The sequence below is a fragment of the Pan paniscus genome, chromosome 12, assembly GCF_029289425.2.
Source record: "Pan paniscus chromosome 12, NHGRI_mPanPan1-v2.0_pri, whole genome shotgun sequence".
In the NCBI taxonomy this organism is placed as follows: domain Eukaryota; kingdom Metazoa; phylum Chordata; class Mammalia; order Primates; family Hominidae; genus Pan; species Pan paniscus.
The window spans coordinates 105,378,530-105,450,618 of record NC_073261.2 but is presented as its reverse complement, the minus strand read 5'-3'; the positions used below and the strand labels follow the sequence as shown (position 1 = coordinate 105,450,618).

Here is a 72,089-nt window from a genome sequence, read left to right as displayed (position 1 = left end):
ATGAACTCATCCTTTTTTATGGCTGCATAGTATTCCATGGTGTATATGTGCCACATTTTCTTCATCCAGTCTATCACTGATGGACATTTGGGTTGGTTTCAAGTCTTTGCTATTGTGAACAGTGCTGCAATAAACATACATGTCTTTATAGTAGAATGATTTATAATCCTTTGGGTATAGACCCAGCAATGGGATTGCTGGGTCAAAAGGTATTTCTGGTTCTAGATCCTTGAGGAATCGCCACACTGTCATTCATGGCCATACTGCCCAAAGTAATTTATAGATTCAATGCTATCCCCATCAAGCTACCATTGACTTTCTTCACAGAATTAGAAAAAACTACTTTAAATTTCATATGGAATCAAAAAAGAGCCAGTATAGCCAAGACAATCCTAAGCAAAAAGAACAAAGCTGGAGGTATCTTTCTACCTGACTTCAAACTATACTGTAGGGCTACAGTAACCAAAACAGCATGGTACTGGTACCAAAACAGATATATAGACCTATGGAAGAGAACAGAGGCCTCAGAAATAATGTCACACATCTACAACCATCTGGTCTTTGACAAACCTGACAAAAACAGGCAATGGGGAAAGGATTCCCTATTTAATAAATGGTGTTGCGAAAACTGGCTATCCATATGCAGAAAACTGAAACTGGACCCCTTCCTTACATCTTAGACAAAAATTAACTCGAGATGGATTAAAGACTTAAATGTAAGACCTAAAGCCATAAAAATTCTAGAAGAAAACCTGGGCAATACCATTCAGGACATAGGCATGGGCAAAGACTTCTTGACTAAAACACCAAAAGCAATGGCAACAAAAGCCAAAATTGACAAATGGAATCTAATTAAACTAAAGAGCTTCTGCACAGCAAAAGAAACTATCATCAGAATGAATAGGCAACCTACAGAATGGGAGAAAATTTTTGCAATCTATCCATCTGACAAAGGGCTAATATCCAGAATCTACAAAGAGCTTAAACAAATTTACAAGAAAAAAAAAAACAAACAACCCCATCAACAAGTGGGTGAAGGATATGAACAGACACTTCTCAAAAAAAGACATTTATGTGGCCAATAAACATGAAAAAAAGCTCATCATCGCTGGTCATTAGAGAAATGCAAATCAAAACCACAATGAGATACCCTCTCACACCAATTAGAATGGTGATCATTAAAAAGTCAGGCAACAACAGATGCTGGAGAGGATGTGGAGAAACAGGAATGCTTTTACCCTGTTGGTGGGAGTGTAAATGAGGCCAGAAGAGTTTTGAGTTGCATGCTAGAAATATAAACATTAAGGGTGGTTCTGGCATGGAAATAGGGAACATGTTATTGGAAACTGGAAGAAACGCAATTCTTGTTATAAAGTGGCAAAGTACTTGGCTGAACTATGTTCTGGTGTTTTGTGTGAGGTAAAACTTGTAAGCAATGAAATTGGATATTTAGCTGAGGAGATTGCTAAGCAAAGTGTTTGAAGGAGAAGCCTAGTTTATTCTGACTGCTTATAATAAAATGCAAAAAGAGAAACATGAATTGAAGAATGAATTTTTAAGCAAAACATTTTGGAAAATTCTCAACCTAACATTATTGCAAAGAAGAAGAAAGCTTGTTCTGAAGAGAACACTAAGGGTGTGGCTAAACAACCATTTGAAAAAGAGATCATGGGTGCAACTCATGGACTTAATCAGCCATCTCAACAGAGGATGGGAATACAGATTGGATTATGCCATCAGAGATACTGCCAGTTTGAAGTAAAGGAGACAGAAAAGGTAGTAGAGAATGGAGGAAGGCTGTCAGACTTTTTGGATTTTACAGGATGAAACCATAGAGTATTTCGCTTTGAATGTGTGCTACCTTTCAAGAACAGAGAAGGAACCCAAGGATGATTCAGAAGTCCTTAGGACTGCCACTCTCACCATCGTCCGGGCCCGGTGGGACAGGCTGCCTCCACCTCAGTTTCAAAGGGTAGTACTGTTCCCAGCAGATCATGGATGGGGACTTTCTGAGAATTCAATGGATGGAGCTTCCCCCTACCCTCAGCTGAGGTAATAAGGCTACCCCCACAGAACTGAAGGGGTTGGGCCACCCACAGAGCTGGGGGGTGACAATGCCACTCCAATGCACCTCGAAAGGGCAGAACATCAAAGCAAAGCGGATAATTCTTGAACTTTAAGACCTAATGGAATTTGTCTTGCTAAGTTTGGACTTGCTATCACCTCTTTCTTCTTTTGTATTCTCTCTTTTGGAATGGGAATGCCTATCCTATGCCTGCCCCACCATTGTAATTTGGAAGCATGTAATGTGTCTGGTTTCACAGGCTCATCACTAGAATGGATTTTTTTTTGCTTCAGGATGAATTATACCTCAAGTGTTACCCATATTTGATTTAGATACTATTTAGATGAGACTTCAGACTTAAGAACTGATGCTAAAATGAGTTAAGACTTTAGGGCTATTGGAATGGAGCGAGTATATATTTTGCATATGAGAAGAAAATGAATTTTGGGAGTCCAGGGGTGGAATGTTACAGGTTCAATGTTTATGCCTCAACCCCTCTGCCATTTATATATTGAGGCCCTAACTCCCAACGTGATGGAATTTGGAAAATGGGGCCTTTGGAAGGTAATTAGGATTAGATGAGGTTGTGTGGGTGGAGCCCTGTAAGAAGAGACATCAGGGAGCTTGCTTGCTGTCTCTCTCTTCCTGCACATATGTATACAAAGAAGAAGTCATGTGAGCACATGGTGTGATGGCGGCCACCTACAAGCCACAAGAGGAGAACTCAGAATGAAACCTACCTTACCAGCACCTTAATCTTGGAGTTCACCCGACTCCATAACTGTGAGAAATAAACTTCTTTCTTTTAAGCCATCTAGTCTATGGTATTTTGTTACGGCATTCTGAGCTAAGACAGGAGTTAATATTTATTAAATACCAACTATGTGCTAGGCACTGTGCCTCATTTAATTTTGAAACAAAACTAGGAAGTAGGTATTAGTATTTCCAATTTGCCTGTGAAGAAAATAAAGCTCAGCATCACAAAACTAGTAAGTGATGGCAGATATTATCACATTGCCTTCCACTCCAAAGAAGCTGAACTGATTTATTCTCTCACCAACAATCCCCACCCCACACACTTACCAACCTTGATAACTAACCCCCAATACATAGATATGTTTCATTGTTAGGGTTTGATTTCATTTCTCCCTTTTTCAAGCTAATGATTAAAAATGACTGACAACTTCTGAACTTGGTACAAAATATTGTCTTTGATATAATATCAGCAGGTATACGTCTACGTTACTTTTTGAATGGCTATATTTTATATTATTGCATATATGTACCTCTTGTTGTGACTATTTATTCAACAAACCCCTATGCCCCATAAAACACTTTTAAGTTGTATCAAGTCCTTCTCTGTTAAAGAAAAGCAACAACAATTTTTAAAAGATGCTTCAATAAACAGCCAGTATACCTATCTTTGTGGTTATGTGTAAGTCGATTGGTAGGATATAGTCCCAGGAGTAGAAGTGATGTTCAGAAGACATACGAATTTTTTATCTTGCATAGTCTTCTCTACTAAAAAAATTTATTCTGTGTTTTCTTCTAGTTCTTCTATGATTTCATTTTTTTACATTTATTTCTTGGATTCATCTGAAGTTTATTTTGGCATCAATAGTAGTGAAAGTTTGAACCTTAATAATTTTTACTAATGCCATTTATTGACAAATCAATTTTCAACATTGATTTGAAATGCTGCTTTTATTGCATAAAAAATCCTTATATATACTGATCATCTTCTGGACTATCAATTCTATTTCACTGATCTAGTTTTCTAATTTCAAATTATTTAATATCCCCATAGCAGCATGCTAAAATGCAGAGGCCCTAGAATGAGGGTGCCTGAGGTCAAATCCTAACTCTCCCATTTATGAAATATGTGACTTTAGCCTAGCCCCTGAAGTGTATTTGTTCTTCAGCTTCCTCATCTCTAAAAAGATAAAATGTCAAACTAGTATTGCCTAATGACTCCTTCCCTAAGCCAAAATCTTGAGATGGACAGAAGAGAGGAAGGGGTTGAAGGAACTCCCCTTAAGAAACCATACTCAGAAAGTCACACATACACACACAAACCCATGAGGATTCATGGGGAAGCAGAAGAGTGCTGGGGACTTATATAGGTAGGAAGTGGTGAATTGGAAAGGGAAGGCATCAGGGGGAACTTTTAGGAAATAACTTGAGAAAAGGAGGTTCTAGTTTTACCCTGTTTTATTGCCCACATTGTTCTGGGGGAGTTGAGCTCAGAGGTGAGATTAGGGAAACTGAAACTGGTTTGGAACTGAGTGATGTGTTCCTAGTACACTGTAAAATTTGGCTGAAGCTTGCCTTTTGGGTGAATATCAGAGGATACTCAGAGCCCCACAAAATAGCGGTCTCAAAACCCAAAACAAATAATAATGCAACTGAAGGAATATACACTAATGATGAAGCTAGGACTCCCAGGTTCACCCTTTCCCTACTGTTCTCCCAAGGAGGAAGGTAGTAGTACCAGCTTGAGCCTCAGGATAACATCACACACCACAGTGCTGAAGGCTGTCATGGACGACAGCCTCCACTAAGACAGGTGAAATATCAAGGTTAGCTGGCAAGTGGCCGAGTTGGTATTTGAACATGGTCTCTGATTACAAAACCCGTGTTCTTCCTACGAAGTAATTTTTCTCCATTGGGGGAATTCTTCAATAATGACAACAATGACAATTTTCCTCTTGTCATTCAATATAGAACACTATTGGATCCTAAATTTCTTTTAGTATAATGATTATAATAATAACAATAAAAAACTAAACAGGAGAATCGCTTGAACCTGGGAGGTGGAGGTTGCAGTAAGCCAAGATCTCTCCATTGCACTCCAGTCTGGGCAACAAGAGCAAAGCTCTGTCTCAATATAAACGAATAAATAAATAAATACATAAATAAAAATAAATAAATAAAAATAAAAGTGTTTTTTCAAAGGTACAGAATGTTACGAGAGGGATATTTAGTTGCTTGACACTTTCTTGTCTTGGCTTTTATTCCTAGAATCTGACAGATTACAAGAGACTTTCAACTGGCTTCAAGGATCTCAGCCTTACTGATCCTAAACTCACCACAAGAGATGTGATTATGACTGTGTCATTCTTTTAATTCAATTCAGAATCCCCAGTGGTTACCTGCTGACTATAGGCCAGATTCCTCATTATGAATGCTATTTTGTGCTCATTATCCAGGAAGGGGTTATAAGATATTAGAAGGATTCTTGAGGCATTGTTCCTTTTAGTGTAAGGTTAAGGGGTTAATTGAACATCGGATAATCTCTGAGGTCCGACTCAAACTAAAGTTTTCAAGTCCCTATACCAATAGGCTTCAAATTATCTCCTAAGCCTCGTCTTCTCTAACTCCTTGATATAAACCTATCTTTATTTTTTATGTACTTATAATTTTTTCCATTAGAAATGGAATCAGTTCAGAATGCATAAAGCTTGATATTTAAGAGCTCAAGATCAATGAAGCCTTTTCCTTCTGCTTCAATGAATTTATTAATTCAGCTCTTCATGTTCCATAAATTGTCATTGATTTAGTAATTTGATGAAAACATTTATATACAAATATTCCACTAAAATATAAAGCCTATAGATACCAAGAAGTTTACTCAGACGTAGATAGAGTCTTAGAATAAAACACTCTGAATACACACAAATGAATAAGATATAAGAATATAATAGAAAAGCACTTATACTGGAGGAGTTTGATTATATATGTCCCTGGAGATAAAATTGTATTAGAATCACCTTCTCTCCACCCTGTTTTATTTCAAAGACCTTTCATATAGTACATTGCTTTTATGTTTAGAGTTTATGCCTAAATTTAACTCCATTATTCTCTTAGTTACTTTACTATTTATTTGTTTAAAAAAAATTTGAAATGCTGGAGTACAATAAACTATTGCAAAGCTTCACAAAGTTCTAAACTCTCCTGGACTCTTTAATAACTGAGTTATCCTAGATAGTTGCTTTCTATGTAGCTATTCTTTTTAAGAACAGCATTTTAAAATCATTTTTGTCATTCCAAAAGAAATTTTTCTATAATGAGGGCATCCTCATCAGAGGATAATGAACATAGTATTTTAGTTATGATTAAGATCATCGCTAATCTTTTCCCTTTCTTCAGTAGCATTTATTGAGCAGATATTGGGTGAAGTTGACTATACAGAGTCTGTATAGGACAGGAGTGCTTTCATTTTCATTCATTCCAAAATAATTTGAAACTTCAATTTTGTTATTTCCTTATCCAATGAATTATTTAGAAGTGACATAAAATATCTAGCTGTCTGGGTTCTTTTTTAAAAAATTTTCTAATTTTAACATATTGTGGTTAGTTAAGTGGTTTATATATACATATTTAAAATTTTGCTGTAATTTCCTTTGTGGCTTCTATAAGAGCATTTTTTTGGTAAATGTTATCAAGTAAATAAACTGTGTATTCTCAGTTAGGTGTAAGTTCTATGTATATCTATTAGGATAACCTTGTTAATTTTATATTTAAATACTCTATATTTTTATTCATAGTATATCATAGTAGGAGACTGTAACAGACCACTATGATGTGATGTGTATTTGTTAATTTTCTTTTGTGATTTTACTAACTTTTTAGGTATTTCAAAATGATATTGAGGCATTTTAGGTTCATGATCATTATATCATGCTGGTAAATTATTTGACAATATGAAATGTCCTCCTTTTGATACTTTTAATGCTTTGACTTTCAATTCTATTTTGTCTGATACTGATGTTGCTGTTCCCATCCTACTGTTAGTACCTGCCAGGTGTAGGCTTTCAAACTTGGAATCATCATGGTTTTGGCTCTCTCCAGTAAGCAGCACTTAGCCGGAGTCTTAAAAATCCAACCTGATATTTTACCTTTTATGAAACAAATTTACCCCATTCATATTTATTTATTTATTTATTTTGTGAGACAGAGTCTCTCTCTGTTGCCCAGGCTGGAGTGCAGCGGCACGATCTCGGCGCACTGCAGCCTCTGCCTCCTGGGTTCAAGCCATATTTATGGTTATTAAAAATATATATTTAAACCTACTCCTGCCATCTTATTTTGTGTTTTCATTTTACCTTCCTTTCTTTCTTGTTTTCTTGTTTCCCCTTCCTAGCCTTTTCAGGGATTAATGAAATTTTCTTTGTTCCACTTTTCATGTACTGTTTTGAAAACTATATTCTATCTTTATTCTTCCAGTGGTTATATTAACTTTTTAGTCACAAGTGGTTGAATTTGTATTTTCTAATAGTATCTATAATCACTGTCCATTGTCCCCTTTTGATGAACCTTAGAATGCTTTTTCCCCTAAATTCTTCATCAGCCCCTACACTTCTATTTTCCACAACCCATGTTGAAATAACCTGGAATTTTTGGCACAGAGTATTTATTAAATATAGTTTTGCAATTATATTTCATAGAAAAATAGATTTTTGGCTTTCTTTGCTAACCACTGCAGCTCCTCGTGAGGTCCTGGATTCATTTTCTTTGTATATTCTCTAGTAGTAGTTTCAGCTTTCAGAGAGATTCTGCTGTGTTATTAAAACTCTGAATCGGGGCCCGGCGCGGTGGCTCATGCCTATAATCCCAGCACTCTGGGAGGCTGAGGTGGGTGGATCACGAGGTCAGGAGATCGAGACCATCCTGGCTAACATGGCGAAACCCCGTCTCTACTAAAAATACAAAAAAATTAGCCAGGCGTGGTGGTGGGCACCTGTAGTCCCAGCTACTGGGGAGGCTGAGGCAGGAGAATGGTGTGAACCCGGGAGGCAGAGCTTGCAGTGAGCCGAGATCACGCCACTGCACTCCAGCCTGGGCAACTGAGCAAGACTCCGTCTCAAAAAAAAAATAAAAATAAACAAAAATAAAAAATAAAAAAAAACAAAACTCTGAATCCCTGGATGTTTGAAAAACATCTTATTTCTTCCTCACATATTAATGATATTTTGGCTGACAATAGAAATTTGGATTTGAACTTCTTCTTATTCAGCAAACTGAAGGTATTGCTCCAATGTCTTTTCTTCATCCAATATTATCTATGAAAAATCTATGCCAAATTTGATTAGAATTACTATAAACAATCTTTTTCGCTCTCTCTGAAAGCTTCAATAGTTACTCTTTATACTTATAGCTTTTAACATATTGACTATATCCTTAATGCTCTGAATTCTCATTACATTTGTACAGATGTGGGACCTTTTGTTTTTGTGATGTGTTTGTTTGTTTAAATCCTGCTCTGTGGTTGGTGAACTGTTTCCATTTGAGGGCTTATATTTTTCTTCACTTATAAGAAATTCCATCCTATTATTTCTTCAGATTTTACTTCCCTTCTATTTTCTTTATTAGCTATTAGCTAGAAGTTATGACTTACAGAACTCTCTTCCATGTCTTTTAAGTTTTCAACTTTTTTTATCACCTTGTGCTACATTCCTACGTTCTGTCTTCTATATATCAAATTCCCTTTTCAGCTGTTCTCATTTTTCTATTTGCATCTACTGAATTTTTTATTTTAATAATTACATTTTTAAAAATTTCCAGGGTTTGACTTTGGTTTGTTTTATCACAGATAGCTCCTTATTCGTTATTTTGATGCCATACTATATTTGAAGACACTAATTAAGCTTCTTAAGAAAAGTCCTTTTCGTATCAACTATTAAATTTTTCAAAGTTGTAATTCTGTTGGGCTGTTATATATATTTTTTTATGGAGGCTACATGCTAAATATTGTTGATTCTTGACTGTAGGCTCATCTTGGTAATTTGAATTCCCCGCTAGACTCCTTACGCTTTCACTCCCACAGCCAGCCTTAGGGGAGGTATAGAAACAGCTTTTGAGGTTTGTGCTCCTCACTGTTTTCCGGGAGAATGAGGGAAAGTTGGGATGGGTATTGCTGACCCTGCCCCTCATTCTTAGGCTGGCTCCTATACAGAGACAGACTTGAACTGGTAGAGAGGTAAAGAGTGGGATGTACATGGCATGACCAGTGTGGATGCCTCAACTCATTTTCTTATGATTTGCCTTAGCTTCCACCTCCTGTCTAGTCCTACCTTCTACCATGTCTAAGCATGGGCACCCTTGGTGATGCTCCCGTCTTCTGTGGCAGGACTTTCTAAAAGTTTCCAGTACAAACTCCAGACTACAATTACTCTCTGCAAACAGCCTGTGTACTTTTAGACTTTCTGGGATTTCTCATCATTTTGATTAGCCAAAAATCTCTTTGAATTTAGAAAACAAGCTATACATTCATATACTTAAATAATAACTTAAGGCTTAGAGTGGAAGGATAGAAGCTGAGAAAGGAGAGGATATCATCGTGCAATTAGTGTTCCATCTTGAAAGTGAAAGCCTCCATTTATATTTTGTGTTGTTTCCCTTTTGTATTGATATTAGGGATACTAAGCAATTGTCGCCTACTTTGCAAATACTTGTTACATGTGCCTTTAAATTTCATTTCAGGTATCTTCAGAGACACAGATGTTTTACATTTTAATGAGGACAAATCTGTTCATTTTTCACTTTAAGATTTCTGGTTGTTGTGTCATGCTCGTGAGGCCTTTTTACTCCACAAGTTTAAAAGTTTCCTGTATTACCTTCTGAAATTTCATGGTTCACTCTTTCATATTTAGATATTTCATGTTCAGATATAGATCTATGAGGACTTTAGTTTTCGGTTTGAGGTGAGGTTTCGTGTGTTTTCCATTCTCCCTTTTCTATATAGGAGTTTTTATTGCAGCTGTTCTACTGCTCCACTAATTTGTTTTGGGTGGGTAGATGTAGAAGAGCATTTAACATGTTTACTTGATAGTTCATCAAATCATAACAAACCACATCCATATTTGATGTACGGGAATGTGCAGCCCTGAGTTCTTGACTTTTGAGATGAGTTCAGTAACTGCCTGGGGTTTGGGGTCATCTCCCTTTGGGGAAAGATGAGTGTGAAGAAGAGTATGTGAAGATATATAGTAGCCAGAGAAGCTGACTGTGGCAGAGAGCACAAAGTGTCCACCAAAACAATCTTCCAGTTCTCCCCTTGGGGCACACAGCTAGAGTCCATCTCCCTGCCTCCTTCAGTTAGGTAGAGCCAGGCGACTAAGTTCTTTTTGGTGCAATGTCAACAGCCATGCTTGCCACGCCCATAGAAGCCTTCGTTTGCACTTCATCCTTTTTGAAGGCTGGATGTAGTTGAAAAGTTTCTAAGAGACGGGGCCAGGAGATGCCAGGGTTCTTAAAGACATGAAAGACTGCATGGGGGACTTGAAAGTTGCCTGCTGAATGTTTTGCCTTGAACTTACACTCAAGTGAGAAATAAGCTTCTGAAAGTATCAGTTTGCTTTAGTTTTTTTTTTTTTTTTTTTTTTGAGATAGAATTTCGCTCTGTCGCCCAGGCTGGAGTGCAGTGGTGCGATCTGGGCTCACTGCAAGCTCCGCCTCCAGGGTTCACGCCATTCTCCTGCCTCAGCCTCCTGAGGAGCCGGGACTACAGGCGCCCGCCACCAAGCGCGGCTAACTTTTTGTATTTTTAGTATAGACGGGGTTTCACCGTGTTAGCCAGGATAGTCTCGATCTCCTGACCTCGTGATCCGCCCGCCTCGGCGTCCCAAAGTGGTGGGATTACAGGCGTCAGCCACCGCGCCCGGCCCGAGATACGCTTTTTGAGTTAAGAAGATTCCTTTTATTTCTAACTTACCCAGTGGCTTTGTTGTTGTTTTAATCAGAAATGAGTGTTAAATTTTATTGAAGATTTTCACACCTGTTAACTATATCATATAGCTGTTCCCCTTAAATCTTCCTATGTAATAAATTCCAATTATTACATTAATAGAGTCCTTAAAGTAGAACTATATTTAAATATGACCATAAGATGGTATTCTTTTAATGCAATGCTGGACTTCATTTTGTTTATAAGTTTTGTGTATGTTCAAGTGTTTCATTGATTTATAGTTTTCTTTTTTATCCTATCTTTGTCCAGTTTTGTCACTGAGTTTATGCTAGATGCAAACTGAGAAGTTTATCAGCTTTTTCTTTAATCTTTAACAATTTATATATCATGAGTTATTAGGGCCTCATGCCCCTTGAAGGACATATATATATATATATATATATATACTATGGTTCTAATTTCCTCTAGTGTTATTGATCTATTCATTCTTTTCATTAAAATTTGTAATATTTGTTATGTCCCCTCTTCTGATTTAATTTTTGTTAAATTTTATTAAATTTTCAGTGGTTATATCAGTTTTTAAATTCCTGCCATGCACTGCTCTTATTGATTACAGTTTCTAAGGGCTTATGTATTGTCAAAGAATGTGAGTTTTGATTTCACAATTTTACCATTTTCTAACTTATTTATTTTTGCTTTTATTTTTATTTCTTTCTTCTGCTTTCCTTGATTTTATTTTGTTGTTCCCTTTCTAATACTTTGACGGTTGTTCATTTTTTTGTTTAATTAGAAGGCATTTGGGGCTATAAAGTTTTCTGTATTTCACAAGTTTTGATTAATAATATCTTGTTCTAATGTTTTCTAAGTAGTCCGTTAATTCATAAAATTCTTCATCAAATGGCTTCTACAATAAGAAACTAAAATAGCATGCTTCATGTCAGTCTCTTACAAGCAGGATATCTTTCCATTTCTCCATGGATTTTTGAAGTATTCCAGGCTATATTTCACTTTCAGTAACTCATATCAGGTGAAAGAGGAAGGAACTGAGCCAACACCACACTCCTCTGGAGTATGTTTGGTATTCTTCAGGTACAATTTTATTCATGAAAGTCTTTTTTAGAATTATAGTCTTACTGCAAACAAAAAGGAACCTGAATCTTTATAGGTGATCTATTTCTTTTTCATTACTAATTGGGAAAATGTACATACTTAACTATGTGTTTATCAATATTAAAACTTTTGAATTCTAAAATTACCAAAAATATGAGAGCTTTAAGTAATAAAAATTGGTACATTTCATCTTTAAATATTTTAATTGCCATATGTATGAAATAAAGTATCATATTAATTTGACATGGCAATTTTTATTTCATTATCTTTATTTATTTATAGTGCTGTATAGAAACTTAATATGACCACAAAAAGCCTTTCTATTATCTGCCATAGGGATTTAAAGATATTTTCTTTTGTCTTCTCCAATCATCTCATTTATTAAAACTAAAGTTTCATGTTTTTAGTAGAGTCCTTGAAGTAGAAATATATTTAAATAAGACCATGAAATGGTATCCTTTTAATGCAATGCTGGACTTTGCTTATAATTTTTGTAAGTATATTAAAATGTTTTATTGGTTTATAGTTTTCTTTTACATCTTATTTTTGTCCAATTTTTGCATTGTGTTTATGCTAGATGCAAACTAGGAAGTTTTCAGCTTTTTCTTTGGTCTTTAACAATTTATATATCATGATTTATTGGGGCCTGGTGCCTTTTTGAGGGATGTATTATTACTATGGTTCTAATTTCCTCTAATGAATTCATTCCTTAGGAGCCTATTAAATTTCCTCTCTGCTCTACATCACTGCACCAGCAACAATAATTATTAGCTTTGTGAACTTTGGCAAATATCTTAACCTCTTTGTGCTTCAATTTCTTCAAATGTAAAGTGGGGATAACCACAGTTTCTATCTCACAGGATCTTTCCAAAGTTAAGAGTCTATAACATAAAGTATTTACAATAGTCCTGGGGATAATGTTAGTGCTATATACATTAGCACTATTATAATATTTTTATCATAATATAGAAGTAATCATAGCTGCCTCCATTGAAAACCTTATGGCTACTTTTTTTTCTCATTATTAAATTGTCCTTTATGTGTGAAGGACATTATATAAATTGTCATCATCTTGTCCCAAACCCAGTGATGTGGGTGTTATTACTCTCCATAAGAGAAGCTAAGAGATGTGAAACAACTGTCAAATTCACAAGGTAGCAAGTGATAGAAGCGACATTTGAATCCACATTTGTCTGTCACATAAGTCTGTGCTCTTCCCATTATATTACCCAGCCTGATGTCACCCTGTCTACAAAAATCTACTTTCATAACCTCTTTCTGCCATCAGCAAAGCAGAGGTTCATCTTTTTTGGCACACTGAAAAGACTGTGCTTAGAGCAGCAATGTTGTACCACTGTGCCGCAGGATTGAACTGCAGGTCTTTAGTGACATTAATGATTTACTGTTGCTTATCTCAGCTTACCCCAGGTAATTTGTCAATCAATACCTGGCCTTTGGATTTTCTCTATGTCATTTCTCCCCGTTCCCAATTTTAAACATGTATTTAAGATTGTCTAGCTAGAATTCTCTAGCTCTCTGGGCAGTCCCTTGGCATGAAGGTGTTATGCAATATAAAATGCTCATGAATCAATATTTCATAGGATCCCTGGAGTTCAAGTTGGTACTGGAGGAAAATGGCGATTTTCCAGGGTGAAGCCCAAAGTACTAGTTGCTAGAAAAATGCTTCTGAGGCCTGTAAATAATCAAGGATTTTTGTTGTTGTTTTTGTTTTATTTTTTGTGCCTATCAAAGACCTGTGTATAACCCAGGTCTGCATGTCCATGAAGCAAGCCTTTTTTCACTCCAATCCAGCATGCTCACTACCCCACCTTTCCCCTCTTACAGCAGCCTTGAATCACAAAGTAGTTGTCTATCAGTCTTGATTGTTTTATGTATTTATCCAGTATCCCTAACAAAATGGTAACTCCTATATCTTTTCTTTTGTATTGGTATCCCGCAGTCCTCTGCCAAGTAAGGACTATGCAGTGACCATTGCTTCCTTTTAAAATTGTGGCAAAATATACATAACATAAAATTTACCCTTTAACTATTTTAAAATATCTAGTTAAGTGGCATTAAGTACATTTACATTATTGTACAGCTACCACCCATCTCTAGAACTTTTCATCCAAACTGAAACTCTCTACTCATTAAACAATTTCTCCCCAGCCCCTGGGAAAACCACCATTCTACTTTCTGTCTCTATGAGTTCAACTACTCTAGGTACCTTATATAGGTGGAATCACATAATCTTTGTCCTTTTGTGTCTGACTTATTTCACTTAGCATAATGTCCTCAAGGTTCATCCATGTTTTAACGTATGTCAGAACTTCATTATTTTTATAGGCTGAAGAATATTCCATTGTGTGTGTGTGTAAGTGTATATGACTTTTTGCTTATCTGTTTAGTCATTAATGGATATTTGGATCATTTCCACCTGTTGGCTATTGTGAATAATGTTGCTATGAGCACTGGTGTACAAATATCTGTTTGAGTCACCTCTTATTGGGTGTATATCCAGGAGTGGAATCACTGGCGATGTTTAATAACTTTGAGGAACTGCAATACTGCTTTCATAGCTGCTGTCCCATTTTACATTCCCACCAGCAATGCCCGAGTTCCAGTTTCTCCACACTTTCTCAACAATTGTTATTTCACCATGATTCTTCTGACTTAATCCTCATGACAAATTGATAATTATTACTATACCTAGTATTGGTATTGTGCTTCACAATTGACCATTTTGCATACATTATGCTTTTGAATATTTATAATAATCTTTGGTTTAAGTATTACAGCTATATTACAAAAGAATACATTGTTATTTAGAGATGCTACATCACTTGTCCAAGAGCACAGAGCTAGTAGGTGGAAAAGTCAAAACCATAACTTTACCAGATTTCCTTTATTATTTGAGAATTAAACAATTCATGTTTTTGAGATTCTCCCTTGAATGTTTCACTCACTCTGCATTATAATAAGGGCAGTTCACGCATTGAGAAAGATTCCTGAAAAGGAGACCTGCTGCTGTCCCATGCCTCCCAAGGTATCAAAGAAAATAAATGACTTAAATAAGTAACAGGAAGGGTTTAGGTTAGATATTAACTGGGTGGTTGGTGTTGGTCAGACATTGGAAAGGATTACCAAAGGACTTTTTGAAATAATGCAAGTCCTGAAGAATGCCATAGAGTTCATCCTAGTACATGTCTGAAGGCAAGGAAGTAATTCAGTGCAACCTTGTTAGTTATTTGAAAGTAGGGGATAAACTGGATGACTTCACATCATTTCTTCAAGTTACCTGATTCTATAACACGGATTCTACCAAATGGCTTTGTACTAGTGAGGTAAATTGTTCTTTGGGGTTAGGGGATGAAGCTTGTTTTCTCAACTCCTTCATCATCGATCTCTGGAGAATGCAGTCCCCAACTCTCAATGCCATTTCATACCCTCAGAGTTCACGAGGTCTTCAGGGGAGGGGACAGAGATGACCTAACTCACCTGGGGGTTCTGAGTTAACCTCACCAGTTAACTTTCTTTAATATTGTTGAGTTGTTTTTCTTCTGCTCTTCTGGGAGATTTGAAGGATTTGCAATTTTGGCCTGAAATTAAATGGGATAATTTCTTTTATTTTTTTTATTTTTTTTTGAGACGGAGTCTCACTCTGTCGCCCAGGCTGGAGTGCAGTGGTGCAATCTCAGCTCACCGCAACCTCCGCCTCCCGAGTTCAAGCGATTCTCCTGCCTCAGCCTCCTGAGTAGCTGGGATTACAGGCGCCGTGCCACCACACCTGGCTAATTTTTGTATTTTTAGTAGAGACGGGGTTTCATCATGTTGGTCAGGCTGGTCTTGAACTCCTGACCTCGTGATCCACCCCCCTCGGCCTCCCAAGGTGCTGGGATTACAAGCGTGACCCACTGCACCAGCCTAAATGGGACAATTTCAATGTCCAAATGTTACGTGTTGTCAGTGGTGGGTCATAAAGTGGGGACAAGGGAGTTGACTTAACACAAAAAGGGTAGAAGGAAGATATCTGGTGAAGAAATAAAATTCTCTGGGTATTTATGTAGATGCTGCCACCAATGAGCTATCTGCCTTAGAGCAATCTGTAGGGAAATTAGATATCCATGTGACTCTATTCATGCTGGGCAGTCCCTCCTCTCTCCTTCAGAACTGTAATTGTACACCATTTAGTGACCTTGAATGCAAGACCAATTCTGCTGTCTAGAGCTGTTCAATATCCATGCATGTCACTTTCCTCATGACTCAAAAGAAGGAATTAGAGCTTTCCACCTCACAGTTGTTAGAGATTAAAATAACAAAACTTTTTGAAAATTAGTGTGCATTCCAAGCACTCTAAAGACCTTGTCAGGAGAATGTTGAAATTAAGACAAAACTATTCTAGAAATCATTTAAGAAATTGCTAGCTGAGAAACGAAGGCAGTAAACAAAAGTGGCAATCAGTTCATAAGTGATGTGCATCTGAAACTCAAAAAGATAAAAATAAGAAGCAAATTATTGAAAACACAAAAAAGCAAAAGTATTTCCTCTCACTCACATCTGCTTTATTTTGTTCTCCTTTCTTTGAAGTCCCCTTGTCATAGGCCCTAGCCTCTTACACAGTAAATGACAAGTGAAGAACTGGATTTTGTGGGGCAATCACTGAAGGACTGAAGCGTCACTTTAGTAAATATCCCAGCTTTTCAAACAGGCCAGCAGTGGTGACCTGGAGTAGTGATCACACTGTTCCTGCCTGATGCAGGACATTTAGTCTTTAGAATGATGGAGCACAGAATGCAGAGCTGGGGAGACTACTCAGAGATAATCCCGTCCAACCCGTCATTGTACAGATGATGAAACTGAAGCCAGCAGAGTGCTAATTTTTTTTTCTTTTAAATTTCAGAATTGAAAATTAAGAATGCCGTGGAAAGCAAGGTGAAAAAGGCAGGGGTGTACACATCAATCCCAGATCCAGGGAGCCAACATCTTTAAGTAGACTTCTTCAGATGGCCCATGGGGTACCACAGAGCTTACAGAACAACTTAAGATCACTCCAAACCAGGTAACATTTCAATAAATACATGGATTTAAGGCCAATAGAACCTGGCTTAGCACCTTGCTGATCCTCATTCTTACCAGAACTCCCGTCTAACCCCAGGTAACTTCACAAGTTGTTAGAAACCATCCTTCAAAGATCTGCCTCTTTCCTTCTGCATGGCAGCTGGAGACTCCTGCTTGGTCCTAATCAGTGCAGGATCAACAACAGAAATCTGCAAATGTCAGTCATTTTTCTGTTTTCACTACCCAGTTGTTTTCTCTTGAGTTTAACTGCCTGAATTTTAGTGTCTGTGATAAGCACTCAGGGGTAATATCATACACCTCTGGAAGCCCTCTGATTGTGGCCTATGATCTGCAAGTGATGAAAGCAGGATTTGGCCAATTAGGAGTACAAGAATTTCTTGGCACTGCCAGAGCTTCACAGAAGATGTGTGCTGTGCACATTCCCATGGAGCTGGCTTGATTTCACAATCTTTCACAGCCTATTGTAATATACCACCCATCTCAAACAAGGTCCCTGTCCAAGTGTGCTTTAATGTTTTATGAAATCAGCTGCAAATGTCAGGATTTAAAAATCAAAAGTTGAAACCCACATTTTATTCTTTTTTATTCTGTAAGATTTAGCATGTCAATTATATCTTTAATCATAAAAGAGCATGACAAACAAAATGTGTTGTGATGGGAATATGAAAATTTTTTTCTAATACTTTTATATTAGTATTTATATTTTATATTTATATTAAATGCCCTATGATGAAAGTATATTTGTGAACCAAAAAATATGTATGTATATTAAAGAATCTTGCCAAATATAGTGGGAATTTTTGGGGCTTTGTGATGTTGGATCTTCGTCACTCACTCAGCTCAACAATGAAATAAAGCACCAGGGTGTTGATTGGCTACTTCGATGTTTTATGAGTCTATGAAAAGTCTAAAGTTATCATCATTAAAAGTGGACTTGTGGAGTCTGGGGGATGATTTTGATACTAGTTTTATTGTTCGAAACCCCAGAGTTGGAGCTAGAACTCTCAGAGAAGCTTCTCCTTGAGAAGCTAAAAGGGAAGGCAGGGTGCTCTTCCAGTGCAGGTGGGGCGGCCTCAACACTCCCAGGCTTTCTGCTTCTTCAGTGTTTTCCTCAGCGTGACTAACGAAAATGCTCTTTGTTCTTTGTTCCAGAGTCAAAGACATCCCTGCCACGCAGCACATAGATTTATAACTCTGGTCAAAGGTTTCAACAAATACAGATTTCTTCAATCCGAAGTCCATCTGTGTGTGTTCCCAGAAATAAAGAACAGTGCATGTCTATCTCCCTCTCTCTAATCCATAGAGGTAGCAAGGGCAGGAGAATTGAATTCCCAAAAGGACTTCTTATAGCTCTGGTGATAATTACCATCTCAAACAGGCTGGTGCTACCTTGGGGACACATGTGGACTTTATTTTTTGCTCTCTTTTTTCAAACTGAGGTAGTGTCAGCACTGACACAGACAGTCCAGAGAAAAGAAACTGTGTCTGCTGTCATGTTTATTTAGTTGGTATAAGTGGAAAGATCATAACCTGAAGTTTTGATGAAAACACACTTCTTGCTCAGATAATCCATTATGTCATTGATTAGTTCTGCTAAGAGAAAGCGAATGGGTTAAAGAAACAAAAAAGACAACAAGATGTGGGATTAGGTCTGGGGATGTGGAGCATGTAGGGAACATCATAAAATTTCTGATTTCATATCTGGGACCTGGGTACATGATCTGAGACATAAATTTGAATGTTCAACAGCCAAATTATCCTGCCCCCTAGACATAACCTCCCATGATGCAAAGCAACAGGGAAGGTGCATGAATTCTTTCAGGCTCTATGAATGTCCCTGAGCAATTTGTTTCTTTAGCATCTTACATAAACATGGCTGGAATGACAAAAGCTTACCAGGGTGCCTATGGGGAAGGGGTGCAGTTCCAATGCCTGAAGTCTCTGTGACAACACCAAGGGAAAAACATTGGAATGGAAGCCAATATAATGAAATTGAACCTGCTCAAGTGAGCAGTTTTGTAGAAGGCATCCATTTTGGAGCTGAGCTCAAATACTACTGGAGCTCAGTATTGTAGAACAGCCTGATTCACCACCAGGTCTGCAGTAGAGTCCAGGTATGGCATTACCCTTTGATTTACCTAATCTGGGAAGAAGCCAATTGGCCTATGGAACACCTGAAAGTAAAACACTGCCCACCAGAGATGAGAAACTTTGCCTGCCTATAAACTCTGATAAGAGGCCCTTGATAACTGAAAACCACAGGAATGCCAACAATAAGTCTCAGTTATTGAGAAGTTCGCTGTCCAGTGGGAAAGGCAGGTAAATAACAATCCTCAAAAATAATACATTAAGTGCTATACTAAGGGTACATCCAGGGTGCTGTCAGAATGCAGAAGAGGCAGTACCTAATCCAGCCTGACAGTGAGGGTCAGGGAAGGCTGCCACTATATCTAGATTTAAGAAATTCAGAGCACAGTTGACATAGCTTGTCTTAAGGATGACACTTGGCCTTCTAAATAAATCAAACTTTTCCCAGAACCGTTCCAAAGGACTTAGCTCTGTGTATCCATCTGCATTCCCAGCGAATGGAAGAAAGGTCAGAAATGAGTTAATGCTCAGACACTGGCCTGTGACACTGTTTTAAATCTATTGTCACTGCTTTGTCTGCTGAATTAGTATTCCTCCCTACCTGATTTTCTTTAACAAGCCAGTTCTTTGTGTCTTCCAATATCCTTCTCTTCATATAATTTCAAAACAGATCTCCGTCTAACCACTTAAATTGTTTAGCTTCATGTGACATGTCTTCTGGAGGCTAACAGCATAATTGCTTTAGATAATTTTTTTGGTTTACATTATGTAAGATTTTACTTCACTTGACATTTGCTATTTTCCCTTCCCTACCTTCTGTATACTTCAAGGAATTCTGAACTGTCAGTGCTCACGCAGCATAAGCCTGGCACTTATTTTCAGTATGATATGTCACTTCATAACAAAAAACCTAGAAACATATTCATTTCCTGTAAAATTATCTGAGTTGAGTGAGTTTAAAGTTGGAGAATGGGCTCTACCTGGGGCTACAGAGAGAGCTCAAGCCCCTAAAAGTGAATGTCATCCTTTCATGCCCTGATGAAGCTGTTTATTTTCCATGACGTAGCACTTTCCATCCAGGACAAGGTCTGACCAGCCTGGCTCACGACAAAATTAGACTGGATATTGGCATCCTCTTATCTTTTTGTCTTTTCTCATTGGTATTGTTCACGTGTCCATTATTCCTCTGGTCTGGAGAGGCTGAAAGAACTCAGGAATTACAAGGATGGACCTTTCAGTTGCAGGCTGTGGACCTATAGTAGGTCCTTTAGAGTGGGATGATTTGTTGTTGGGTAAGGGCCTTGCTCAAGCATTGTCAGCCCAAGCTTGGACACAATGCAGGGTCACTTCAGTTCTCCTGGAAATGAGAATAGTGGTAGCCAGTGGAGAGACTATTTTTGGAATAACATTTCCAAAGGCCATTTCTACTTCAAAAATAAATATTATGCATGGATTGGTATGATCATGTAGATTTTCATGTTGGATCTGTTAATATGATAGATTATACTGACAGATTTTTAAACTGCTTTATTGAGATATAATCCATGTACCCTACAATTCACACAATTAAAGGATACAATTCAATGGTTTTTAGTACAATCACAGAGCTGTGCAACTGTCACCACAACTTAATTTCAGAACATTTTCATCACCTTCAAAAGAAATGCCATACCCAATAGCCATTACCACCACATCTCCCATTTACCCAAGCCCTAGGCAATCAATAATCTACTTTCTGTCTCTATAGATTTTTCCTCATTCTGGACATTTCACATAAATGGAATTATATAGTATGTAGTGGCTTGTTACTGGCTTCTTTCACTCAGCATACTGTTTTTAAGGTTTGTCTGTATTGTAGCATGTAAGAGAGGTAGTTCACTGTTTTTTATTGCCAAAAAATTTCCATTGTATAGATATATCACATTTTGTTTATCCATTGATCAGTTGATGGGCATTTGGGTTATTTCCTCTTTTTGGCTATTATGGATAATGCTGCTATGAACATTGATGTACAAGTGTTTTTGTGAACATATATTTTTATGTGTCTTGAATCTATACCTAGGAATGAAATTGCGGGTCATATGGTAATTGTATATTTAACCAGTTAAGAATTGAGAGAAAACAGGCAACAGTGAGAACTTTTCAGAAGAAAATGTTAAGGACAGTAAAAGGAGATTGTGTTTGGGACTGAAAGGGGCTATCCCTAGCCAGTCTGCATAATCTGGATATCAATGGTGGTAACAACAAACATTTCCTAGGTAGCCCTTAGAAAACAAAACTGCAAGTAAACTTTCTTTTAGTTATAATGTCCTAAGATATTTTTCTTATCCATACAGGGGGGTAGGTAGATTTTCTATTCTTGTAAATTATTTGTACATGGCAGGTCTCAGAAGCACTTAGGAGGAAATTGTATCAATTTCATTGCCTACAGTCATATCTGAATCTTGTAAAGCTGTGCTGTCCAACATTATGGCCACCAATCATGTGCTGCTTTTAAAATTAAAATAAAATAAAATTTAAAATTCAGTTCCAAATCACACTAGCCATACTTCTTTATTTCCTTACTTTCTTTTCTTTTCTTTTTGTTTTTTTGAGAGAGGGTCTCACTCTGTCATTCAGGCTGGAGTGCAGTGGTGTGATCATGGCTCACTGCAGCCTTGACCTTCAAGTCTCAAGCAATCCTCTGGCCTCAGCCTCCCTAGTAGCTGGGACTACAGGCACACACCACCACGCCCAGAAAAGTGAAAAAAAAAAATTTTTTTTTTTGTGACATGGGTTCTCACTACTTTTCCCAGGCTAAACTTGAACCCCTGGATTTAAACAATTCTTCTGTCTTGGCCTTCCAAAGCCTTGGGATTATAGGTGTGAGCCACCATGCCCAGCATTAGCCACATTTCAAGGGCTCAATCACCAGATTTTGTTTATGGCTTTGGTATCAGACAGTACAGACAGAGACTGCTCCCCTTATTGCAGCAAGTTCTATCAGACAGTGTTGTGCTATAGCATGAAAGCAGAGGTTCTCAACTGGTGGTGATTTTTACCTCCCAAAAGAATCTGGCCATGTCTTGAGACATTTTGATTTTTACAACCTAGTATGTCCGGAATTGGTGGGTTCTTGGTCTCGCTGACTTCAAGAGTGAAGCCGCGGACCCTCGCGGTGAGTGTTACAGTTCTTAAAGGCGGCGTGTCCGGAGTTTGTTCCTTCTGATGTTCAGATGTGTCCAGAGTTTCTTCCTTCTGGTGGGTTCGTGGTCTCACTGACTTCAGGAGTGAAGCTGCAGACCTTCGCGGTGAGTGTTACAGCTCTTAAAAGCGGCGCGTCTGGAGTTGTTCGTTCCTTCCGGTGGGTTCGTGGTCTCACTGGCCTCAGGAGTGAAGCTGCAGACCTTCATGGTGAGTTTTACAGTTCATAAAGGTGGTGCATCCGGAGTTGTTCGTTCCTCAGTCCGGAGCCGTTCGTCCCTCTCGCTGGGTTTGTGGTCTCGCTGGCTTCAGGAGTGAAGCTGCAGACTTTTGTGGTGAGTGTTACAGCTCATAAAGTTGGCGCGTCCGGAGTTGTTCGTTCCTCCCGTCGGGAGTTGTTCGTCCCTCTCTGTGGGTTTGTGGTCTCGCTGGCTTCAGGAGCGAAGCTGCAGACCTTCACAGTGAGTGTTACAGCTCATAAAGGCGGCGCGGACCCAAAGGCGAGTAACAGCAAGATGGCTGCCACGGGACCTAGAAAGGGGAGAAGCCATGTTGCCCAACTCCAGAGGTTGGTATAAGAGTTTGAAAGGTATTGTCTGATTTCAGAAGCCTTTTCCTGTAAATGCCAGGTGGCATCTCATACTATCCCTGACTGGTTAGTGTAAAAACGACTTCCCCTAAGAAGGTGCAGAGTCCTCCTTTCTTAGCAGTGAGGAGGTCTAGGCCTTGGTGGTTCTAGGGGAGGGAGGTATCCACTGGGTGGAGGCCAGAGATGTTCCTAAACATTCTGCGAGGCACAGGGCAGCCTCCACCATGATTAGCCATCCAAATCGTCAATAGTGCTGAGATGGGAGAGTTCCCTTGACACCTTTGTAGAACTTGCGACAGGGGTGTGGCTCATTTACTCCTCCGCCAGGCTCAAACCCCTTGCTGGAGGGGGAGTACAAATGTGAGCAGGTGCAGGAGCTGGGGTGAGTGCCTTTGGGTGTCCGCAGGAATGAACCGCGTACCGGCCCGCGGCAGCATCCTCTAAAACCCCAGAGGGGATGTACTACAAACAATGGTCTTTTAGCTTTGCCATCCACGGATGGCTTAAGTGTTAAAACAGCTCAGTGAAGTGTCAGTCTTTTTGGGTTCCCACACCCGGTGTATCCCAAATTATTGTCTGGTGTCCAAGAAGTATCAGGTCACATGAGCAGATTGAAGGGTGGTATATGCACAGGATTTCATTGAGCTATGGGAGTTGCTCTCAGTGTCATGGGGAGCTGGAAATGGGATAGAGTGGAAATATAATCTTCCCCTGGAGTTCAGCATGGGATGGCTAAACTCCTCTCCAACCATAGTCTCTGACGTGCAGACGTTCAGACGCTTCTCTTCTCTCCTCTGCTGCACTGCTCTGCTCCTCTGCCAATGGAGCTTGGGCTTTTTATGGGTACAGGGTTGGGGGTGTGGTGGGCCAGGGTGGTTTTTGAAAAGGCAGAATTCAGGCGTGAAAACAGGGAGTGAAGTTCTCGTTTGGGGCTGCAGGCCCAGGTTTGAGAGCGGAACACTTGCTAGGGACCCCACCCTTTTCTACCTAGTATTTCCCTGCCTCCTGTTTGTATCAGTGCCAAGGTTGAGAAACCCTCTTCTAAAGCAATGATGTCTACAATGAGCCTGATTTTTATCAAAAAATCTAAAGAATCACCTGGCCAGCTTTTAAAAATCCATATGCTTGAGCCCTACCCCGACGATTTTGATTAAGAAAGAAGAGGATCTCGGGACTTGTGTTGTTCAAAAGCTTTCCAGGTGATTCTTAGGATTGGCCAGATTCAAGAACTATTGTATTAAAGTACACTGAATCTCAACTTTCAGTTTAGAAGAAAACCACCTGGTAAGCATTAGCAGTACTCTTAGAATAGGTTAATGACTCTAAGGCCATTACCTCTTCTGTTTAATTTCTCCAATTACCTCTTTCTCAATTAATGGGGTCATTAAGCACTTAAGACTTGCATTAATTTCCCTCCTCTCTTTTGTAATTCTTTCATTCTGCATAAATCTAGTTTGCAAATGATTACAGCTTGTTAAATATTGTACACTTTCTGTTTACAAACAGAACAAATGACCTAGAAAATGTTTGGCAGCTGTCTTTGTTCATTAGGGTTTAACAGGAAATAGCTGAGTAAACAAGCAGTCTAGCCCTGTAGGTGGCATAGCATGACATATTATAGTCCATTTCTTTGCTACTAAATAACTTAATGCATGCAAGTGAAATTCACTTTAAATGATTTGAAGTTGCTTACTTTAAGGTCAATATAATTCCACTGAAGTTAGAAAAGTTTAAATGAATTAATTTTAGGTTTAAGATATTCATCTGCTTTCCACTTTCCATCATTCTGTAATAAATTACACAAAGGAAATACTCCCTGCTCTCAAGAAACTTGAAAGGTAATACGATGTAGTTGTGGAAATGATGCATAAATACAAGTAACTACAAGAAACATGTCAAACATTCTAAGAAGAGTTATACATTTGAGAGGAAGAGATCTTTTCAGATGAAGATCTAGGAAATTGTTATGGAAGTAGCAGCATCTTACCTCCCCCTACACCCATTCAAAAAATGTTTGCTAGTGCCTACTCCATGCGAGGTCCACTATATTAGGAGCTAGGGATAAACAGACACAATCCCTCTACTCATGGAACTTACTTTCCTAGAGAGTAGTTAGCCAGTTAATTAGTTATTGTGTGCCTACTGTGTGCCAAGCATACAGACAGACAGGCAATTACGATTCAAAGTGATAAGTGCTAAGATACAGGAAGGACATGATAAAATTAATTCTTGGCTGGATTTTTATCACATTGATTCTTTTCTAAGCACAGACATTTCTCTGACCTCATTTGCAAGGACAGGATCATAGGGCATTCATTCACCCTTAGCAACAATTAATCATGATATGGACTTTGATATCTGCCATTTAGTGACATATTGAAATTATCTAGTGGATACTAGTGTTAACTCTGGCCTTCCTCAGGAATCTGTAAAGAATTATAACTAAGAATCTACCAATATAATTCTCAATTTGTTAATACTTCTGATAAAGTTTACTGATAAAACTAAAATGTATTGGCTCTTGTCTATAAATCCAGTACCTATGTCAATTGTGAGATTATTCACATATATGATCACTATACAGAAGTTTATAGTAATGGCTGGCTTTAATCAACCCTCAAATTATTTCAAATTATGAAACATTTAAAATATACAAAAAGCACAGAAATTTAATATAACAGACACCTACTCACCATAATTCCTAAAAGATAATAATATTTTGCTTTTTTTTGCCTTCAGCTGTGTCTCTGTCTTTTTGCCAGTTTCTTCATAACACAAATGAAATAAAACAATAAAGATACAGCCAAAATTCCCTTTTGTATCCCTGTCTCCTATTCCTTCAAGTTTTCTTCCTTCCAGAGGAAACCAGTATCTTGAAGTTGGTAAATTGGCATTCTAAATCTCCCATATTAAATTTTTTTCTATACATGTATGAGTATGCATGCATAAACAATATATACTATTGTTTGTTTAACATCTACGCAAATCAATACAATTGTGTGTATCCTTTTGCAACTTGTTCTTTTATTTTAAAGCTTTGTTTCCCTGATTTTTAGATACGCATAGATTCAGTTCATTCATTTTAACCGCAGAACAGCAGGCCATCATATGACTGAGCCACATGACCTTACTGAGAGGGCTTTTCCTCTTTTGTGTTCATAGCATTCACTCAACCTTATCTGTAGTTCAGGTCTCTTTTCCTCATAATATTTTTTGTTTGTCTTTCCTTTTCTTGGTAAGTCTTGCTAGAGATTTGTCCACTTTATTAGTTTTATCAAAGATAAAACTTTCTTTTATTTTTCTATTTCATGAATTCCTGTTGTACTTTTCAATGTTTATTGCTTCCGTCTTTATTTTTTGTCAGTTTTATGGAAATATAATTTATATACAATAAAATTCACCAATTTTAAGTGTATAATTCAATGACTTTTGGCAAATGTATACAGTAGTATGATCACCGATACCATCAAGATACAGAACATTTCTAGCAGCTCAGAAAGTTCGCTTATGCCTTTTTGCAGTTAATTCCCTCCTTTCTCTCCCTGAGCCCTGGCAGCTACGAATCTGCTGTCTGTTATTATAGCTTTGCTTTTTCTGAGACTTCATATAAACATAAATGAACAGTATTTTGTCTTTTGTGTATGGTCGCTTCAATTAGGATAATGCTTTTGAGTTATATCCATGTTGTTACATGTATCTGTAGTTTGTTTTTTTTTTTTTTTTTTTAAGTGCTAAGTAGTATTCCATTGTCAAAGTTGACTATTCTGTTCCATGAATCTACTTGTCTCTACATAAATCACTGTGTTGATTATGTGGCTTTTGAGGATGTCTTGAAATACGGTAGGGCAAATCTTAACAATTTTGTTCTTTAAAAAAGGCCGATTGTAGCCGGGCGTGGTGGCTCATGCCTGTAATCCCAGCACTTTGGGAAGCCGAGGGGGGTGGATCACGAGGTCAGAAGTTCTAAGACCAGCTTGGCCAAGATGGTGAAACCCTGTCTCTGCTAAAAACTACAAAAATTAGCTGGTGCAGTGGCAGGCACCTGTCATCCCAGCTACTCGGGAGTCTGAGGCAGAAGAATCGCTTGAACCCGGGCAGCCGAGGTTGCAGTGAGAGATCACGCCACTGCACTCCAGCCTGGGTGACAGAGTGAGACTCAGTCTCAAAAAAAAAGAAAAAAAAAAGTGCCGATTGTGATTTTGATTGGGATTGTGTTAATTCTGCAGATCAATTTTGGGAGAACTGACATCTTAACAGCATTAAGCTATCAGATCCATAGCACTGACTATGTCATCATCTATTTAGGTCTTTAAACATTTCCCTTAGAAACATTTTATAATTTTCAGTGTACAGGTATTGTATATATTTTCTCTAAGTATTTCTTTTTTTTTTTTTCTTTCTTTCTTTTCTTGAGATGGAGTCTTGCTCTGTCACCCAGGTTGGAGTGCAGTGGCATGATCTCGGCTCACTGCAACCTCCTCTCCTCAGTTCAAGAGATTCTCCTGCCTCAGCCTTCTGAGTAGCTGGGTGAGTGCCACCACGCCAGTTAATTTTTGTATTTTTAGCAGAGATAGGATTTCACCATGTTGGCCAGGCTGGTCTCAAACTCCTGACCACAAATGATCTGCCCACCTTGGCCTCCCAAAGTGCTGAGATTACAGGCGTGAGGCACCACGCCTGGCCTGTATTTATGATGATATTATAGATAATTTTTAAAATTTGTTTTTCCAGTTGTTCAATGCTAACATGTATTGTTTTTTCAGTTGTTCAATGCTAACATGTAGAACTGATTTTTTAAATGTTGATTTTGTATCTTATTACCTGCTAAACTTGCTTAAAAATTCTAATAGTTCTGTGAATTCCTTAGGATTTTCTACATACAGGACCAAGTCATCTGTGAATAAAGGCAGCAGTACTTTTCCAATCTAGATGCATTTATTTCTTTTCCTTGATCTATTACACTGGTTAGAACCTTCAGTATAATGATGAATAAAAGTGGTAAGAGTGAATATTTCTGCCTTGTTTTCTGATCTTATGAGGAAAACATTCAGGCTTTTAAGTGTGATATTAGCTGTAGGAGTTTTTAAGTCAAGGTGAAATTCCCTTCTAGGTAGTTCCTAGGTAGTTTGGAGTTTACATCATAAAAGGAAGATGAAGACTGTCAAATGGAGTTTCTGCCTTTATTAAGGTGATTATATAACTTTCCTGTTCTTATTTCCTAAATTGATGACATATATTGACAGATTTTTAAATGTTAAGCCAACCTGCATTCCTAAATGTCACATGACATTTTCTTTCTATATTTCTGGACTTGCTAATATTCTGTTAAGGAATTTTATGTTCATGTTCGTGAAGGGTACTGGTTTGTAATTTTCCTTTCCTTTTACGGCTTTGCCTAGTTTTGGTATCAGGGTAAGGTTTGCCTCATAAAACAAGTTGTGAAGATCTTTCTTTTCTATTTTTTGAAAGATTTTGCAAAGGATTGGTATGATTTCTTACTTAAATGTTTGGTATCATCCACCAGTGCAAACATCCGGGCTTAGAATGTCCTTTGTCCTTCACTCATGTCAGGTGAATGAGTAAGGAACGGAGCCAACCCCACAGTATATAAGTATTCCTTTTTCTCCACAACCTTGCCAGTATCTGTTATTTTTTGACTTTTTAAAAATAGCTATTCTGACTGATATGAGATGGTATCTCATTATGGTTTTGATTTGCATTTCTCTAATGATCAATGATGTTAAGCATTTTTCTCACATGCTTGTTGGCCACATTGTTGTCTTTTTTTTTTTTTGACGGAGTCTCGCTCTGTCGCCCAGGCTGGAGTGCAGTGGTGTGATCTCAGCTCACTGCAAGCTCCGCCTTCCAGTTTCATGCCATTATCCTACCTCAGCTGGGACTGCAGGTGCCCGCCACCATGCCTGGCTAATTTTTTGTATTTTTAGTAGAGGCGGGGTTTCACCGTGTTAGCCAGGATGGTTTCGATCTGACCTCGTGATCCGCCCGCCTTGGCCTCCCAAAGTGCTGGGATTACAGGCGTGAGTCACCGCGCCTGGTGGGCCACATGTATGTCTTCTTTTGACAAGCATCTGTTCATGTCCTTTGCCTACTTTTAATGGGGTTGCTTTTTTTTTTAAATTTGTTTAAGTTCTTTGTAGATGCTAAATATTAGACCTTTGTTGGATGCATAGTTTGCAAAAATTTTCTCCCATTCTGTTGGTTGTCTGTTTACTCAGTTGATAGTTTCTTTGGCTGTGCGGAAGTTCTTTAGTTTAATTAGATCCTATTTGTCAATTTTTGCTTTTGTTGCAATTGCTTTTGGCATCTTTGTCATGAAATCTTTGCCCATGCCTATGTCCTGAATGGTATTGCCTAAGTTGTCTTGCAGGGTTTTTTCAATAAGCCAGATTTTGGGTTCTTTTATTTTTCACTATTTTTTCTTTTCTATTTTATTTATTTTTTGCTTTGATTTTTATTATTTTTCTTTATTCTTATCGATGTTTAATTTACTCTCAAAGTGTTTTAATGTAAAAGTTTATAACATTATTATGAGAGCACTTAATAATATAAATTTCCCTCAAAGCACTACTTTCTATATATTGCATGAATTTTGATACACTGCCTTTTAATTTCCATTTAGTTCAATATATTTTCTATTTCCCTTGTGATTTCTTCTTTTACCCTTAGTTATTTAGAAGTGTATGTTTAATTTTCAAATACTTTGAGTTTCTCTAGATATCTGTTTGCTACTGATTTCTAATTTAACTATTGTGTTCATAGCACATACTTTGTATGACTTGAATTCTTTTACATCTATATGGACTGGTTTTATGGTTAAGAATATGATTTATTTTGGCACATGTTTTGTGTGCAATTATAAAGATTGTTAGGTGGGATTTTTATTAAATGTAATTTTCAAGTTAATTGAAAATATTGGTCAAGTCTTTATACCTTTACTGATTTTCTTTTTACTTGGTCTACATTTAAAATCTTTAACTATAATTGTGAAATTTTCCATTTCTCTTTTCAGTTTTAACACTTTTTTGCTTCAGATGTTTAGGATCTGTTATTATTTGCATATACATAGAAGACTATTATGTCTTCTTAATGAATGAAACTTATATCATTATATATTTACATTGTTTCACTCTGGTAATATTCCTTGCACTGAAATCTGGTTCATTTGATATTACTATGACCACTGAAAGTTTCTTTGGATTGTATGGGCATGGAATTTATTTTTCTCTCATTTTACTTCTAACCTATGTATTTATATTTAAAGTGGGTTTCTTTTGGCCAACATACAATAGATTCTTGCTTTTTAACCCAATCTGACAAACTGTGTCTTTAATTGGACTATTTATACCACTTATATTTAATGTGATTAATATCATTAATATGGTTAGGTTTTTATCTACCATCTGCTATTTGTTTCTTATGTTCTACATCTTTTCCCTCTTCCCCATTTTCTTGCCTTCTTTTGGTTAAGCTGATTTTTTTTATAATTTCATTTTTATCTCCAGTCTTGGATATATATTAGATTTTTCTCTAGGGTTTACAATTACATGATGAACAATTTACAGTTGGACACTTAATCAAAATGTACCACTTTCCACAGAGTGTAAGAATTTTAAAGCAGTATACTTTCATTTTCCTCTTCTATCCTTTGTGCTCTTGCTATTGTAAAACTTACTGCTAATACAGTATACATTCAACAAACTTTTGGTTTGGTTTTAAACAATTACTTCTTAAAGGTTTTTTTAATGAGAAAAATATTTAATGGTTATTTTACATATTAATAATTTTCAAATGTCTTCTTTCTTTGTGTATATCCACATTTCCATTTGGCGTCATTTAATTTCTGCCTGAAGAACTACCCTTAGTATTTCTCGTAGTGGGAAAAAATTAAAATTCTTTCTGGATGATGAATTTTCTCAGCATTTGTCTGTCTATGAAAGTCTTTATTTAGCTATCATTTTTGAAAGACAGATATTTTTTGCTTTGTATGGAACTCTTGGTTGCCAGTTTTTTCTTTCAGTGTTTTAAAGATGTCACAGCATTGTCTTAAAGTCTGTCTGGTTTCTGATGAGAAGTTGCTTTCATTCTTTCCTTTGTTCCGCTGTACATGTAACACTCCACCCCCGATTCTGGCTTCTTTTAAGGTTTTATCTTTATCATTGTTTTTCACCAATTTGATTGTGATGTGTCTTGGTGTGATTTTCTTCATGTGTCCTGCTTAGATTTCAATGAGATTTCCGGATCTGAAGTTTTATAGTTTTCATCAAGTTTTTTAAGTTTCAGACATTATTTCTTCAAATGCTTTTGTTTCCTTCATCTTTGACATTGTCCCGCAGCTCACTGATATTCCTTCCTGTTTGTTTTCCCATTGTTTTCACTCTTTCATTTTGGATAGTTTTTCTTGCTATGCCCTCAAAGTAAATTAATCTTTGGTTCTGCAGTGTCTAGTATGCTAATTATTTTTAGTATATTTTTCATTTCATATCCTATATTTTCACTCCTAAAATTCAAGTTGAGTCTTACTTATATCTTCCTTGTGTTCATGTTTTTCTCTATCTTCTTAAAGTGTGGAGTTGATTTTGCTGTTCTAACATTCTTATTTGTTAAATTTATAATCTCTGCCATTTCTGGGATTGATTGATTTTTGCCCCCTCTGGCTGTGGGTTGTATTTTCCTGCCTGCTTACCTAACTGGTGATTTGCCATTGGATTCTGGTCACTGATGGTTGCTGGATTTTATCTCTTTAGATATTTTTGGGCTTTATTCTGAGATTCAGTTAAGTTAGTTGAAATGAATTAAATAGTTTTTAAGGCTTGTTTTTAAGTGTTAGGTAAATCCAAAGCAGATTTAGTCTAGGGTTAATTTGCTCCCTTTACTGGGGCAATACCTTTTTGAGGATTCTGTTTGATGCTCCCAGTATTAGGAAGTCTTTCTTTCTTGTTGGTTTGAGCATGGACTACGCCTAATGAGAAGTGAGCTGTGAGCATTGTTGCACCTGTTCCTTTCTGATGGTTCTTTCTTTGGTGTTAGGTAACTTCCTTGCATGCTTGTGTAGATCTGCACTCATGCAAAGACATAGAGGGGAACCCTACTGCAGATCTCTGGTGCTGTCTGTGTGTATCTCCTGACCTCCTAGAACTCTGAATTCTGTCTTCTCAAGCCAGGAAGGCTGCTGGACTCTGTTTTGTTTTCCCCCTTGCACTGTAGTCTGGAAATTCTCTTCAGGCAGTGAGCTCGGGCAATCATAAGGCTTACCTTATTTGTTTCCCTTCTCTTTGGGATTACTGTCCAGCACTGCCTGTTTTTTGATGTCTAAAAACCATTGTTTCATATTTTATCTGCTTTTCAAGTTATTTAAGATGTTAGGATAAATCCCATTCCTATTTGTCTATCACGGTTGAAAGTGAAATTCTCCCTACAATTTTTTTTTTTTCAGTTTTCCTTGTTCTTTATCTGGCTTCTTGAGTTGAAAACTTAACTCATTTAATATAAATGTATGCATTTTTTAAAAAAAGTGTAATTAAAAGCATGTTAAATGTTACGAAGGCTAGGAATTAAGCACTGCATTCACTGTTCCACAATTCTACATGTGTTGGTATGTTGCACTTTCAATTCAGTTTGAAATCGTTTAAAGTTTCCTTTGTGACTTCGTTTCATGAGTTACGTTCCATGAGTTACTTAGGGATGTAGTTTTAGTTTCAAAATACTTAAAAAAATGCCTTTTATTATTTCTAATTTGGTAAGTTCAGATAATGTGCTGTGTGAAACTATTTTTTTTCAAATTGTTGAAACTTTGGTGAGCAACTCTTTCATTGCTTTTTATATTGTCCCATATATATTTGAAAAGAATGCATATTCTATGTTAGGTGCAGTATTCCATTTATATATCTAATGGACCACATTTTGTCAAACTTACTACAACCATACCAATTATTTTACCATTTTGATGTATCAATTTCTTTTATTTATTTATTTATTTATTTATTTATTTATTTATTTATTTATTTTGAGATGGAGTTTTGCTTTCTGCCCAGGGTGGAATGCAGTGGCACAATCTCAGCTCACTGCGACCTCTGCCTCCCAGGTTCAAGTGATTCTCGTGCCTCAGCCTCCTGAGTAGCTAGAATTACAGGCACCCGCCACCACACCTGGGTAATTTTTGTATTTTTAGTAGCGACAGAGTTTTGTCATGTTGGCCAGGTTGGTTTGAACTCCCGACCTCAGGTGATCTGCCCACCTCGGCCTCCCAAAGTGCTGGGATTATAGGCATGAGTCACCATGCCTGGCCTTTTGGATGTATCCATTTCTGATAAAGGTATGTTAAATTTTTTTTACCATGATCTGATTTGTCAATTTCTTTATGTAGTTTTCAGATTTTGCTTTCTGCTTAGAAGTTTTATTATTATGTTTTTGTGCTATATTAAGTTTCTGGTGCAATATGAGATAATAAACAACTCCAGAATCTCAGTGGCTTCCAAAAGCATTTATTTCTTGCTGAAAGCTCTGTAGGTCAGCTGGGGTGGCTGTGCTTCAGGCTGCTGGGTAGGGTTAGGTTTATTCCATATTCTGTTAACTCCAGGACCAGTGACTGCTCAGGGCCTTTTCTTCTTAAGAGGGGAATTTATTAGAGAGGAAGCCACACCACAAAAGCATGTTTAAAGCTTCTGGTATATGTTACTTCTGTTTACACTCCATTGGCTGAGATAAATCACATGGTTAAGCTCAACATCATTAGGGCTGGCAAATTAACCCTGTCCCAAGGGTGGCACTGCAAAGTTATATGGTAAAGGGGATGAATATATAATTCTCTTACATGGGGAGAGTAAAGAATTGGAAGCAATAATCTAATAAGCCACCAAAATTATGTATTAATAATTTTGATATCTTCTTGGTGTATTAATTTATTCAACAAATACTTTCAGGATAACTACCACGTATAAGGCACTGCCCCAGGTAGATAGGAAATACTAGTGAACAAAAAAGCCAAAGATCCTGCCCTAGGGGAGCTTATATTTTTCCAGGCAAAACACATACTAAAAAATAAACACAATAAGTAAATTATAATATTATAGGTGCTATGGAACAAAGAAAATGCAAAACAGATGAAGGGTGCTTGGGAACTGCAGGAACAGAAGACAGGTTGTGGTTTTAATATGGTGGTCAGAGAAAGGACTGTTACATTATCATCTTTTTTTTTTTTTTCCAGCTGATATTAACATGGCTAAACCCACTTTACCTCCATTAGAATTTGCATGGTGTAGAAGATTAACTTTAAAAACATCTCTAATTCTTTATTCTTCCCTGTATCTACACATTTTGCAAATCACCTGCAGATTTTTACCATTAAGCATAGGAGTTTGTTTCCCTGATAGGATAGAATTTTCTGGGATGATGATGTGCCAGTTCTGAGCCTGTCCCTCAAAAGGACTGTGTACTTACTCCTGCTGTCTCTTGGAACCTGGCTACTGCCATATGTACAAGCCCACGCTAGCCTGCTGTATGATGAGAGAAATGTGAGGAAGAGCTGAACCAGCTAGCCACACCCCCAAATACATGAGAGAGCAAAGCTAATCCATTGATAACCCATCAGATGACCCCATCTAACCTATAGATTTGGGAATCACATAAATGCTTACTTTTTATGTGGTTGTTTGTTATACAGGATTATTGTGGTAATAGATAATGGATACATATGGTATATACTTTTTATCCCTTCATTTTCAATCTTTGCATATGGTGCTTTCTCAGTGTATATTTTGCAAGTCACATATAGCTGAATTTTAATTTTTTTTGCCTACAGGGTTTGTAACTTTACATTTTAAATAAACTTAATTATACTTGTCTTTTTTTATAATGCCCAGAGTTAATAATACATAGCTTCATCACACCAAATAAGATAATTCTTGTAAGAGACTTTAACTTCATGCTTATCTGTGCTCCTGTTCCTCTAAAGTATGTTGACATCACCAAGAGTTTTAGTTCTAGATAATGATTCAATTTGTTTAAATAGTGTTCCAGTTTTCTGAGGAATACACAATTATATGTTATTTCACAGATGTGTCACCAGCAATTATTTAAAATTATGCTAATTGCTTAATTCTAAAAGACTCTTTTCCTTCACATTTTAACCCTTCTGATATCAGGAGGCATCTCAAAATTAGTGGGTACATTTTATATAGTATTTCTCCTTGATTTATATCATTTTGACATTCCTCTATGTCCTTTGTCTCTGCCTGGTCAAGTCCTCATCCTTAAAGGCTTAATTCATTGTTTCCTCCTCCAGAAAGCTATCCCTAACCTTCTGGTTCCCATCTCCGTGCCTTTAATATCAATCATGTTTTGTTACAAAATCTGTTTGAGCGTCTGCATTCCTCACCAGGGAGAACTTCTTAAGGGAGGTTCCAACTATTGTCCACTTTATATTCCCCTTGGATCTTACGTATTTCTAGAGGCATACATAATTAATATATGTGTGTTAAAAGTATAAATTAAACAACAAATTGAAAGGTAGCTTACAAGAACTGTGAGGGGTCTGAGATTTTACTCTGCTGCAAGCTAACAAGTCAGCTTGCCACAATGTCATGGATGCTGACAGAAGATAGAAGACCTCCTGAGTTAGAGTCAAAAACGATTACTCACAGCAAAAGCAGTAGCTGGAGTGCAAACTTGGTTGCATTGGTTTCTGGAGCACCAGTTCTGCAGGGCAGCTTAGGTGGTCCTAGACCTATGCTTGCACAAACATGGGTTGTGTCATGGGAGACGAATGTGGAACCTAGAAAATGTACCACTGACAGCAGCCGTGGTCTGAAAGGAGAGCTTACAGCATCTCTCAACATTGCTCACTGGAAATGGCCATGAGAAATGTTCTAGATAAAGAGTGGTCAGGGCCTTCCATCCTTGGCATAACCCACCAAGACATCTAGGCATTTAAGAGACCCATGGAGTAGTGTTTCTCAATAGTAAAGAAAGCAGTTAGATGCAGATGGTGTTTTTTACTGTTATGATAACAAAACAATAAAAAACAGACATAAGAACATTTGTTACTTCCTCAGGCCACTGAGCATGGGGTTAACAGTTCCTTCCTTGGCCTCCATTGTACCATAATGGAAACTCACAATGAAGACCTTGAACTATCCAGTAAAAGTTAAAACACTTTTTTTTTTTGAGATGGAGTCTTGCTCTGTTGCCCAGGCTGGAGTGCAGTGGAGCGATCTCAGCTCACTGCAACCTCCGCCTCCCGGGTTCAAGTTATTCTCCTGCCTCAGCCTCCCGAGTAGCTAGGACTACAGGCACGCACCACCATGCCAAGCTAATTTTTGTACTTTTAGTAGAGACGGGGTTTCACCATGTTGGCCAGGATGGTCTTGCTCTTGACCTCGTGATCTGCCCGTCTCGGCCTCCCAAAATGCTGGGATTACAGGTGTGAGCATTTAAGAAGACAGGATGTGTATAAAATATAATCAGTTTCACAGAAATTCTAGCTGAAATGCTTAAAATAAAGGTTTGGTTTTTAAAGAAGTAAGGTTCAGAAATCTAGAAAGTTAAGGTATATAGACCTAGTCAATCTTTGATAATGGTAGATAAAAATATTCAAAATTCTTCTTGTGAGATTTAAGGTAATGATATGTGGCCAAAGTTGATGTGTATTCATATTACTAAAAACTTTTTTTTTCACACTGTTGTCAGATGCTTATGTATATCTTTTTGGCTGCTCACTGTTATATTTCAAATACATAAAATGTAGATTTTATTCAATTTACATTGATACTTTTAGAAGACTTTGAGAATAGGATGTAAGGGACTTGCTTTTCTGTTTCATCATTAATAATGTGACCCATGACTGGATGACATTAATAAATGATGTTCCATACTAAAGGCAATTCTTGATAAGAGACATTATATTGCTCTAGTACACATGAACCATGAACCAATAATTTCCAATTTCTAAAAGAATTCTTCTCCACAAAGACCACAATGAATTTCAAGTGAGATTTAGGATCTGATTTAAATGAACTTAGAAAAACATTTACTTGTATTTTGTCTTATATCTCTTGTTTCCCAACTACTCTCTAAATCATAGAATTCATAGGAAATATTAACTGCTTTTTAATTTCTCTTTGGGAAATTCACCAATTTTATACGTTCTGAACTAGGAATTTAACTAGCTCCTATACATTTACAGAAAGAAATTGACTGCCACATATTTGTGACTATTGTTACGAAAAGGTGAACACTTTATCCTCGCTACTGAGTTGGGAATATATCTAGATGACATTTATGATTGTTTCCTAAATCAAACAAGATATTTGGGGAAGCTCTACTTGCAAAACATATTAAATGGCAAAGAAGCTTTGGTTAGAAGTGAGGAGGGCTATAAGGAAGAAATAGATAGGAGTAGAAAATAAAAGGGCCAGAATAAATAAAAGAAGTCTATTTTGTAGGCTTGGGGAAGGGAATGTTGAAGCTAAGGGTGGAGCAATGGCATGCAGAAGAAACTGGGGACTTCCAGGGACAAAGGGGAGGCTGGAGGAGAGGAGTGAGGAGGGGCCGGCGAGGTGGCTCCCGCCTGTAATCCCAACACTTTGGGAGGCTGAGGCAGGAGGATCACCTGAGATCAGGAGTTTGAGACCAGCCTGACCAACATGGTGAAACCTTGTCTCTACTAAAAATACAAAAATTAGCCAGGTGTGGTGGCAGGCACCTGTAATACCAGCTATTGAGAAGGCTGAAACACGAGAGTCTCTTGGACCCGGGAGGCGGAGGTTGTAGTCAGCCTAGATCACTACACTGAAGTCCAGCCTGGGCAACAAACAGCAAAACTCTGTCTCAAAAAAAAAGCAATCAGGACAGGTTTTCTCTAAGAGATATGGCAAGCACATCATAGGACAAGAAGGTAGACAGGAGCTTAGGGGAAGGGGCAGAGCTGGGGGTTTCAGGAAATATTAAGAAAAGGAGCTTGAGGGCAATGAGGGCTGGCTGCTCGACCACCTGGAGGGCTGTGCTGGGGAACCAGAAAGAGCTGTGTGGGAAGGAAAGGGATTGGAGGTTAGGCACGGTGGCTCATCCCTGTAATCCCTGCGCTTTGGGAGGTGGAGGCAGGAGGATCTCTTGAGCCCAGGAGTTTGAAACCAGCCTGGGCAACATAGCTAGACCCCATCTCTAAGAAGATATTAAAAATCAACCAGGTGTGGTGGCATGTGACTGTAGTCCTTGCTACTTGGGAGGCTGAGGTGGGAGGATCACTTGAGCCCGAGGTGGGAGGATCACTTGAGCCCAGGAGGTCAAAGCTACAGTGAGCCATGATCACACACCACTGCACTCCAGCTGACAGAGTGAGCCCCTGTCTCAGAAAAGAAAAAGCTTATCAAAATGTGCAAAACTTTTATAATAAAATCTCCAAAATATTGCTGAGAAATCTAACAAATAAATAAATGACTATTTGGATTTGTTGTTGTCTTCAGATGGAGATGACATTCTTTTACAGCTTTATTAAAACATAAATAAATAAATAAATAAATAAAATAAATAAAGGGAGTGGGATGAAACCTGGGCCTTGGAGAGGGAATAGGATAAGGAAGTCCTAGAGGAGGTTGGGGAAGAGAAGAGCCTGGGTGTGTATGGGAAGCCATAGCCTTCTGCCTGTCTAGGAGGGAGGCCACACGGCCAGGACACTGTTTCTGGGAGCAGATAAGAGATACAGTGAAAAGGAAGCATGCTTCCTTTTCATGTCCCACTTACAATGGTCTTGTGGACCAGATCTGGTGATATGTATACCATATTTTCAGAAAAATTTCAATAATATCATTTTTATCAGCCTCAGAGCTATCTATTATATGACCAGAATGTGTTCTTGTTGGACATTTATATTGTTTCTAGTTGATGTTTGTATGAGCATGCTGTACTGAATGTCCCTGTAGCTAAGTCTTTGCTCACGATGGCAATAATTCCATAAAGAGAAATTGCTGGGAATGGGAGAGTGAGTGTGGGGAAGGGGAATGCCAGAGCAAAGGACATAAACAATTCTAAGGTTTCAGATAAGTAATTTTCAAATTGCCCCAATTAACATTCTAACACAAGCATATGATGATCTCTGTTTCCCCACGTCCCATTATCACCAAGTATTATTTTTTAAAAAGGTGAGATTTAATTACATCTTAAATAGAAAAGACATCTTTCTTTAAAAAGTGACAGGATGACTGCAGATGTACAGGCATCAAGAGAAATTATCAGTAGGCAAGTTCATGCTGCCTCCCCGTGGCACATAAAAAACTGACAAGATAGAAAACCAAGTCCAACCAGATAGGGACTATCTAAGCAAGTCATCAATGTTAATTTATTTAGAGCTAAAGTTTTAGAAAGTGAGTGGAAGAAACACAGAATAAATGGACTTGATCTTAGCATATTAGAGGATATGGGAGCTAGAAGAAAAACATTCTTACCACTGACTAGAACATGTGACATGATAGTGCGTGATGCACTCAGAGATGATTTATTAAACTGAGTGATAACAAAAAATATTAACTTTTCGATGTCAGGCTCTGAGGAAAGATCACTCGCAACTTCCTTGAAGGGGCTATGGGACTATCTATATCTTGAGTATTTCACATCTGTTTCTTCTACAAGACAGTGAAGACAACAAGGTGCAGTCTTCTAAGGTAACTATTTCCCTGAAAAGAATACTCATAAGAGTAGTTATGTATTCTGTGTCTTAGACTACGTTTAGGGAAGAAAGTTTATTTTAACATTGAAATTGTTTCTGTGTGCAAAACACTATGCTCTCTAGGGACAAAGCAGGAAAGGAAAAGGGAAAAAGTTGCGAAGACAAATGACGGTTTTTATACTAAAAGGAGTTATCTTCTGCTGTTTTCCAGAGTTCCATCCTCTTCTCTGTTTATCTGTTTCTGCATGATCTTATCTACTCCCAGGACTGCAAATAGCACTTGCACAGTAATCCACTTGCTTATTGAATCTTTGACTTAGATTCACTGTGGATAAACAATATGCTTAGTATTATTTCCATGAGACTTGATGTTGGAGAAACACACATCAAATAATCATATCAATAGGCATGTATTTATAGATTATGATGAGTAAGGGAAAAAGTTCAGGTTACCATGAGAATGTATAACTTAGTGGTTCTTAAATATTTTTCTCTCATACCCCTAATGCTCTCATACCTGTAATGATTGATAATTAATTTACTGATAATTGGGTACTTGCCTAGATTCTTCAATCTTTTTTTAAAAAATAAAGTACTAAAATTAGAGACTACCTGACTTGAAAAATGATTTTCTACCTAGCCATTAGAATGGTCTACAATCTTAATTCCTGGGAAGCTTAACAAAAGGACTTTAAAAAAATTATATGTGTTATTATTTCACCTAGATATGCCTTATTTAACACATATACTCAGAAAACATACTGTTAATTTTAAGATACTTTTTCAAAACTCTTTTTTCAATGAGGTATAACATGTATATATATATATATATATAAAGTGCACTCATCTTCAGTGTACAGGTCAATGAAGTGTTTTTGTTTGTTGTTGTTGTTGTTGTTGTTTTTATGTGTGTGTCTCACAGAAATTTGAATAATATGGAAAAAGACACAATGGCCCTACAAAGGCAGGCTTCACAATGCTACTATTTTAAACAGCTGCTTATTTGTTCAGTGTTTCAGGGGAATTTACACTTCAGGGTAACAGACAGTAATAAATATAGGTGATGAAGACTTTTTTTTTTTTTTTGAGATGGAATCTCGCTCTGTCACCCAGGCTGGAGTGCAATGGCGTGATCTCGGCTCACTACAAACTCCACCTCCTGGGTTCAAGCAATTCTCCTGCCTCACCCTCCTGAGTAGCTGGGATTACAAGCGTGTGCCATCACACCCAGCTAATTTTTGTATTTTTGGTAGAGACAGGGTTTCACCACTTTAGCGAGGCTGGTCTTGAACTCCTGACCTCAGGTGATCCACCCACCTTGGCCTCCCAAAGTGCTGGGATTACAGGCGTAAGCTACCGCACCTGGCTAGGAGACATCTTTATTTATAAATTGGAAACTGGGCAACAGTGAAAGGGAAGGAGAAAAGGGGAACCAACTAGCTGATTCTGACTCGCAGGTGGTTTGGTTCTTAGGCAGCTCAGCCTCAGAAAAAAACACATTTAAAAGATGAGGGTCTGAAAATTGATTCCTTTGGGACTGTTATGCCTGTATACCCCCTTGGGAAGCTTTTGGGCATTTCTAAGTATATAGTACAGTATTCCAGTCATGACTACTCACCCAGACTCAGAAGTCTTCTCAGAGGAAGCAGCCTGTAAGCTGAGAACTGAAGGATGAGTATAAGTTAACTGATGTATAGGTAATGTAAGACCTATATGTTCATGGAGACTTCTTCCAGCAGATTTCAAGTTAAAAAGCATGTAAGTTAGAAAGCAGTATGTGTAGCTTGTCTTTTCACTTTGTTAATGGTTTCCTTTTTGGTGAAAAAGCTTTTTAGCTTTTAGCTTGATGTAATCCAATTTGTAATCCAATTTGCCTATTTTGCTGTGTTTTTGAGGTCTTACCCAAAAAATCTTTGCCCAGATCGGTGTCCTGTAGCATTTCCCCAACATTTTATTCTAGTAGTTCCATAGTTTCCAGTCTTAAATTTAAGTCTTTAATCCATTTTGAGTTGATTTTTGTGTATGGTGAAAGATGGGGATCTAGTTTCATTCTTTTGCATATGGAGATCTAGTTCTCCAGCACCATTTATTAAAGAGAGTGTCCTTTCCCAGTGTATGTTCTTGGTGACTTTGTCAAAAATGGGATAGCTCTAAGTGTGGAATTTATCTAGGAGGAAATATCTGCAAATCATCCCTGCAACAAGGGATTGACAACTAGAATCTATCAGGAACTAAATAACGAAATGCCAAAAAAACCCCCAAATAATCCGATTAAAGGATGGGCAAAAGACCTTCATAGACATTTTTCAAAAGAAGACATACAAATGGTCAACAGGTATATGAAAAAAAAATGTTCAACATCACTAATCATCAGGGAAATGCAATCAAAACAGCCATGAGATATCATCTCACCCCAACTAGAATGACTATTACCCAAAAGACAAAAAATAACAAATCCTGTTGAGGATGCAAAGAAAGGGAACATCAGTACACTCTTGGTGGGAATATAAATTAGAACAGCCACCATGGTAAACAGTATGAAAGTGTCTCAAAAAAACAAAAATAGATCTGATGGATATCTCAATTAACCTGAGAGAATTGTTACACATTGCATATACATATCAAAATATCATATGTATTCCAAAAATATGTACAACAGTGATATATCAATAAAAAATACAAAAAAGAGAAAGGTGTGTGTGTGTGTGTGTGTGTTAAAGTGTCCCAAGGTCCCTTGTATTGTTTAAAAAGAGGGTAAAAAGTTAACTTTAGAATTTGCTCCATTAAGTAAGTGTTAAAAATTGTTGAGTGGCCACCAACAATTAGATAGTACCAGAAAAGACAGTACCCGAAGATAGTAGATAGTACCAGAACATAGTACCAGAAAGAATTACCCAAGTGGTAAAGCAGAAAATGGCAGGTGGGGGTAGGGAGTAGGAAGGAGAAATGTATGTAAAGAATAAAATTAAATCAGTTCAAGAGAAAGCATTCCTGGAGAAACCTAGAAAAAGTAGGAAGACAATGCATAAAATAAAATGGTAGAAATGACAAAATATCAGAAATCATAATCAATGTCAATGGACCAAAGGTAAATGCAAGCTTCTAAGACTGACTAAACAAAGAGTAAACAAACAACATTGAGCTACATGTTCTTTATAAAGAGCCACACTAAATCATAAGGACAAGAAAGAAGGTTAGTAAATAAAAGGATATAAAAAGATACACCATGGCAAATACCAACTCAATGAATGTATTTAGCCATGTTAAATAAATGTCAGGTAAAATACCTTAAGGCAAAAAATCTCTTGACATGGAGAAAGTTATTACAAATTGATAAAACGGTCAATTCATCAGAAAGAAATTTTAAATCTTTATGTACTTTAAAAAATATATTCAAAGTATAGAAAAGACAAATAGGCAGACTTACAATAAGCTGATAAAAATCACTTTCTGTAACTGATAAAGCTGACAAGCACTTCAGTAACGATATAGAACACTTGAACACAATTAACAAACTTGATCTAACGGACATAAATTTTATTTTTTTTCTCTTTTTTTTGGACATAAATTTTAAAAATGACTAGGTACTAAGGAAGAAGCAAGTATCAAGAAATTTTAAGTAACTGGTATCATTACAGACCACATTTTCTGGCTACAATGCAATTAATGCAAGTAAGCTACAAATGAATATCAAAAAGCTAATAACACATTTCCACATATTTGGAAATTAAGAAAAATTATCTTTTACCCAGATGGCAAAAGAAATCTCAATAGGAATTAGGACAATTTTAAACTGAAAGATAAAGAAATTATACCATTAAAAACTTAAGGGATACAACTAAAGTAGTACTTGAAGGGAAATTCATAGCTTAAATATATTTTTCAGAAAATGAGAAAGGTTAAAAATAGAGACAGTAAACATTAAACTGAAGAAAATGAAGTAATAAAGTCAGAGAAAAACTAGAAGGAAAGAATACAGATAAGGAAAAAATAAAATGGAGAATAATTACAAGAAAAAACAATACAGATGATAAGACTTGTCAAGAGAAAAAGATATGAATAATTAACATACACAATAAAGGAGGAAATAGTCAAAAGAAAAAGAAAACTGGACTCCATCTGTGAACATGAAACAACTGACGTGGAAGGCAAGATTTTGCCTCACCTAAAATACCTACCCAGATGACTTAATATAGTTGAGTTTCTAATTTTTCAAAGGACAGTTACTTTCTGTCCTTGTTATATAATGTCAGTTAATTGCTGCAGAACACAAAAAAATAGAGTTGTGTGGCTCATTTTATGAGACTAGTAATTTTTCAAATAAAGTGTTTCTTTTAAAATAATTACAAATTTACAGAACAGTTGCAAGAAGAGTAGAAAGAACATGTCCCCTCCCCATTTGAAAGTAAACTGCTGGCATTATGCCCAATAACCCCCGCTACTTTGTCTATTTCCTATAAACAAGGACTTTTCCCTACATAACCCTAACATACCCACTGGGATCAGGAAATTAACATTGTATACATTAATACCATCTAATTCACGGACCCAGTTCAAGATTCTCCAAAATAGAGAAATAGAATTAAATGCAATAACTTAAATATCTGATTAACTGGTGCTCAATAAATAGACATTTCTTTCACTAATTTACTGGGGACTCCTGAGTTTCTATCCTGGTAGTTGCAAGATAGATCTGTCTGCATGAACTCCAACCCTTGCACAGCCAGGAAGTGGGGTGATACCACCCCAATGTGTCACACCCATATGACAAGCTACATCCTCTCCACCACATTAGCCCGTCCAGAGTCTCTCCATGGCCTGTCCCTGAGAGACAAGGCTGTGAGGCTGCCCACCTGGAGCCTAATGCCAGCTTCAAGAACTCCCAGTGGGCACCACCCTTACCAGGCCGCACACAGCCTCCGCCCTCAGGAAGCCAGGGACAGCGCCAGGCGGGACGCTTTGCACAGCTGCAGGCCTCCCCCGGCGCATTCGGCCTTCAAGCCCGCACATGCTCCCTGGGGCCCCTGCGGGATTACGAGGGGGTGGGAACAGGGCCCGAGTCTCCCGCCATCTTGGGCCCTAGCGGTATTTTTCCAGCTCTGGGAAGAACGGCCTGACCCGCGGCAGAGATTCTTGGTAAACCCCAGCTCGGCTTATGTATGGTTAGCCTGCTCTAGGTACTATTGGTTTCCATGGTACTTCCCCACTTTTCTCCTCTGACCTACAGGGGCTTTGGCCTCCCAGGGGCGGGCTGCGATCTGAAGTCTATTGTGGGATCTTCAGCTGCTTCTGTTCTCCCTACCTCTAATGGCGGCGGCGGCTCAGACTCAGCCCTCCCACCCGGGAGCAGCAGCCCTTCCTCGAAAAATGCAGTTATCAGAGATGGGAGCACCCAGCATATGGGGTCAATGATGGCTGATCCTAATGCCAGGCTGTGTGTGAGTGTGAGAGAGACCCTAATGCCAGGGTGTGTATGACACAGTGATCCTAATGCCAGGGTGTGTGAGTGTGAGAGAAACCCTAATGTCAGGGTGTGTGTGTGTGACAGAGTGATCCTAATGCCAGAGTGTGTGTGTATGTGAGAAACCCTAATGTCAGGGTGTGTGAGTGTGAGAGAGACCCTGTCAGGGTGTGTGTGAGAGAGGCCCTAATGCCAGGGTGTGTGAGCATGACTGAGAGATCCTAATATTGTGTGTGAGTGTGAGAGAAATCCTAATGTCAGGGTATGTGTGTGTGAGAGACCCTAATGTCAGGGTGTGTGAGTGTGAGAGAGACCCTAATGTCAGGGTGTGTGAGTGTGAGACCCTAATGCCAGGGTGTGTGTTAGAGAAATCCTAATGTCAGGGTGTGTGTGTGAGAGAGAAATCCTAATGTCAGGGTGTGTGTGAATGTGAGAGAAATCTTAATTTTAGGATGTGTGTGTGAGGGAGAGATCCCAATGCCAGGTTGTGTGTGAGAGAAATCCTAGTTCTAGCGTCTGTGTGTGAGAGACAGCGATCCTAATGCCAGGGTATGTGTGAGAAAGAGATTGTAATGCCATGGTGTGTGTTTGAATTAGATTCTAAGCCAGGGTGTGTGTGAGTGTGCGAGATATAATGCTAGGGTTGTGTTAGGAAGAGATCCTAATGCCAGGGTGTGTGTGTGTGTGTGTGTGAGTGTGAGAGATCCTAATGCCAAGTTGTGTGTGAGTTGTTGCGTGTGTGTGTGTGTGTGTGTGTGAGAGAGAGAGTGAGTTAGTGTAGACCAAAAGACATAAAGAGAGTTAAGGTGTGGAGGTGCTTTTCTGAAGAAATTTATTTTTGATGAGTCACTTAATTGTTGTACCACTTTGGTATACATTCAATTTTTCTAACCTTTTGAAATTAACAAGAAGTATAAGCTCTTTACAGCATGGCAGCTAAAGCAGAGGGTACCTTTTACCCTCTGGAACTCTTTTTCCAGTTCCATCTCCTAATTTATTTGTTTGATACGTACCTGTCACACTTTCCTCTATTTGTATATGAACACATATTCATGTATACACGTAAGATATCATTTTAGTATGTTTTTTATATTACTCTGACCTCCTCCCAAATTGTACAGGATTCTTAAGACCTATTCATCAGAGCCAATAGAAATTTTTTATTAGTAATTACAAATATTAAAATAAATCCTCTATGAATTATTCTGTTCCTCCATTAATGAACATTCAGGTTGTGCATGTGTGTGTGTATGTGTGTGTGTGTGTCTGTGTGTCTTATAGCTTTAGTGAAGTATATCTGAGATATAACAAACTACACATATTTGAAGTGTACAATTTGACATTTGACACATGTATACTCTATGAAACCACTATAAACGACATCATAAGCATATCCATCACCTTCAAAGGTTTCCTTTGGTCCCACTCGAACCTGCGCTCCCCTTATCCAAGTCAATCACTGATCTTTCTGTTACTATAGATTAAATGGCATTTTCTAGGATGTTATACAAATGGACTCATAAAATGTGTATTCTGCCTCTTTGTGTTTCAGTATAATTACTTTGAGAATCATCCATGTTTTTATGAGTATCAGTGTTTCATTCTTTTTTTTTTTTTTCTTTGAGACGGAGTTTCCCTCTTGTTGCCCAGGCTGGAGTGCAATGGTGGGACCTCGTCTCGCCGCAATCTCTGCCTCCCGGGTTCAAGCGATTCTCCTTCCTCAGGCTCCCGAGTAGCTGGCATTACAGGCATGTGTCACCACGTCCGGCTAATTTTGTATTTTTAGTAGAGACGAGGTTTCTCTGTGTTGGTCAGGCTGATCTTGAACTCCCAACCTCAGGTGATCCGCCTGCCTTGGCCTCCCAAAGTGCTGGGGTTACAGCATTCCTTTTTATTGTTGGATAGTTTCCATTTTATGCGTTACGACTATTGTATTGTTCCATTGTTTATTGTGTTGACAAACATTTGGGTTGTTTTGTTTTTGGCTCTTACAAGTAAACTTGCTGTGAACAGTCTCCTACAAGTTTTTGTATGGACATATACTTTCCTTTATCTTGAGTAAATACTCGGAAGTGGAATGACTGGGTCATGTGGAAGGCATATGGTATATATTTAACTTTTTTTTTCTTTTTTTTTTATTATACTTTAAGTTTTAGGGTACATGTGCACATTGTGCAGGTTAGTTACATATGTATACATGTGCCATACTGGTGCGCTGCACCCACTAACTCGTCATCTAGCATTAGGTATATCTCCCAATGCTATCCCTCCCTCCTCCCCCCACCCCACCACAGTCCCCAGAGTGTGGTATTCCCCTTCCTGTATCCATGTGATCGCATTGTTCAGTTCCCACCTATGAGTGAGAATATGTGGTGTTTGGTTTTTTCTTCCTGCGATAGTTTACTGAGAATGATGATTTCCAATTTCATCCATGTCCCTACAAAGGACATGAACTCATCATTTTTTATGGCTGCATAGTATTCCATGGTGTATATGTGCCACATTTTCTTAATCCAGTCTATCATTGTTGGACATTTGGGTTGGTTCCAAGTCTTTGCTATTGTGAATAATGCCACAATAAACATACGTGTGCATGTGTCTTTATAGCAGCATGATTTATAGTCATTTGGGTATATACCCAGTAATGGGATGGCTGGGTCAAATGGTATTTCTAGTTCTAGATCCCTGAGGAAACGCCACACTGACTTCCACAATGGTTGAACTAGTTTACAGTCCCACCAACAGTGTAAAAGTGTTCCTATTTTTCCACATCCTCTCCAGCACCTGTTGTTTCCTGTCTTTTTAATGATCACCATTCTAACTGGTGTGAGATGGTATCTCATAGTGGTTTTGATTTGCATTTCTCTGATGGCCAGTGATGATGAGCATTTTTTCATGTGTTTTTTGGCTGCATAAATGTCTTCTTTTGAGAAGCGTCTGTTCATGTCCTTCGCCCACTTTTTGATGGGGTTGTTTGTTTTTTTCTTGTAAATTTGTTTGAGTTCATTGTAGATTCTGGATATTAGCCCTTTGTCAGATGAGTAGGTTGTGAAAATTTTCTCCCATTTTGTAGGTTGCCTGTTCACTCTGATGGTAGTTTCTTTTGCTGTGCAGAAGCTCTTTAGTTTAATTAGATCCCATTTGTCAATTTTGGCTTGTGTTGCCATTGCTTTTGGTGTTTTAGACATGAAGTCCTTGCCCATGCCTATGTCCTGAATGGTAATGCCTAGGTTTTCTTCTAGGGTTTTTATGGTTTTAGGTCTAACATTTAAATCTTTAATCCATCTTGAATTGATTTTTGTATAAGGTGTAAGGAAGGGATCCAGTTTCAGCTTCCTACACATGGCTAGCCAGTTTTCCCAGCACCATTTATTAAATAGGGAATCCTTTCCCCATTGCTTGTTTTTCTCAGGTTTGTCAAAGATCAGATAGTTGTAGATATGCAGCATTATTTCTGAGGGCTCTGTTCTGTTCCATTGATCTATATCTCTGTTTTGGTACCAGTACCATGCTGTTTTGGTTACTGTAGCCTTGTAGTATAGTTTGAAGTCAGGTAGTGTGATGCCTCCAGCTTTGTTGTTTTGGCTTAGGATTGACTTGGCAATGTGGGCTCTTTTTTGGTTCCATATGAACTTTAAAGTAGTTTTTTCCAATTCTGTGAAGAAAGTCATTGGTAGCTTGATGGGGATGGCATTGAATCTGTAAATTACCTTGGGCAGTATGGCCATTTTCACGATATTGATTCTTCCTACCCATGAGCATGGAATGTTCTTCCATTTGTTTGTATCCTCTTTTATTTCCTTGAGCAGTGGTTTGTAGTTCTCCTTGAAGAGGTCCTTCACATCCCTTGTAAGTTGGATTCCTAGGTATTTTATTCTCTTTGAAGCAATTGTGAATGGGAGTTCACTCATGATTTGGCTCTCTGTTTGTCTGTTGTTGGTGTATAAGAATGCTTGTGATTTTTGTACATTGATTTTGTATCCTGAGACTTTGCTGAAGTTGCTTATCAGCTTAAGGAGATTTTGGGCTGAGACAATGGGGTTTTCTAGATATACAATCGTGTCATCTGCAAACAGGGACAATTTGACTTCCTCTTTTCCTAATTGAATACCCTTTATTTCCTTCTCCTGCCTAATTGCCCTGGCCAGAACTTCCAACACTATGTTGAATAGGAGTGGTGAGAGAGGGCATCCCTGTCTTGTGCCAGCTTTCAAAGGGAATGCTTCCAGTTTTTGCCCATTCAGTATGATATTGGCTGTGGGTTTGTCATAGATAGCTCTTATTATTTTGAAATATGTACCTAAGAAGCTTCCAAACTGTTCTCCAAGTGTTTCTATCGTTTTACAGTTCTTTCTGAAGTCTGTGACCTTTTCACTTACTCTATACCCTCACCAATGTTTGGTACGATTGCCCTTTAATTTCAGCCATTCTAGTGGATGTGAAGTATTATCTTAGTGCGATTTAATTTGCATTTTCTTAATAACAATGATATTAAGCATCTTTTTCAAATGCTAATTTTCCATCAATAAATCTTCTTTGGTAAAGTGGCTGCTAAATCTTTTACCTATTTTTAAATTGGATTTTTTTTTTTAACTATTGAGTTGTAAAAGTTCTTTATATATTTAAGAGACAGATTCTAGGCTATATGTTTTGTAAGTGTTTTCTCACTCTCTCTGGCTTGCCTTTAGTCTTTTTATTGTGTCTTTGGAGGAGCAAAATATTTTAATTTTGATAAACTTTGATGTATTGATTTTGTCCCTCTTTAGCAGTTTGAATTTTTTGTGTCCTATTTAAGACATCTTTGCCAAGTCAAGGTACCTATGATTTTCTGTTTTTTTCTGAGAAGTTTTATACATTTCGTTCTTATATGTGGGTTTATATTCCATTTAGAATAAATTTTTGCATATGGTCAGTTTTTTTCCCTCTTTTAAGCTTATGGCTATCCAGCTGTTACAGCATCATTTGTCGAATTGCTGGCACCTTGGTTGAAAATCATTTTATCTTTTATTGACTTTCTCTAGGTCTTATTTCTGCATTCTGATCTGTTCCAGTGAATTATATTTCCACACCAGTACTACACCACTACCACAGTGTCTTGAGTGCTGTAACTTTATAATTAGTTTTAAACTCAGGTAAGCATAAGTTCTCAAATTTTAATCTTTTTCAGTTTATTTATTTATAACCTATTTAGACCATTCTGTTCCTTTGCATTTCCATAAAAGGTTTAGAATCGCGTTTGAATTTCTACCAAAATGCATCCCAGGATTTTGATTGGGATTATGTCAGTTCTGTAGGTGACTTGGGGAGAATTGATACCTTAAAATTAATTTACATCGTCTTTAATTTCTCTTAGCAGTGTTTTATAGTTTTAATTTTGTAAGTGTTTCAACAAACATCTTTCAGTATGTATTCTTAAATTCATAAGGATAGATTACCAAGAGTAATCTTGGTATCAAAAGATGTGAGGACTTCAAGATTAATGGTGCTGTAAGTTTACATGACAAAAATATTATAAGAATTTATTCTCTTACCTGGAACCTATGAACTTTCATTCTCCACGTATTTGTTTGTTCTGGATATAATCATTCATTTATGTTTTCCCTAATACAGTACATGGAAGAGGAATTTTCATTCTTCTTTCCCCCATACTAGTGATATGGAACATATTTTTATGTTAAGGATGCTTTTTATCTATATTCCATGTTACGGTTTTTTTTTTTAATCTGTCATTTGTCTATTCATATAATTTTTTTTTTTTTTTTGAGATGGAGTCTCACTCTGTCGCCCAGGCTGGAGTGCAGTGGCGTGATCTCAGCTCACTGCAAACTCTGCCTCCCGGGTTCACACCATTCTCCTGCCTCAGCCTCCCGAGTAGCTGGTACTACAGGCGCCCGCCACCACGCCTGGCTAATTTTTTGTATTTTTAGTAGAGACAGGGTTTCACCATGTTAGCCAGGATGGTCTCGATCTCCTGACCTCGCAATCCACCCGCCTCAGCCTCCCAAATTGCTGGGATTACAGGCATGAGCCACCACGCCCGGCCTGTATTCTTTTCTGTATAGCAATTTTAGCATATATGTACCTAACTGTGTTCTTCATTCCTTTTATGGTTTTTGGGTTTCTATCTTTCTTAAGATTGTCCACCTTATCCTAAAATATTTCAAAAGTTTTTCTAAATTTTCTTCTAACTTTATGGCATTTTGAAAAGAATTTTGTTTCAGTTTTTTTTTTTTTCACTGTCAGAGAAGAAATGTATGGCCATTTATAGAGAAATTTGAAGTGGAAAAATCAGAGAGAAGGAAAAATCACTGTCACTTAGTATAATCCATGGGAAAACAAGTGTTTTCTTTAAAAAATGTTATTATTATTTATTTATTTTTTGACAGAGTCTTGCTCTGTCTACCAGGCTGGAGTGCAGTGGCAGGATCTTGGCTCACTGCAATCTCTGTTCCCCAGGGTCGAGCCATCCTCCCACCTTAGCCTCCTAAGTAGCTGGGACCAGAGGTGCACGTTACCATGCCCCACTAATTTTTGTATTTATGGCATTGTGTTTCTCTTTCAACAGTTGATGAAATTTGGGTAGTTTTCACTTTTAGTTGTTAGGAATAATGCTACTAAGAATGGTCCTGTCCAAATTTTTGTGTGGATGTGTTTTCAGTTTTCTTTGGTCTATATCTAGTAATGGAATTGCTGTTTTAACTTCCTGAGGAATCACCAAACTTTTTGAAAATGGCTGTGCCGTTTTACAGGTGCAGATTGCAGGAGGGTTCTAATTTGTCTACATTCTTGCTAACGCTTGTAATTGTTCGGTTTTTAAAATACAGTCATCCTAGTGTGTCTGAAGTGGCATTTCATTGTAGTTTGTGTTTTCCTAGTGACTAATGATGTTGACTATCTTTTTATATGCTTATTGGCCTTCTATGTATCTTTTCTGAAGAAATATGTAGTCAAATCCATTGCCTGTTTTTAGATTGCATTGTCTTTCCATTGTTAAGTTTGGGATCTTTACATATATTGTGCATTAAGCCCCTTATCAGATAGGTGATTTGCAGATATTTTCTGCCATTTTCAGGGTTGACTTTTCACTTTTCTGATGGGTCCTTTGGAGTTCAAGTTTTTTTTAAACTTTGATGTTCCAATTGATCTGTTTTTTTAATCTTTTGTTACTTGTGCTTTTGGAACCATATTTAAGAAGCCATTGCCTAACACATCTTGATATGTTTTCTGTTCCTTATAGCAATACCTGAAACTGGGTAATATATAAAGAAAAGGAATTTATTTCTTACAGTTGTGGAGACTGAGAAGTCCAGGGTCAAGGGGCCACCTCTGGTGAGAGCCACCTTGCTAGTGGGGACTCTGCAGGTCCTGAGGTGGTACAGGGCATCACATGGACAGGGGGTGAGCATGCTAGTTCAAGTCCTTCTTCCTCTTCTTATAAAACCACCAATCCTACTCCCTGATAACCCAATAACCCATGAATGGATTAATTCATTCATAAGGACAGTACCCTCCTGACATATTCACCCCTATTAAATGTCCCACATCTCAATGATTAAGTTGCAATGTGAGTTTTGGAGGGGACAAACATTTAAACCATAGTAGTCATGAAGATTTATTTCAAAATTTTTTAGGAATTGACAGCTTTAGTTCTTACCCGTAGGTTTTTTATCCATTTTCAGTTGCTTTTTGTGCAGATGCTTCTCAACTTACAATGAGATTACATCTTGATAAACTCATTGTAAATTGAAAATACTGTAAGCTGAAGATGCATTTAATGTTGGCAACAAAAGAGATGGTCCCTGCCTTACCATGATTCAACTTAGGATTTTCAATTTCACAGTAGTGCGGAAGCAATACACATTCAGTAGAAACTGTACCTCCTTTTTAAGTAGTGAGGAGCTTTTAGATTTCTATGGGGTTATGTCCCCCAAAATTCCTTGTAAAGCTGAAAAATCTGAAGTCGAACCATCGTAAGTCTGAGAACATCTTGTGTATATTGTGTGAGGTCGGGGTCTGACTTCATTCTTTTGCATGTGGGTATCCATTTTTTTTTTCAGGACCATTTATTGAAAATATTATTTCCCCGTGAATAAACTTGGCATCTTGTCAATGTTTACCTTTTTCAGTGTGTTAATGTTAACAGTGATGGTGCAAAAGCAATGGTGGATAAAACTGCTGGCACCTCGCTGTGAATCAAGGCAATGGCACCAAACTATTGGTAGTCATTGTATTATTTACTACCAAACACTTGCAATAAAAAAGGTGGCAGTTTCACTTTAAAATGTCCTTGATCTAGCAGTAAAAATGAATGATATTAAAGCATGATCCTTGAAAATATGTCTTTTTAATATTCCATGTGGTGAAATGGGAGGTACTCATAAAAGCACTTCTGTTGATACTGAACTGTGCAGATCGACTCTAGGAAAAGCATTTGATGTAACTAGTTGAGTTGCAAACCAGTGTAGCAAACTGAGTCAGATTTGGGTACTTTGCACATTGAAGCAAGCTCCTCACTTTAAGGAAAACAACTGACAGTATCTGTCAATGATAAAATCCAAGTTTTAAAGCAAAAATTAGAAAAGTCAGGAAAGTTATGTCTGCCATTTTGAGTTTGATGGTATCCCCAAATTTGATGACTTTTCTGATGAGATTGCTGGTGATACCAGTCAGTTTTGTTTGGGAATGTTAGGTAATGTAATATGTCGACATATGGAAGATCTGTACATCTAACCAATATTTTCAAATTAATCCATGTGATATCTTATAAAATCATGCATATTTAAAAATTTCAAAGTACAAGATAGGTAGGCCAGTGAATTTTAAGATAATACAAAAAGTTCCCTTATGATTTTATATTCCACATTGTAAACTAACTTCGAAGAAACTATTACTCATTGAGTTGTTGTGCATATCAAAGAAGAACGTCTTCAGTTATATGAAAAAGCTTTTAACGTTCTCCTTCCTTCTCCAACTACGTATTTGTGTATAGCTAGATTTTCTTCACATCCTTCACCCAGAATAGCCTATTGCAACACATTGAATGTAGAAGCAGATATGAGAATCCAGCTTAATTTCTATTAAGCAGACATTGAAGAGATTTGTAAAAATTACAAAACCATGTCACTTTTCACTAATTTTTTGGTTTTAAGAAATATAACCATCTCTCATGAAAATATCTGTGTTTTTAGTGGGTTTAGTATTTTTAAATGAATTAAATATATTTTAAATTTCTATTTTTATTTCTAAAATGATAAACGTTGGTAGATATAAGTTACATAAATGAAAACTCTTTGAGATCTTCAGTGATTTATAGGACTATAAATGTGTCCTGAGAACAAAGGTTTGAGAACCACTAGTTTAATATAACTTTTTTGTTGCTTTTGGTAGAGAGGGTAGGGAGGGGCTAGGGACTATTAAGTTTGTGGGAGGTTACAGTTTTAATTAGAGTAGTCAGGGAGTGCGTCACCTAGAAGGGGATCTTCTGACCAAAACTTAGAGGAAGTGAGGAAGCAAGCTGTGCTCTGACAGCAGTTAAGCCCAAAGCCCAGAGGTGAAAAGATTCACGGAATGTCAAGGGAGGAATTGCAGCTTCAGTGTAATAAGTGATGGGAGTGTAATAGGAAATAAGGTAAGAGAAAACACGGGAGGTTTTGGTGGTGGTGGTGGTGATGGTTAGCTCTTTCGGACTTCATAAAGCCATTTTTGATGGCTTTAGTTTTCACTCAGTGAAATTAGAAGCCACTGATTTTTTTTTTCTCTCTTAGCATATTGTATCTTATATTTTAAAAAGATCACTCTGGTTACAATGCTAAGAATATTCACAGGTTGGGATGGGGTGGAGTTAAGGCTAAAAGACTAGTGAGGAAGGTAGTATTACAGATGACAGGGGAAGATAGTTTAGGCCAGGATTGTGGCAGCAGAATTGCAAGTGTCAGATTTTTATATGCTCTGGAGATGAACCCAGTAGAATTTCCTGGTGGATTGTGAGTGGAATGATAGTGGAGTCATAGATGATGAAGATATTTGGCTTGAGAAAATCCTTCATGCAGTAAATTAAATTGATTTTAATGTTGTTTATAGCTTCATTTTTTGCCTATAATTAACAAAATTAATATATTAAAAAAATGTTATGACCTCTGGGTTTTGTCTTCTAAAAGATGTCTCCCTTAGTAAGATTAGAAAAATATTCTTGTATTTTCTTCTAATTCTTTTAGATAGTTTTAATAAATTAGTTCTTTTATCTACCTGGTATTTATTTTTGCTCTCACTAAAGCAGAGTTTCTCGGATTCAGAACTGTTGACATATTGGGCTGAATAATTCTTTGTTTGTGGAAGAATGTGCTCTGCTGTGCATTATAGGATATTCAGCGGCATCCCTGGCTTCTACCCACTAGATATTGGTAGCACTCATTTCCTACCTCAGTTAAGACAACTAAATATATTTCCAGATGCCCCCAGATGTTCCCTTGGGGAAAAAATTGCTCCTGGTTGTGAACTTCAGTAAAGAATGTTAAAAAAAATGAAGCCCTGATGCTGAAATATGCCTACTCAAATAGTATATCCAGTTTTATTTTCATCACATCAGTGTCATTAACAAGGTGAATCTAGAGACTATTCTGAATATGTGGAAAAGATGGGAGGAGGAAAACCAAAGCACAGATGCTTCAACTTGCAGTCTTTTGGAACATAGTGACCTTGCCAGAATACTGGCCAAAGTTTGAGCAGAATGACCTTAAATTTTGAAAAAGGAAGAATTATTAAGCAGGTTCTGTCCCAGAATGGTGCTTTGCTTGTTTGTTTTTGTGGGTTTTTTTCTTTTGTATTTGCATCTTTCATTTTTATTTTGGCTCTTGTCCATGATTATGTACTTTAGTTGAAACAACAGTGTAAAGCAGTGAAAATGAAATAATGTACATAGTGAACTGGACTGATAATCAGAAAACCTAATCAGAAACCTAAATCTCTTTTTAGATTTCAATTTTGATCAATTTCGGTTTCAGTTGATCTTCAGTTCTGTGGTCCGAAAAATGAAGGCTCTTATTGTGAAGATCAGTTAAACTAGTGTACTAAAACCTTTAAAAAATTTAAAGCATTATAAGGAGTTATTAATACAAGGAACTATTATTTTACCTGCTTTAAGATTTTTGACAAAATTTATATTTAAAACTTAAAATTGTATCATAGTTCTAGACCTGTACATTGAAATACTGTAGTCACTAACCACATATAGCTATTGAGCATTTGAAATATGGTTAATCCAAATTGAGATGTACACTAAGTGTAAAATGTACACCGTAGTTTGAAGACATATTGGGCTGAATAATTCTTTGTTTGTGGAAGAATGTGCTCTGCTGTGCATTATAGGATATTAATATTAAAAAGAATATTAGTATTAAAAAGAAATCAAATGTCGTAATATTATGTTGATTACATGTTGAAATGATAATAGTTTGGATGTATTGAGTTAAAGTAGATTATGAAAGTTAATTTCATTTGTCTCTAATTACTTTTAAATGGTGTTACTGGATTACTTTATATATATGGCTCAATTGTGTTTCTAGTGGACTTTACTGGTCTGGACTTGTTTGATGTTAATTTATAGAAGATAAACTCCAATGAGTGCCATTATCTATAATATATATTCTATAGAATCAGGGAATTTTAGTATAGAAAGGGTTTTCTCTATCAATTTTAATAGTATTTGTAGATTATATTTTCCTCAAACCTCAGGGGAACTGTGATGCTGTGTATTTTTTATTTAGATTTAATTCAGGTGTTTGGGAACTTTGGATTTAAATTTGATTTTTTAAAATATAAATTTTATATAAAACATTCAAATATTATATACTAAATTTAAAAGCAGAAAAGAGCACTAGTTAGTGCCATTAGATTAACTCATTGATTATTTAAGTTGTGGCTATCCCATATTTTTGTTTGACTGTGTTGGATCATGTATGATTTTGGAAGCAGGTAGACTGTTCCATATTTGTGAGCCTGATTTTCCCGATACTGTGCTATCAAACATCATAATAAGTCAAATTATATGATAAGGCTGCTATCGGCTTGTTTTTAATAGAATAACTTTATTAGTCTCATTTACTGACTTCACAATTTTATAAATGTATGAAATTGTTAGAACACTAATGAATCCATTTTATAGGTATTTTGATTTTTGCAAAAAAATCTTTTGCATTTTACATTTTAAGATTTCTGCTGCAGAAAAATGGTTTGAAAAATCCTAATTTAATTAAACTTTTCATTTTACAGATTTAGAGTCTGATTCTAAGGAAAAATAGTTTCCCAAATTTCACACAATTAATTGAGTACTGATATCTGAATCCTGTGTATACAGTGTAAGTACTTTCTGTGATATAGTAGTCTTCTAAGGATTATCATATTTGAATAGGGGTTGGATCTAGAACATCTTGATTTAAATTATGTCTTTAAAATAATACATTTGTTCATTGTGTAAAATAATTAGTTTAGTTTTAAATTTTATATATAAATTGTATTTATATATAAATTGTGTATAAATAATTATATTCATACACAATTTATATATAAATAATTATATTTATATATAAACAATTAGTTTAGTTCTAAATTTTATATATAATATAAAAATATATTATGTATTAAATATAAATATTATATATTTATATAATATATTTTATATATAAGATATAATAAAAAGATATATACATATTTTTATATATATAAATATCTATAATAAAAAAGATGTGTATATATACACCTGAATTTTCTTTGAATTATTTTCATTTGGTCTTTAGATGCCCAAGGGTAGGAGCTTTGTCCATGACACTGGGAACTTTCTTCATGACCCTATTTAGTAAGCATTGTAGAGGCAGGTGAAAGAGTTAGACTGACATCCACAGGATAGGTTATGTTGTCTACCTGATGAAGAATTTTTTTTCATTGTGGGGCCCTCTGGTGAGTATCACATGGGACCTAAAATTTTCCTATGTGCCAATTTATAGAGGCTCATTCACATACCTCTTCTTCAGACATTTTTGTAATAAGTCTTCCAGTCTTGTTCCTTCAGCATTCCTAATCATCTTGCAGAAACTATTAGCCATTGCATATTAATATGCATAGGTTATTAACCTAAGCATTTTCTTCTTTAGGCAAAGTAGATGTAATGGTAGGTCTTTCTACTGTGAAGATTTTCTTTCATTTCTTAGTCTGCCACCCTATCCCCATTCCCACCCCCACACCCGGGTTGGGGTGTAATGCCTCAGCAGTCTATTTCTGGATGTTACTGGCATTAAGTGAGAGCCATGTATAAACCAGATGTTTACCCCTTCTGATGTGAAATTCCCCAGGAGTCCATCTGTATTGTTTGAGGGAGAGATAGTGACGTGGAGGAGTAGGTTTTTGATAGTTTGAGTAACCTATTTAAAAAGTTCCTTGTGCCTTTGGGCTTGGTTGTCTTCTATGTACTGTATATACCACCTCTGTTTAATGAAGGAGATCTTCTGGGTACCTCTACTTTTTATACATGAAAAAGGGTGGCATGGTTCCTGAAAGATGTATGTAAATTTTTTCTTTCCCATATGCCCATGTGAATGATCACAGGGCCCTTTAGGTGAATGCCAGGAAGACAGTTTTGGTATAATCCAGTACAGGATTCTTTGAGAGTACCTGGTTGTTTCTTCATGTAAGGAATTAATGGGGCTATAAACTGAGTAAAGTGTGGGAATTGGGTGAAGGCCTGTGACTAAATAATGAAAACATTTAGACTTTGGTGAGACTTTATATTCTGTCCCTACATACTCCTCTTTCATCTTTTTATCTTTTTCCTCTGAGCTTTGGGGTATTCTGTCAAAATTTTCTTCTAATTTATTTTTATTTTAGGTTTTATTTTCCCATTATACTTTGAAATCTATCATGTGTGTATAGTTCATCCTAATATCAGTTGTTATATTTTCACCTTTTGACCTTTTTGAGAACAGGACTTTGCTATTTCTTTCAGTACATCTATTTCTATGGAGTAGCATTTCCTTGGTTTCTTTTAAGAGGTTCCCTCATTTTGGGGGGGAAGGCATCCAATGTTTTTCTCTTACTCATCCTCATAGAAATAAATTAATGCCTGTCAACTGTTAACTCAGAGTCAAGGAAGAGTTTAGCTGTATTCTGTCACAGTAGATGATGGTTCTTGCCTGAAATTGGGGATTATTTGTATTTCTTGAATATTTGCCTTATTTTTAGAATCCTAAAAATCCACAGATTAGCTATGGTAGAAAATTTTGCCTTGATGCTGTAGATTCCTTTCCTTTTCCACTTATTGTGGCCAGTCATGCCAGTGATACGGTCTGGATATACCTAACCTACTTCAGTGTCTTTCTATGCTTAGCTTCCCTTAGTGGTGTCCAGGTCTCAGCTGATTTCCCTCAATCAAAGATGAATCCCGGGATTGTATAATGATGCCGATAGAGTCCAAATATTGCGAATTCCGCACAGAGTGGGGAGTGAAAACAGTGTGCCCCTTTTTGGTTCACCATCTGCCCTTCTAGCACTCAACTCTTTGAGTTATAGGTTGTTGGAAAGAGTTTGCCTGAAGGAAAGTGGTTGTCTCACAGGAGGAGAAGGAGGTCCCCAGTGAGGCTAGTTTAGCTCCTTTCATTACACCACGTCTGTCCAATATCCAGCTGGAATTTGTTAAAGTTTCTGGAAAATAAAGGTTGCTCCTCTCTGTTTTCCAGTGATGGTATTCTTCCTATTTAAAAAAAGTTTTTGTAATTATTTCAATGAAAAATTTTAAAAGTATAGAAAGCAGTGAATGTTAGATTTTGTTTAGTTCACCAGCATCTTATTCGATGTGTATAATTTTTATCAACATGTTTAAATTTGATAAAATACAGGCATATAATTAGTTTTATATTTATATGCCAAACATAAGGCTAATTGCAGTTAACTTTGATAGCTAATGAGTAATTATTATTTGCTTTTTAGAAAATGGATTCTACATCTTTCTTACCAACATTTTTAGATGTGGATCTGACAATATCACATATTAAATGTCTTCCCAAGGATATTCTGGTGAAATTTCAAGGCATAAAGAATAATGAATGTGAGTTTGACTACCACGTATTGCAGAGAGAAATACAACATATTCCAAAAGTGAAAAATAATGTGGAAGTTGATGAATTTTGTTTGGTGGAAGAAAGAGTATCTGGAGAATGGCAGAGAGGAAGAGTCGTGGAAAAGAAAAATGAACTCTATACAGTGCTCCTCATAGATCGCGGAGAAGAACTAAGAGTTGCTGGTCCACAGATTGCTTCAGCCTGTGGCAATTTATTTGAGCTACCGCCACGGGTAGTATTTGGTATTTTTGCGAATATACTACCAGTTGGGGAAAAATGGTCCCCTAAAGCTTTGAATTATTTCAAGTCATTAGTAGGAATACAAGTGAAAGGTTATGTGCAAGCTATTTTACCTCTGCAAATGTTTCTTTTTGAAGTGCCAAAAATTATATCTCAGGCTCTCGAGTTACAATTAGGAAGACTTGTTGATGGAGATTCGTTTCGTCTTATTGTGGAAATGTTAGAAGAATTCCCTCAACAAATGCCAGATTTATTACAACATAAAAGGCCTGAATTGTCATTAGGTAATAAAGATACTTCACTTGATATTCAACATGTTCTGGATAAGTTGCAGCCATCTTTGTCAGTAGGAAGTACTGAAAGTGTAAAGGTATCATCTGCATTGAGCCCAAGTAAATTTTATTGTCAGTTAATTAAATGGACTCCAGAGCTAGAAAACTTGACAGCACATATGACTTTGCATTATGATACCATCTGTCAAGAAACTAGTCCCACGTGTGATAATTTTGGACTGCTTTGTGTTGCCAGAAGGCGAAATGGACAGTGGCATAGAGGAATTCTTCAGCAGCTCTTGCCCCCAAATCAAGTAAAAATTTGGTTTATGGATTATGGCAGTAGCGAGGCTATACCCTCAGTTTATGTAAAGAAACTTAAACAGGATTTTATTTTAGTACCATTATTTTCATTTCCATGTTCTCTGACATGTTTGCACGGTCCAGATAGAGATGCAAGAATATTTCAACTGAGTATATTTAAACAGGCCTTATTAGGACAAGTGGTATATGCACACATTGATTGGTTCAATAAGGATGAGCGTTTGTATTACGTGACATTACAAACTCAAGAGTCTACAGTTAATTCTAAGTGTCTACTGAAGACTGTAGGCACACAAGTACTTTGTCCGATGTCTGATTCAAAAATCTCCAATATCTTGAGTGAGACAAGTGTGTCTGATATAAACAGCTTTGCAGTTGAGAGTTTTATGGGAAATATTGAATGGTCAATAGACTCTTTAAATAAAAAAGGCATTTTAAAAGTAGGTTTTCCCATTAAAACAGTACAAATGGAGATAGAGGCTGCCTACATAGCTTTTATAGCATATGTATTAAACCCATCAAATTTCTGGGTACGCACTAATGACCATCAGAATGAATTTCAAGAAATAATGAAAAACATAAACAAATTTTATGATTTGTGTGAAAACGATGAAATGATTCTAAGAAAACCTGAACCTGGATTATTTTGTTGTGCTAGATATAGCAAGGACAGACGTTTTTACAGAGCTGTCATCACTGAAATTAATGGTTATAAGATTAATGTTTATTTTTTGGATTATGGTAATACTGATTCCATACCATTTTTTGATGTAAAAATTTTGCTTCCAGAATTTTGTGAGTTGCCTGCCTTAGCGATGTGCTGTTCACTTGCACATATATTCCCTGTTGAAGATTTATGGACTAAGGCTGCAATTGATTATTTTAAAAAATTAGTTTTGAACAAAGCAATTTTGCTTCAGGTTATAGCAAAAAAAGATGACAAGTACACTGTAAATATTCAAAGTGTTGAAGCCTCAGAAAATATTGATGTTATCTCTCTTATGTTACAAGCTGGATATGCAGAATATTTTCAAGTAGAACTAGAATATTTTCCAAAATCTGTAAGTGAATATTCAATGCTAAATTCAGAATCTAAAAACAAATTTAATATTAAAAAAGTCATATCTGCCCTTCTTGAAGGACCTAAATCTAAAAAGTACCATTCAAATAACCTGGTGGAAAATAACTTGTCTTTGCCAAAGTCCCTAGCTGTTAATATCTCAGAATTTAAAAATCCTTTCACCTTGTCTGTGGGACCTGAGTCATCCTGGCCTTATAAAGAATATATTTTTAGACCAGGAACAGTTCTTGAAGTTAAATGTTCCTGTTATTATGGCCCAGGTGACTTTTCATGCCAGCTCCAATGTAAGTCAGAAGACCTAAAATTACTAATGGAGCAAATTCAGAATTACTATAGTATTCATTCTGATCCTTATGAGATTGGGCAGACTGCTTGTGTTGCTAAGTATTCTGGGAAGTGGTGTAGAGCTGCTGTTTTGACTCAAGTATCAAAAGAAGTTGACATAGTGTTTGTTGATTATGGTTACCAAAAAAGGGTTTTAATTAAAGATCTTTGTGCAATTAACCCACGTTTTCTCTTGTTAGAAAGCCAAGCCTTCAGATGTTGTCTTAACCATTTTATTGAGCCTGTTAGTTGTAAATTATTCAGTTGGACAAGAAAAGCATTCAGAGACTTGTGGAATTTTATCTCTTCATCTAGAGGGTTATTGACTTGTATCATCTATGCCTTAGTCATTATACATCCAAACCATTTATATAACTTAGTGGATTTACAGTCCTCATTTACTAGTGCAAAAGAATTTCTTATGAATCGTGGCTCTGCTCAGTATATCACATTATCAGAGACATTCCCATCTTTAGTTAGTCTTTACAGTTACTGTTATTCTTCCTTTAATATACAAATTGGAAGTGAAGAAGAAGTATATATATCTCACATATATAGTCCCAAAAAGTTTTATTGCCAGCTTGGCAGAAATAATAAAGATCTAGAGATGATAGAAACAAAAATCACAGAGAGTGTTAACCTCCAAAATTGTCCAAAATATGATTCTAATAAAATGAGAGTGTGCATATCTAAGTATGTAGAGGATGGTCTCTCATACAGAGCTTTAGCAATACCTACAGATTCATCATCTGAGTTTCAAGTCTATTTTGTAGACTTTGGAAATAAGCAATTAGTAGGAGAAAATATGTTGAGGGCCATTTCAGCTCAGTTTCCAGAGTTGTTGTTTACACCTATGCAAGCTATTAAGTGTTTTTTGTCAGATCTTAGGGATGTAGATATTCCAGCAGAAATCAGTAGTTGGTTTAAAGACAATTTCTTGGGAAAATCATTAAAGGCGACAATATTGTCCCAGGAGTCAGATGGACAGCTTGGTATAGAATTGTATGATGGATCTCAATATATAAATGAGAAAATTAAAGTGCTGCTTCATGCTTATGGAAAAAGACATTGTGACCAAGCATGCTGCATGGAAAAGAGTAATAAAATAAATGAGAATAAGAGATTTACTACTTCTTTGAAAGGCAAAACAGGAATCAACTATTGCCATAATGTGATAAATAAACCTAGTCCAGTAACATATTCTGAAAGAAAAATAGACCAATTGATGCATCCCAAAAATATACATGCCAGGTTTTTGAAGCCATCAGTTTGTTATAAAATGGAACCTGTGTTAAAAAACAAAATGAAGAATTCTTTGAATGATGGGCTTAAAGGTATAAAAATTGTCCCTGGAGCTGCACATATTCTTGAGAACAGGGGTGTGGGCCAAAAATCAGTAAAGGTTGTATCACAGTCTTTTATCAGAGCATTAAATCAAACAACCTTACAAAACCCATATGACCTTATTAGGCCACAGATCAAAGACCTTCCTCAACCGCAAATTTATTTGAATGCCAAAGTTAAAGGGTATGTATCTAATATCAGTAATCCAGCAAGTTTCCATATTCAGCTTGCTGAGAATGAAAGTGTAATTATCAGACTTGCTGATGCTCTAAATGCAGCAGCAAGGAGATTGAGAGAGAGAAAATCAGTTAAACCTCTAGTGGGAGATCTTGTAGTTGCAGAATATGCTGGTGACAATGCCATTTACAGGGCAGTTATTAAGAAAATTTTGCCAGGAAATTCTTTTGAAGTAGAATTTATTGACTATGGTAACTCTGCAATAGTAAACACATCTAAAATTTACGAACTTCAGAGGGAATTTTTAACTGTTCCTCAGCTAGGAATCCATGCTTTTCTTAGTGGAGTAAAATGGAATGAGCCTGATGAAATATGGGATGACAAAACTGTGGATTATTTTACTTCGAAAGTACATAACAAAACAGTTTATTGTGAATTTTTGAAAAAGCATGATCAGAAATGGGAAGTAAATATGATTTGTGATGAAAGATGTGTCATTAATGAACTTCTGAAATGGAAAGCATGTTCAAAACTGCAGAAGTCAGCATTGCAAATGCCTCAGGTTCTCTCTCAAAAGGTGAGGCCAGGTGATAATGAAATGAAGAAAGGAAAATCAAATGAGTCTGAAGGTTCTATGAATTCGAACCAACAGCTGTTTAAAATTCCTTTGGAAGAATTCAAACTTGGACAACTTGAAAAAGCTGAAATGCTTAATGTTTCAAAAAGTGGAAGATTTTATGTGAAGTTATCCAAAAATAAAAAAATTTTATCAGATTTAATAGTATTAATTACGAAAGAAGAAAAAAAATCCCCTTTTTTATCAATGGAAAGTATTGAAAAAGGTTTAGAATGCTTGGCAAAATCTAAAAATACCTTGAAATGGCATCGATCAAAAGTAGAAGAGAAGTATGTTGATGATAAAGTACTTGTTTTTTTAGTGGATTGTGGTATCTATGAAATAGTACCTGTATGTAATACCAAGCTGCTTAGTAATGAAATAAGAAACATTCCTAGACAAGCTGTACCTTGTAAATGGATTTGGTTTGAAAATTCTAAGAACATATCATTTGAGTGCTTATTTGCTGATTTGGAAATAAATATTCTTTTCCTGAAATATTTAGATGCTGTTTGGGAAGTAGATATTTTGGTAGATGACCTGTTACTTTTGGAATACTTAAATTTGAATACAGTTCCTGTTGAAGAAAACAAACGTAGACCTGCAGAAATTGTTTACAACATTGAATCTAAGACTCCTGTATCATCATGCACAATAAAATCATTTACTTGGGTTCAATTCCAAAATGATAGGCAGTATTCTGGTATTGCAACTGCTGTTTCTGATCCATCAGACTTCAGTATTCAGTTAGAAGATTTCTTTGACATAATGAAATACCTTTTTATGTTGCTTTCTGATCTACCAGAGACCTTACAAACATTGCCTCAGGAGTTCATAATTCCCGGTTCTAGTTGTTTGTTCAAATATAAATCGGAAGATCAGTGGAATAGAGCAGAAATTTCTGAAGTCTCGCCTCAGTCTTTATGTCTTGTGTTGGTTGACTATGGATTTTCTTTTTATATACATTATTCAGAAATTATAAATCTTAAAGTTGTTCCTGAGGAACTTTTGAATTTGCCAAGGCTGAGTTATCCATGTATTTTATATGGTATCTTACCTGCTAAAGGAAAACATTGGAGTGAAGAAGCCAAAATCTTTTTTCGAGATTTCCTAAGTAAACCAGACTTAGTTTTTCAGTTTAGGGAATATCATTCTGAAACAAAACTGAAAGTAGATGTCATTCATGAGAAAAACAATTTGGCAGATATGTTAGTTGCATCTGGTCTCGCAACTTATTCTAAAGATTCAGCTCATCTTGATGCAATTACTGCTACTGAATCTACTAAAAATCCAATATAAATTACAAAGTAAGCCTATTTTCCCATTGTTAGATCAAAATTGTTACAAAAAACAAAATATAAATTTTACATACACTGAGAAACAAAAGTGTAAACAAATCTACAAAGAGGAAAGATGTCTGTAAGAACCTTCTAAGGAAAATTCGTATTAGTAAAAGATCACATTCTAGAAATTTGACAGTGAGAAAGAAAGTTGGTAGTGGAAAACATTTCCGGAGTACCATTTTGTTTGATACGTGTACAACAACTTCATTTTGGGAACTGCCTGATGGTTTGAAGAACAGCAGTTACGTTGAAGACATTTTTGAAAAACTACCAACTGAAGGAATACAGGAAAATAATGAACTTGAGAACAGCAGTAAAAACATTGCATGATAATAAAAAAAAACACAGAACACTTAAAAGGTAAACAGACATTTTTATAAAGTAGATTATTTTCTGTAGATTCTTTTTATTTGATTCTTTAAAAGTTTTTCATGTACTAACATCCAAATTGAAAATATATTGCAGGAAAACTTACTAGAAAATCTGGATAAACGGATGAACTGGAAGTGGCCACTATGATTCTAAAACGTTGCTTCACTATCTTTACATTTTTTGAGTGGTGAAGTTTTTAGAATGTAGTGAAAGATTTTAACCACACATGCATGCACACACGCATGACATTTCACAAATAATTTCAAGGGTTTCATAAAACTCCTAAATGTCTGTAGATCTCATGTTAATAAATCTTGCTATTATTAGTGAGCTTCCTGCGCTTATTTTGAAGAATCATTTTTCTGTTATATATAGTTTTATATCATATGAAATGTCTTTAGGTTTTTTGAGTGTGCTTCTAGCATATTTCTGAACCAGATAAATTTATAAATAAACTGACTAGCATATTTTCTCCTAAATCTTTTAGATATCAAACTGATTCTAAAATATTGTTAAAATTTTAATATTTTATGCACTACAGTATTGTCTGATTTTGTTTATCCACATTACATTCATTTTCTGTATGGATTAGTTACTGAGGATTTTGTAGGCTGTAAAGAATGTTCCCCGGCAAATGTTTGTTTTGACTTTATAAATAAAATGTATATTATTCCACATTCTGTATTATAACTAATGTCGTAACAGGCTATACTCTTTCAGTGAGTGGAAATGTCTTGTTTTTATTGATGTAATGTTAGAAGGTATTTTATTTGAATTTTACCTAGATGTTTTATAGTGAATTGATAAATGCTTTACAATTGGCCCCCTTTTCTATCTAATTTTTGAATCTTGCCTGATAGCGGTAGTGGTTATGGTAGTGATAGAAACAGCTACCATATTTTGAGTGCTTACTATGCTTCAGGCACTGTCCCAAGAGTCTTATATGTATTATCTCATTTAATGCTTATTACAACTCTACAAAGTATGTTGATATAAAGGTTTAGGAACCTAATAACTAGTATTCCACTTCAAGTTTTAAACCACTTTCAAATAAACCTCTTCAGAAGGAGAAAGATAATTGTTAAGCAAAATGTCACACTTAAACAAAATAAATAAAACCAAAAACAATATTGAAGACTGACTTATATTCATGGAAAAATTGGCTTACCAATAATGAAATAAGGAATTATTTAGACTTACACAGACGGTTATAGGCACAGACAAGAGAATCTTCTTGGGAGGGTACCCATGTAAAACAGCCTGAGGCAGTTCTCCCAAAAAAGAAAAGGAGGAGGAAGAGGCTAATCTAACATATGTCTTTCTCCTTCCAAATGGACCAGTGAGATTGACCTTGCTTCTAGAAGGCATAAGTCAGAAGAGCAAAAAGGCTAGGAGTATTATGCTAGGAGAGTGCCCCACCCGTGAACCTCCACATGGAAGGAAACATCAGGAGTGGGAAAGAAGCAGTCTCCTCCAAGCTATTATCACCACTTTATGGATGAGTCTCAGGGAAATTAAATATCTTGCCCATGAATTTAAAGTTGCTAAGTAAGGAACTGAGATATTCAACTCAGATTTCTCTGACTGATTTTGTTATTTATACTGCCTTTTGAAAAGAGTTAGCTTACTTGGGGAAGAGTTTCCTGTAAACTATTGGCACCAAACCATACATTTTGGCTCTTAGGTCCTTTACTATTCCCATACCTGTGTATATGTCTACCTTCTTTTATGTTTTTTTTTGGCCATCAAATTCTTTAAGAACCCACTTTGGGTCTCTGCTTCTATCTCATAGCACTCCTAACACACAGTGAATCACTAAGTGAGTTAAAGTAGCTGTTGTAAAAGCAGTTAGAAAACCAAACATTAAATTATACTTCAGAACACAAATTTGAAGTCGTATGTACGGAAAAAAATCAAGACTTTGTTATGACAAATATAAGAAATATGGTTTCACGGATTAGTAACAAATTTCCATACTTGCTATAATCATAGCCTTGAAACAAAACAAGAAAACAGCATTGAAAATAACTGGTTTTTATTGCCTTTACTATCTCAGCTCCTACCACCTCTATTACTCTTCCACTATTATTGCCTGCAGGTACTCTGGGTCTAGAGCAAAGTGATTTTAGTAGTTCCTCTTGGTTTAAGACATCAATATTTGAAAGGGTCTTACGTACTAAAAAAGCATAAAAAAGGGACTCTTATTACAGTGGTTCTCAACCTTGACTTTGCATTGGAATTAACAAAGGAAGCTTTCAAAAAACTCTGACGCCTGGGTCCCTATTAAAAATTAAATATTCTGTTTTAATTGGTCAAGAACTGTGGCTTTACTAATGGGTGTTTAAAGCTCTCCTGGTGATTCTAATGCACAGCTAAGGTTGATAATCACTACTCTAGAGAGGACTGTGGATAACTTCCTGAATTATTTTATGAGAAAAAATAATTTTAGGCTTTCTGTGTAAAAACTCTTAGAATCTATTCTTCCTGTATTTGAAGTCCAGACTATACCTAACGAGTCACAGTAATTTTGAGCTAAACTTAATTCAGAGTAAATAGTAAAAATATTATCATGTTAGAAATGGCCTAGATGTATATTACGTTTACTTTATCTTGCCTAGGTATTGTTCTAAATGCAGAAGTTGCCACCCTTTACATTTAGAAAATTGGCTTAACTTTCCCATAGTTTCAGCCTATTTTAACATCAGTGTTTAAATATTCAAGGTAATTGTTTTTATCTGTAGACTATTTTCTCCAGAACAAACTTGTTAGTCTTTTTCCAGGGTGTTTTCTCATTTGTTTTTGTTTTTTAAAATCATGTTTGCTTGCCCACATGCTTGTTTTTGCCTGACAGTCCTTGTATAGATTATGAGAACTAGAGAATGTAATAACCCATTCAAAAAAGCACAGGAAATACCTGTTCATTCTTTGCTAATGAGGCAGTGCTTAATGGTAATATGTGCCTATTCTTCTACAGTTGCTTATTTAACTGGAAGTCATCTTTGAAAGAAATCTAGAATGACAACTCATTTTTAAAGAGGAGTTTTTGATATTTTAAATATGAAGTAACATCTAGACATCCAGAGGAGAATGGCTGATAGACATGTGAAATGTCAGACTGCGTCTTGAGAACACAACACTATTGAGTCATACAGATTTATGACTCGCTTGCATTGGATGGTTATTAAAAATATGGGCACTGAGGCTAACTCCCTGAGTGTGAATATTTGCTTTGTCCCTTATTAGTGATAAAACCATGGGTAAGCTTTTAAACTCTTCTGTGCCTCAGTTTCTTCTTGTGTAAAATGGAGATCATAATAGTAACTACCCCTTTGGGTGGTTGTGAAGATTAAATAAATTAAAACATGTAAAGCATTTCAGTGTTGCCTGGTACATAATAAATGCTCACTAACTGTTAGAAATATAATCATCCTGATAAAACTATATTTGTTTTGAAAGTATTTTTGTGAAATCATAAGTTAAAATAATTTTTGATGCTGCTAAGCAAGAAACTGAACTATATTTAAGGTGAATACACACAGATGTATTTAGTATTAGTATAATGGTTACATTCATCATTAAATTTCTATTCTGAAGATAGGATTTATGAGTAAGAGATGATTTATGAGTAAGAGACAATTATAGTTCCAGATAAAGAATAGAATAGGTTATATATATTTTTTCCATTGTGGACATGTATTGCTAAATGAACAAGATGTTTTTAGTTGTCACATAGAATTATATATATATAGCATATGTTATATAATTATAGTATATGTTATATATACTATATGTATATGTATAACATATACATATGATGTATAACAGTATATATATAACTTGTTTACACTCAGTATTTTTCCTTGTTTACCTTTTATACTGTGACTTTTAGGAATTATTAAGTAAAATGAATTGTTAAGTAAAAGTTTATAGTTTATAAGAATTTTTAAATGAATAAGTCTTGAGTAACTCTTAATGAGACCCATAATGCTTTGAAGATTATATTACAATATACTCATGATTTTTTGTTTTTCAGTAGAAGAAAATGGAAGCTCAGATCACTTATGCATTAGTTTGGTAACAAATGATACATAGGATACCCAGTAATTACTATCTTGGTTTAGACACTGTAGAGCTGGAGTAAAGGTGTTAAGCATAGTACAACAACTTCCAGTATTAAATCATGTTAAATGAATCTAGATTTTTCAGATTTTTTTTCCCCAGGAGACCATGTTAGATTGCTGTAGAAATTTTCTGTGACCTAGGACATGATGCGTTGATTTTAAAAAGATTATTACTTAGTAAATGTGGTTCACCAGTGTGAGATAGCTTGAAAATATTTTATTTGATGAACTCTTCTTCTTTGTATGTGGTTTCAAAGGCAATAAATACCATTTTACCTTCTGATACTTTTCACATGTCTTCCCTGTCCTTTGTTTCAGTTCCTACTTTGTTGAGTTATAATTGCAACTGTGGTTAATATATAGAGAGTTAGTGCTACCATTTCCCTGGAAAATAGAAGTGCTTGTAAGAGTGACATTTATTAAAAGGAAATAGAGGAAAAATCAGACATAATCTCTTCTTTCCTTGTGTTTAGCTCATAATATGATAATTTTCTATCACTTTATTTTTAGCAATATTTAATTTTAGTTGGGTTTTATATTTTTGGTTATTAGGTTATTAGCTACTTGGAGATATTTGTGATATTCAAGAACAGTACGTCCAGTGGGGAAGGGGAATCAATATTTTGTCATGCATTTACTATTGAATTGGAATTTATTTTGCAAGTAAATATTAATTGAGCAAGTTCAGAGTATTATTTTGATGCAAAGATAGAACCATAAAATTATACAAGTGCACTGAAGAGTTAGCATAAGCCAAACAATTCTGAAGAACTGGATATGGGGTGGTTTAAAGAATATTTGCAAAAATTTAGAAAATTCCTAAGCAAGCTAGGGACAATCAAGTGTGTTAATATCTGTATGTCTGTATTGAGCATGTCGATATTGTCATTTCTTTGATGTTGGGAAATAATTTCCAGAAACACTGTAAGTTTGAATTTGGTATCCTGAAAGTTAAAGTTTACTTAAGAGTTGGAAACTTTATGTACGTATTTTTTCAAACAAGTTCATCTCTAGTTTGTGGTTATTTTAGAACAAACAATGTAACATTTACTTTTTGTAACCTAAACTCTCTGAACACTTTTGTGTCATTCCCTCTCCCCTAAGCCCTGCCAGATCTTGAAGATTATTTCCACAATTATGAAGAATATCTCCTTTGGAAAAGAATTCATTTTACACAGCAACTTCTTCTTTTTTTTTTTTTTTTGACAAAGTCTTGCTCTGTCACCCAGGCTGGAGTGTAATGGTGCTTGGCTAATTTTGTATTTTTAGGAGAGACGGGGTTTCACCATGTTGGTCAGGCTGGTCTTGAACTCCTGACCTAAGGTGATTCACCCGCCTCAGCCTCCCAAAGTGCTGGGATTACAGGCATGAGCCACTCTGCCGGGGCCCCACATTTTACAGAACTTCTATAGCTGTTGTATCACTGGGGTGCTTTTGTTGTTTAGTCACCATAAAATATGGCAAAGTTAATGATTTTGGTTTATTAAAAAGAAAATGAGTTTGAATGTCAAAGAAAAGGCATTATAATGCCTTTTTTTTTTGGAGGGGGGCACCAATTTAATCAGGAAGGAGCAGTCATTTGCCTTTAGTTTTCAGAGTTCCCTTAACTTCAGTTATGTCTTAATGTATAATATTTTATATTTGGAAATGATAAAAATATACAAACTAGAAAATTTATTTGCAGCATTTAAATTATTAAATCCTGCAGAAAATGATGTTTTGACAAGTCTACATTTCAGTTAAAAATTTTTTTTTTTTTTTTTTTTTTTTTTTTTTGAGATGGTGTCTCACTCTGTCACCCAGGCTGGAGTGCAGTGGCGTGATCTCGGCTC

General features: G+C 36.4%; 1 protein-coding gene across 8 annotated transcripts; it reads left to right on the top strand.

Moving 5' to 3' along the window:
• The first annotated feature begins 21,239 nt into the window (after window positions 1-21,239).
• Window positions 21,240-67,231, top strand: TDRD15 (tudor domain containing 15). 8 transcript variants are annotated; one of them, XM_055108185.2, is made up of 5 exons: window positions 21,240-22,421; window positions 39,354-39,473; window positions 49,961-50,071; window positions 57,207-57,292; window positions 59,913-67,231. In XM_055108185.2, exon 5 carries the CDS (start codon window positions 59,916-59,918, stop codon window positions 65,718-65,720), a length of 5,805 nt encoding a protein of 1,934 aa, XP_054964160.1. In that variant the 5' UTR covers window positions 21,240-22,421; window positions 39,354-39,473; window positions 49,961-50,071; window positions 57,207-57,292; window positions 59,913-59,915; the 3' UTR covers window positions 65,721-67,231. The 8 variants fall into 8 exon arrangements, with proteins under 8 accessions (XP_054964160.1, XP_054964157.1, XP_054964158.1 ...); XM_055108182.2 differs by having other exon boundaries at window positions 21,240-22,546; XM_055108183.2 differs by lacking the exon at window positions 39,354-39,473 and adding an exon at window positions 27,215-27,327 and having other exon boundaries at window positions 21,240-22,779.
• Window positions 67,232-72,089: the final 4,858 nt, after the last annotated feature.

What these genes read in the sequence shown, in the direction of transcription:
- TDRD15 (XM_055108186.2), top strand. Translation starts at nt 59,916, where the DNA reads ATGGATTCTACATCTTTCTTACCAACATTTTTAGATGTGGATCTGACA.